At 37.1% G+C, this 72,089-nt stretch overlaps 1 protein-coding gene across 1 annotated transcript; it reads left to right on the top strand.

Annotated features, from left to right (window-relative positions):
* The first annotated feature begins 36,770 nt into the window (after positions 1–36,770).
* LOC122025877 (uncharacterized protein Cbei_0202-like) lies at positions 36,771–70,327 on the top strand. The gene is made up of 14 exons (XM_042584694.1): positions 36,771–37,122; positions 39,477–39,539; positions 42,454–42,894; positions 44,767–44,838; positions 45,328–45,453; positions 45,556–45,768; positions 45,951–45,998; positions 46,415–46,573; positions 46,661–46,816; positions 68,180–68,273; positions 68,339–68,457; positions 68,549–68,593; positions 69,700–69,993; positions 70,078–70,327. The coding sequence occupies exons 1-13, from the start codon at positions 36,787–36,789 to the stop codon at positions 69,934–69,936; spliced, it is 2,109 nt and encodes a 702-aa protein (XP_042440628.1). The 5' UTR covers positions 36,771–36,786; the 3' UTR covers positions 69,937–69,993; positions 70,078–70,327.
* The last annotated feature ends 1,762 nt before the right edge of the window (positions 70,328–72,089 follow it).

Here is a 72,089-nt window from a genome sequence, read left to right as displayed (position 1 = left end):
GGGCATTCTTCTATGTCATAAACAGATTTCTTCTTTTTGTGTCAAGTGACACCTAAGTGAAGAGATGATTAGGTTAATTATATAGATGTTATCTTTCCTAAACCCTTTTAGGTTTATGTTGTTGGGTGCTACTTGGAATTCAGTTCTGTTTCCCCTGTACAAAAATTTATACAAGTACAGAACTTTTCCTAGAAACTCATGTGTTATTCAAAAGTTAAATTTGGATTGTAAACGAAACTTAACATTATTAATCCAAGTTGAACTCATGTGTTCTTCAGAAGTTAAACCATATTACAAAAGTTGATTAAATATCTATTTCAAGGATTGACTTCCAGGTCGTTGGTGAGGCACTCGGCCTTCTTGGTTATGGGATCATCCACCACTTCCTAGATAAAGTCTTCCAAAGAAATTTAATATTTAAACTCCTTACAGTAAACCCAAGGTTTAACTACAGAGAACTCAATTGAAGCACAAAATCGATAGCCTCTTGTATTGGTATTTTAGGATCTATACAAAGAAAAACTAAACTAGTACACCATGGAAACAATTAACTAGTTATACCTTTCTTTGTATCTTAAAGACCTCTTGATCTTCAGCTGTATTTATCTCCTCCTCTTGGACGTCGTATGGGTGACGATCTTCCAAGACAACACCACCCGAACCACTTCAATTGCCTCCAAGACTTTCGGCCACCAAAGGGATGCTAGAATAAGGAGCCTCCTTCTCTTCTTCTTCTCCTCCAAGAATCCAGCCACAAGAAGATGGAGCCTCTTGATGTCGCCGGCCCTTGGTAAAGGAAACAAGGGGAGAATAGAGAAGGAAAAGGGTTGGCCACACAAGGGAATAGAAGAGAGAGTTTAGGTTGTGTTGTACCATAAGTCACCATCTACCTCTCTTTTATAATCCTTGGTGAATGTAAAAAAAAAGAATTAAAATTAAAACCTTCCTTTTAATTGTGGTCGGCCCTTATTTGGGCAATCAATTAAGGAAAAATTTTAAATTAAAATCTCTCTTTTAAATCATTGTGGATGGTTACAAAAAAGGAAAGATTTTAAAATTAAAATATCTCTTTTCAGTCCCTTTGTGTATGGCTATAAAAGGAAAAATTTTAAAAAAAATAAAACTCCCTTTTAATTCCCTTGTGGTCGGCCCCTTGCTTGCGCACCAAGCAAGGCTTGGCCGGCCACCTCTTGAGCACCAAGCAAGGATGTGGCCTGCCCATTATTTGCGTAAGAAGTGGAATTGGTTGGATACGAGGCTTTATACTTAGAGGCTACAATAGGGACCTAGAGGAGGAATTGGTTTTTGCCTCCTGATGAGCTTGAGCTTCTTGTGTTTGACCCGAACACACAACTCAAGTTCATCAATACCATTAAGGAGTTATTATTGAACTACCGCACCAATCCCATATTACATTATGGTCTCCTTCTTATCATGAGTGTGTTAATCTTCCTGTGTTTAAGATATTAAATATCCATTAATTAAATGAGTTACTGACAACTCACTTAATTAATATCTAGCTCCAAGACTAGTACCACTCAACTTTATTATTATGCCGGAATGAAGTCCACCTGCAGGGTTTACATGACAATCCTTATGAGCTCCTTAAGGGGACATCATCAACCTAGATAACTAGGACACAGTTTCCTTCTATAATCAACAACACACTATATAAATAATATTATTTTCCAACTTATCGGGCCTATTGATTTAACAAAATAAATCTCACCCATTAATAAATTAAAGAAATAAATACTAAGTATATGTGCTTGTTATTATATCGGGATTAAGAGTACGCATATTTATAATAACAGAGGTAATATTCTTTTATGTAGTCAGTATAAAAATAAACAACCTCAAATGGTCCTACTCAATACACACATAGTGTACTAGTGTAATTTTATAGTAAAGATAAATTAGTACCAAATTACACTACAACTATTCCAATGGTTTGTCCCAATCCATCTTGGTTGTGAACTACTATTTATAATTTATAAGGAATTGATAACATGATCTTCTGTGTGACACCACACACCATGTTATCTATAATATAAATTAAATGGACAACTACATTTAACATAAATACAGACATTTGACCAATGTGATTCTCATTTCAAAATAAATGTTTATACAAAAGCTAGGCTTTTAGTATACATTCTAACAATCTCCCACTTATACTAAAAGACTATGTTGCTATACATCTAATCCCCATCCCCTCAACATGCCCATCAAAAGCTCTCGCTGGAAGGACCTTAGTGGAAGGATCTGCTGGTTATCTTCTGATGTAATCTTGGCGACAACAACTTCTCCTCGCTTTACGATGTCTCGTATCAGGTGGTACTTGTGCTTAATGTGTTTACTTGCCTTATGAGCTCGTGGTTCCTTCGAGTTTGCTACTGTACCACTATTATCACAATAAATTGTGATAATTTTAGGCAAACTAGGAATCACATCTAAGTCCATCAAGAAGTTTCTGAGCCATACAGCTTCATTGGCTGCCTCAGAGGCTACCACATACTCAGCTTCCATGGTGGAGTCTGAAACGTATTTCTGCTTAACACTCCTCCATGTTATGGGTCCACCTCCCAAAGTAAACACATACCCTAAGGTCAACTTACTATTGCCCCTATCTGATTGGAAGTCCGAATCCGTGTAACCCACAGGGAGCAAATCATCTGCCTGATAAACTAGCATATAATCTCTAGTCCTTTTTAGGTACTTCAATATATGCTTTACGATAGTCCAATGCCTTTATCTTGGGTTACTTTGATATCTGCTAACCATGCCCACGGTAAAATAGATATTCGGTCTCGTACATAGCATAGCATACATTAAGCTTCGTACAACCAAAGCATAAGGAACTTCCTTCATGTCCTCTATTTCCTTTGATGTTTTAGGAGACATCTCTTTAGATAAAGGTACTCCATGCCGAAAAGGTAGAAAACCTTTCTTGGAATTTTGCATGCCAAAACGAGCCAGAATAGTATCGATGTATGAAGCTTGGGATAAGCACAACATTCTTTTCTTGCGATCCCTTATTACTTTGATCCCAAGAATATGTCCACATTCTCCAAAATCCTTCATATCAAACTGCTTGGAGCCTTGGACAACTATACCCTTACGTCTGACAACACTTTGACATTGTTGCCAATGAGCAAAATGTCATCTATGTATAATACAAGAAATACCACCACGTTTCTGTCACTCTTCTTGTATACACAAGACTCATCCGAACACTGAATAAATCCATAAGACTGGATCACTTCATTAAACCAGATGTTCCAAGATCTCGAAGCTTGCTTCAGTCCATAAATAGACTAATTGAGCTTACATACAAGATGTTCTTTGCCCTTCGCAATGAATCCCTCTGGTTGCTTCATATAAATATTTTCTTCAAGACTTCCATTAAGGAAATCTGTCTTGACATTCATTTACTAAATCTCATAATCTATATGAGCGGCAATAGATAAAAGAATCCGGATAGACTTAAGCATGGCTACCGGCGAAAAGGTTTCCTCATAATCGATTCCCTCTTTCTGAGTATACCCTTTTGCAACAAACCTTGCTTTGAAGGTTTCCACCTTCCCGTCTATCCCTCTTTTTCTTTTGTAGACCCATTTACATCCAATAGTTTTTACACTATTTGGTGGTTCTACAAGCTCTCATACCTGATTAGAGTACATAGATTCTATTTCAGAGTTCATTGCATTTTGCCAAGATGCTGCATCTTTATCTTGGAGTGCTTCATCATATGTCCAGGGATTAGGTTCATGTTCACCAGGGATCAAGTCTGAAGATTCTCCCAAAAACATGAATCTTTCAGGTTGCTTAACAACTCTCCCACTACGACGAGACACTACTTGTAATTGTGCATCATTTATGACACGTGTTGTAGTTTCTTGTGGTATCTCATTTTGTACCGTTGGTACTAAAGTAAAAGTGTCTTCTCTTATTTCCTCAAGAACAATTTTACTCATGGGCTTGTGGTTCATTACATAGTCCTCTTCTAAAAATCGGGCATTGGTGCTAATATTGACCTTCTGATCTTTAGGACTATAAAATAAACCACCTTTCATTCCTTTAGGATAACCCACAAATAAGCGGACTTCTGTACGTGATTCCAACTTATCAGCGTCTCCCTTTAGCACATGTGCTAGACTACCTCAAATCCGAATATATTTCAGACTAGGCTTACGCTCATTCCACAATTCTATCGGAGTAGAGGTTACTGACTTAGAAGGTACCAAGTTCAGAAAGTACACTGTCATTTCCAGAGAATATCCCTAAAACAAATTTGGTAATTCTGAATAACTCATCATTAATCTAACTATTCCCATAAGAGTCCTATTCTTTCGTTCTGTCACACCATTCTGTTGGGGTGTACCAGGTGCAGACAGTTGGAATTGAATCTCGGCCTTTAATAAGTAACTCCTAAACTCTCCTAAGAGGTACTCACCACCACGATCAGACCATAGTGTCTTGATACCTTTACTATGACATTTCTCTACATCAACCTTGTATTCTTTGAACTTATCAAAGCGCTTAGACTTGCGGAGCATCAAGTAAATGTATCCGTATCTCGAATAGTCATCTATAAAAGAGATAAAATATTCGAAATCACCTCTTGCCTGGATAGTCATAGGTCCACACAAATCAGAATCAACCAATTCCAACACATCTTTGGTTCTATACCCCTTGGCCTTAAAAGGTCTCTTAGTCATTTTTCCTTCCAAGCAAGATTCACAGGTTAGAAAATTTTCCACGATTAATAAACCCAAAGGTTCATCGGCTATTAGCCTTTGAATCCTACTCAAGTTAATATGACTAAGCCTTAGATGTCAAATATATGTTTGGTTTATTTCCGAAGGCTGCTTTCTCTTATTAGAATTAGAATATGTGTTATTAATTTCCATTTGTTGCATCGTGCAAGTTATTAGATTAAGAGTGTACAAATTGCCAACCAACGTACCAGAACAGATAACCATCATATTTTTCTTGACAACCACTTTGTCATCAAAAGAAACAGAATATCCATCCTTAAATAATTTAGAAACTGAAATCAAGTTCTTTCTAAAACATAGTACGTAAAGACAATTTCTCAAAATTAATATTTTATTCCAATCAAAAGATAAATAAACATCTCCCAATGCAACAGCCGCCACTCTAGTAGCATTGCCCATGTAGACGATGATTTTCCCTTCATGTAGTCGCGGGTTTCCTGGAACCCCTGCAATGAATTGCATACATGATCAGTGGCTCCCGTATCTACACACCAGGTATCGGTAGATAACACCGCTAAACATGTTTTGACAACTAATGAATAAGATGCACCTTCATTGTTCTCGTTTCTGTGAGGACAACCCGTCAAATGAGCCATCATCTTGAGGATATGATCCCTTACAGGTGTCCCCTCAATTATGGTGGTCGTCATTAAGTTTCTCATGGCCTCCTTCCTAGTAGCCCGATTTTGGTGTCCAAAGAGTTCCTTGAGATTGAGCATCATGTCATAGGCAGTGGCTAGGGCTTGATGCTGATGTTGCAACACATTTGACATAGAAGCCAAAATGTAACACCGCACCATCTTATCCGCCTTGACCCATTTCCTATGTTTCTCTATCTCCTCTTCACTAGAATCCTTATCAAATAGGCTAGGACAGACCTCAAGAAGTACAAACTTGTATCCTTCAGCAGTTAAGGCAATGTCCAAGTTTCATTTCCAATCAATGTAATTGGGAATAGTAAATTTATTTTCTTTCAATATAACAGTAATAGGATTGAAAGTCATTTGAAATCCTAAGAATCACAAAATATTTGGTCAAAACTTTAGAATTTAAAATAATATTGATTCCTTAAACAATATCATTTAAATTCACCAACACCTCAAAACACCATGAATTTTGAATGCCATGATAGTGTGGACGTATACAAATTTAAACATTTGTAAGAGGAGATTTTACCCATTAATTTTATTATCTTGTCAACCTAACTTTATGACAAATAAAATTAATAGTTAGTTTTTCTTCGGTCACACAAATAATAGCAGTGACTCCGATGGGGTGGATACTATTAAATGTGCCTAAGTGTATATCATTACTTGATACTTAGTCCATTAAATAGGATTGTGCCCCCTCAAATAGAGGAGATCACACAAACCTAAATAATTTTTTATAATCATCCATAATGGAAAGTTTGATCTAGTGATCCGCAAACAAACTCATCCGATGTGGAGGAAGGCACTTAAAGCCAACGCGCAAGTTTGAATGGATCACTTACAAACCAGTAATGGAGATCGTGGAATTTAAATAATTCCTCTCCCACTTAGTTATTTAAAATGAGAAATTTTAACATGCATGTACACACAACACATATAAACAGCATAAAAGGCAATAAATATGAAAAATAATTTTTCAACTATTATGGACTCATCCATAGTTGTTCTCCGTGTGCCACCAACCCTAGCCGCCACCAACCGGTCATGTCATCGCATCTATCTTGCTTTCTTTTCCGTTGCGCCTCCAGTCCTCAAATAGCACCACATCTCACAAGGATACGATCCACGACAAAAATAAAATTTTACATTTATCGATCTTATATTCCACAAGGGAATGCATATATAATCTAGATCGAACAAAATGTAAAATCCTAAAACTAATACAGCTCCTGTTGTATTTAATAATTACAATCATGCACACACATAAAATGCCCTCGACATGCCCAAAGGTCCAATCACACACAAACACAATAGGGTCATAATAGTTGGAACTAGGATACCTGCAACCACAGAGTTAATCTATTTACACATCCTACTATTATCCTGCCTAAATTTATGTATGAAAAGTGCATAATTTAACTAAAAACCAAACACACAGAGGCAGAAAACTAGCTCTGATACCAATTGTTGGGTGCTACTTGGAATTCCATTCTGTTTCCCTTATACAAAAATTTGTACAAGTACAGAACTTTTCCTAGCAACCCATGTGCTCTTCAAAAGTTAAACTTGGATTGCAAACGAAACTTAACATTATTAATTCAAGTTTGACTCATGTATTCTTCAGAAGTTAAACCATATTACAGAAGTTGATTAAATATATATTTCAAGGATTGACTTCCAGGTCGTTGGCGAGGCACTCGGCCTTCTTGGTTATGGGATCATCCACCACTTGCTAGACAAAGCCTTTTAAAGAAATTGAATATTTAAACTCCTTACAGTAAATCCTAGGTTTAACTACAGAGAAATCAATTGAAGTACAAAATCAATAGCCTCTTGTGTTGGTATTTCAGGATGCATATAAAGAAAAAGTAAACTAATACACCGTGGAAACAATTAACTAGTTATACCTTTCTTTATATCTTAAAGACCTCTTGATCTTCTGCTGTATTTCTCTCCTGCTCTTGGACGTCGTGTGGGTGACGATCTTCCAAGACAACACCACCCGAACAACTTCAATTGCCTCCAAGACTTTCGACCACCAAAGGGATGCTAGAATATGGAGCCTCCTTCTCTTCCTCTTCTCTTCCAAAAATCTGACCACAAGAAGATGGAGCCTCTTGATGCTGCCGGCCCTTGATAAAGGAAACAAGGGGAGAATAGAGAGGGAAAAGGGGTCTGCCACACAAGGGAATAGAAGAGAGAGCTTAGGTTGTGTTATACCATAAGCCACCATCTACCTCTCTTTTATAATCCTTGGTGAATGCAAAAAAAGGAAAGATTTAAAATTAAAACCTTCCTTTTAATTATGGCCAACCCTTATTTGGGCAATCAATTAAGGAAAAATTTTAAATTAAAATATCTCTTTTAAATCATTGTGGATGACTACAAAAAAGGAAAGATTTTAAAATTAAAATATCTCTTTTCAATCCCTTTGCGGATGGCTATAAAAAGAAAGATTTTAAAAAATTAAAACTCCCTTTTAATTCCCTTGTGGCCGGCCCCTTGCTTGGGCACCAAGCAAGGCTTGACCGGCCACCTCTTGGGCTCTAAGCAAAGCTTGACCGACCCTTGCTTGGGCACCAAGCAAGGATGTGGCCGGCCCATTACTTGAGTAATAAGTGGACTTGGTTGGATACAAGGCTTTATACATAGAGGCTACAACAAGGACCTAGAGGAGGAATTGGTTTTGGCCTCCTGATGAGCTTGAGCTTCCTGTGTTTGACCCGAACACCCAACTCAAGTTCATCAATAATAATTCATTCCACTAAAGAGTTATTATTAAACTGCCGCACCAATCTCATATTACATTATGGGCTCCTTCTTATCATGAGTGTGTTAATCTCCCTGTGTTTAAGATATCGAATGCCCATTAATTAAAGCAGTTACTGATAACTCACTTAATTAACATCTAGCTCTAAGAGTAGTACCACTCAATTTTATTGTCATGTCAGAACTAAGTTCACCTGCAGGATTTACATGACAATCCTTATGAGCTCCTCAAGGAGACATCATCAGCCTAGATAACTAGGACACAGTTTCCTTCTATAATCAACAACACACCATATAAATAATATTATTTCTCAACTTATTGGGCTTATTGATTTAACGAATAAATCTCACCCATTGATAAATTAAAGAAAGAAATACTAAGTATATGTGTTTTTTATTATATTGGGATTAAGGGTACGCACATCCATAATAATAGAGGTTCTATTCTTTTATTTAGTTAGTATAAAAGGAACAACCTCAAATGGTCCTACTCAATACGCACATAATGTACTAGTGTAATTTTATAGCCAAGATAAACTAATACCAAATTACACTACAACCATTCCAATGGTTTGTCCCAATCCATCTTGGTTGTGAACTACTATTTATAATTTATAAGGAACTGATAAAATTAATTTACTATTAATTTTATTTTTATTTAATTTAGTTTGTCTGAATTTAGCTTGGAGTGTTTAAGTTTTGAGATTAAGGTTGAGTTATTTTGTTTATTTGGTTTTAGATAGTGTATTTTATTTTTATGTACATAAAATTGATTGAGTCCTACTTGTATGGTTAGACACCCATTCAGAACCCAAATTTTAGTTTGTTTTTTGTTTTGGCTAGTAAGTGATATAAAAGTTTTATTTGCTGAGCTGGAATTGTATCCAAGTCCGGATTTATTATATATAGCTTTTTGTGTTCTAAGAATTATACCAAATTTTTTGATCTTGTGGTGAAAGTTTCTAATAGTCCTTTGAGTTTATTATTGTCATCTTTTATAATTGTATTTTCCTTCTCAAGTTTTGTAACTTGAGTTGGGATTTCAGCTTGAATCGGGTCAGTCGTTGAATTTGATTTTAGTTGTTCATTAAGTGTGTTATTTTGTATACTTAGTTCATTTATTTGATTTTCAGACATAGTTAATTTCTTATGTAAACATGTAATTATTTTTAAAAACTTTTTACTTAAAATAGATTGTACCTCATCAGAATCTTTAGAAATGAGTGCAGACTCGTGGCTCGATTTAGGTTCAGACCTATCTTCCGATTCACTCTCCGATTCTAATTTGTATGCTATTAGCGCGAGGTAGTTGGTGTACTTCGATTCATCGATGTCCGTTTCCTCTACTGATGATTCATCCCAAGTCACTTTTAGGGCTTTCTTCTTCTTGAGATTCAGGTAGTCATGCTTGTAATGTCCTTTCTTGTTGCATCTGAAGCACGTGACATTTGTCTTGTTGTGGTTGGATGTGGTTTGATCTTCCTTAGATCCTTTTTGGTGAAGTCTTTCTTTCTCCTAGTGAACATTTTTCTTACTAGGTTCACTAGGTGTTCTTCATCATCTGAGTCTGGGTCAGACTCATCTTCAGGTTCTGGTTTAGATCTGGATATTTCTTTTGATGATCCTGCAACAAGAGTAATACCTTTCTTGGGTTTGGTATTAGTTTTTTAGTGTAGCTCTAATTCACAGAAAAGTTCATCTAATTTTAATTTAGATAAATTCCTCGAGATTTTATAGTCATCCACGATAGATGTCCACAGTGCATTTCGAGAAAATATGTTTAAAGCATATCTTATTAAATCTCTATTTGTATAGAGCCTGTTGAGGATGTCTTTTATTTTCGCATGCAACTGTCTGGCGGACTCTCCCTCCAGTATTTTGATGTTAAATAATTTATTTAAGAATGAGTCTCTTTTAGTTACCTTTGCATCGTTAGTTCCCTCCTATAGTTCTATGAGCTTGTCCTATAGCTCCTTTGCATTTTTGTGTGTGTCGACGTGGTTCAATTCCTTCTTTATTAGTCCACACTAGTTTGTGTCGAGGGCCTTGAAGTCAATCTGGGTCTTATTTTTCATCTTAGAATTTTAATTTTCTGGGTCTATTGGAAAATTATGGTGTTATGGTTGACTGGTGCCTTGTATCCTTTGGTGATGCTAAACCACTAGTCGAAGTCGGTCTTCAGGTAATTTTTCATGCATCTCTTCCAGTAGGGGAAGTCATCTTCTTTGAAGAGAGGAGGACGAATAGTATTGTATCCTTCATTTTGGGCCATTAATTTCACTAAAATAGAAAACTAAAAATGAGGTACCAAGACTTGGTCTTGGATTAGTAGAATTTGATAAAACAAAATCGAAGAACTCGAGCGGTGTTGCACCAATTTCAAGTTAAAAGTAAACAAGAAATAATTATCTGAAGAGGTACATTTAACCAATTCAAATAAGTTACGAAAAATTGAAAGTAATAAAAAAATGATTCTCTTAGCTTGATTAGTGATTGCACAATTTTAGAGCAGAACCTCGCTCTTATACCACTTATTGGATCGAGTCACATGTAAAAGGGGAGCTAATCACGTGGTTTTAAAAACTTTTACTGTTTGTTTTAAAATCAAAGTAAGTAGCGGAAATATAAATAAAAACAGAGAAGTAGAAGCAAGTAAAAGACATAAATTGATTTTTTTTTACTTGGTTCGGAACCTTCGACGACTCCTATTCTAAGACCCAGGTCCCACGAACCTATCGATGAGTAATCCACTAAAATACCTCTTCTAGAACCGCTGGTAGAGGGGATCGAGTAAGAGAGAAATAATAGGATAACTGTAATACGTTACACTTTTCTTTTGAAATAATTAAATACATAATTGTAAATTTATTACCCAACACCTTCGAAGATTATCGGCTTAGGCTTGGTGTTGGTCGACTCCTCAGCAGCAGGAAGACGTAGCTGAGTCATAGCAGGGCAGCAGCAGGAGATCGGATGTTTAGAAGCTCGTATAAAAGTTATGTATGAAGCTTTGGGCGAGCACTACTTTTATAGACTGTGGAAGGCGCCTTTCATAGGGTTGAAGGCGCCTCCAACGTGTAAAATCTGAACCCGAAAAATGTTGATCCTTATTGCTGAAGAAGTCATATTTTATCCATTGGAAGGCACCTTCCATAACACTGAAGGTGCCTTCCATGAACAGTGCAAAAACGTCTTCCAATGCTTAAAGGCGTCTTGGGTACTGTTCACCCGAGGTTTCATTTGCTCCTTTTGCTCTGCAAGTTAGGTTAGTCCAACAAACCAAATACTAACCTGTAAGACAGTGTTAGCACAGTAATAAGTAATAATAATTAGTTCTTGTCCTCGCATGACCAGGAACTAGTTAAGATCTCAATTTAGGGATCTAAAATGGACCTAAACTAGACTAACGCCTACTGTCCCTCAACCGGGACGCATCCTCACCGAGTCACTCTCCTCCATTGATTTACATTCACTTATGAATTTGTAGTCGGTTGACTAGCCTCATGACCTACCAGGTTTTAATGATAGTTGTCAGGTTTGCAGATCCAACTAGATTTCGGCCAGCTATTAGGCCCCGTGGACCTAACCGGACTTCCTGCTAAATATTAGGTCGACCCTTTAACCTATCTGGGCTTTGTACCAAATATCAGTTCCTTAGACCTAGTTGGGTTTCATCTTGGTGTCAGGTCCTCTAGACCTGTCAACTCCTGCACACTTGGTAAAGTAATTAGACCATAATAGCACCTAACTTATCTCACTTTTCATTTATCAAAATCTGAGTTAGACCATTAGTGCAAATTGTACTAACAGAAATCAATTTCTATGTGCTCTTATCGATCTCCTGATCACATTGATGGCCTTAAACATGAATTTCACCCAATATATTTAATTCATTAATTTTTGAATTATCACGCCCTTAGGAAGTCCTTGCCCGATAAATGAATGACATCTCTCCTTATGATAACATATGAAACCTGGATACATGGCCATAAGGCAATACAAGATAATATATATAACTAACATAATTGGAAACAACAACAATGTAGTATAACATGTGGCCCACACAGCTGGATAAAAAACACAATGGAAAATATAAAGTAAACATATAAATCCAAAATAACTAACTGTAAGTCAACTCGACTGACTCAACAACATCAAAAAAAAATACAAGATACCACAAAACTAAACTTCATATAGAAGATACATATTATATGTACAAGTCCAAAACCAATAATGTGAGTGGAAGTAATAACAAAAGAAGTCACTCGATGTAATATGGGACTGGTGGATTAGATCTTCAAGTGATTTCATAAATCTTCTACCAACTCCCTAACAAAAGAAAACTAGTACAAGGGGTGGTGAGTGCGGGTGACTCAGCAGGTAATAGACATAAACAGTGCATGAACATAATATATATAGAGATTCAAAGGTATATAGTCTTATAGAGAAATAATAACATGAATAACAGTAATATCATAATAAATGTTCATACCTAAACTCATATACTAAACAAGTAATAGAAATTCAGGTGTAAGTGAGGATCTACAATAGTACTACTCATAACTACAAGAGCAACATGTATAGCATATACATACAACCAATAAGTAAGCAGTGTTGATACACATATAGCAGGCATATCTCAATCATATGTAAATATATCATAGTCATATGAGTATAATAAAACAACAACATATGCAAACACAATATCATTCATGCATATGCACAGCATGGTCGCTCCCGCTCACCCCTTTGCACCATGACCCCTATATAGTTGAAAGGTCAGGATAATGGAAATTGTACGACACTCTAGCCACCACTACTCTTGAGTGATCGAGTAGACAGTTTACATAGTAGCTAACTAGCTACATAGCAATGGGGTCTCTGTTGAATGTAACTCCTACCGTCACTACCCATGAGTGGTCGAGTGTAACATGACAAGACAAGCAGCATGTACTCTAACTACCACTATCCATGAGTGGTCGAGTGTATGACTTTGGCCAATGACTCTCTCAACCTTAAGGGAGAAATGGTCGTTGATATGCATGTAATGATATGATGAACAAGGTGTAAATAGTCATCACCATAGGTATATAAATAGCAATCAACTATACTACAGTGAAACTGACATGCACAACCAAGTACATGTATATATGCCAATCAATGCGAGTAAATAAGGTATCTAGTATCTACTAAATGTCATGAATGGTAATAAGAGACTATATATATATCAAAATGATCATCATGAGGATCAAGTAGGTAAGTATCAAACTCAAGAAGAATATGAGTAGAGTCAAGGTAAATATAGCAAATATCCGAATATAGCTCATGTACTAAGGTCAAAGTACTAAAGAAGAAAGATAAGAAGTATTCGCTTTTATCTGTCGATCGTGTTAAACAATCTCTCATCGAGACACTCATCTCGAATCAAAGCCTTGCAAATCACATGATGTACAATTTTATTAATCACATATGCAATAGCTAGCTAAACCCAAAAGTCAAACTGATCAGGGAAAAAGAAACTCAAATGACACTATCATTCATTAACCCTCATTAAGGTTGACCTTTAATTCCACCAATCCATTGATTAACTCAAAGTTAATCCTACATTAACCTCAATTAATCCAATTAATAATAGATTATCCACATACTCACTGAATCCATCCATTAATCAATCCAATACAAATTAATCAACTTCTATAATCAATTAACCCATTATTCAATCCATTGTGTTAACTACTAAACAAGATAGGGAAATGATCAAACCAAACTTACCCAATTCGAATGCACTATTGTTGACTCATGGTCGGAAAAGCTTGCTATCGAAAATAGTGGTCGAAGCTAGGTGAAGTTGCTGTCGAAAAATAGTGGTCAGAGTCATAGTGGTCGGCCAAACACAAATACTGCTTGTTCTCCTTCTCTAACAATGGGTTAAGGTGGCCGGAGAGGGCGATGCACAAAGGAAACCTCCGACTTCTTTCTCATGTCACAATAGCGCATAGGGACAGCCCGAAAATCTTTGCATGCCTTGTCGACCTAATAATCGTCGAGCATAGAAGCGGCCCGGCTAGCAGTGGATCAATCAGCTCACGAGGTCGACAGCGTCGACAAAGGGGACAACACACAAGGACAGCGACATCAATGAATTAAGGTAGGATGGCATGGATCAGGAGCTAGGGTAGGGGATACAAATGAAAAGCTCGGTTGGACATGTTCAGGGAGGCGACACACCAGCGGTGGTGGTCGGCTCAACACAACTAGGGCATGAGAGTGTTGGATCTTGTGGCAGTAGCAATTGTTGCACGGAACCAAAGATGGGGAAAATATGAACGTAGCTCTCCGGAGTTGTCTCAACCCTTCTGGCACCGGTGATGCTAGACAGAGGATGTTGCGATGGTTATTTGGGATGATTAGGCGGAAGAAAAGGAGGTGATCGGGTGAGGTGGTGTGCAGCTGTAACACCTATAGGGTACTTAGCAAGATTTTAGATATTTTTTTTTATCATGAATAAAAATAGGCCTTATGTGTAAATTTGCAAAAATAATAAAAATAGAACCAAAAAGAGATGACCAAGGTTCAAACCTTGGATCTATTACTAGATACATGTATGTGTTAACCAATAGACCAAGAGAAGTTATTATTAGAGAGAGAAGTGACAATATAGTTAAGAGTAAGAAAAGAGCTTCTTTCATTTAGAAGGAGAAGTTAGAGTAGCCTTCTTCCTCTCAAAAGAAAAGAGGATTCTTGCTTCCTCTTTTCATTAAGGAGGAGTAAAAGAAAGGAGAAGGAAAAGTGCATTTTCCCTTCCTCCTCTCATGATGAATAAAAGGGGAAATTAAAGAAGAAAATTCATTTTCTCCCCTTCCTCCTCCCTCCTCCTCCTCACCGTGACCAAGAGCCTCTCCCCACCTCCATTGCCGAAACCCAAACAAAGCAAGAAGCTCCTCTCTAGGAAGGTTCTACAATCAAAGATTTCTTCCCTAAGGAAATCAAATACAAGGATGTAAGTATCCCCTCACCTATGGTACAAGTCGCTTACGAAATTTCCGTGAGGTTAGAATGCTTAAAAAAAAATAAAAAAATAAAAGAAAGAAACCTATGCTCATGGATCTCATTATGTTATGATATGAACTTAGTTAAAGATTTATGTTGGATGTTGTTTAAAGCATGATCTTCTTCTTTATATGTTTCGGCCATGAATGTTTTAGGGCCTTAAGAAGCGTAAAAATATAATCTAACATGCTTATAGACTCCCTTATGATATGATGAGAACTTGGCTAGGTACTTATGTATATATGTTGCTTGGAAATTTTATTTTCCTTTATGTAAAGTTTCGGCCATGATAGATTCTAGGGCTTCAAGAAGCTCAAAACCTAATTTAACTTGCTTATAGATTCCTTTGTGATATGATATGAACTTGACTAAATATCCATGTTTGTATGTTGCTTGGAAATTTTAATTCCTTTATAGTAAAGGTTCGGCCATGATGGGTTTAGGGTTTCAAGAAGCTTAGAACCTAATCTAACATGCTTATAGACTCCCTTATGATATGATAAGAACTTGATTAGGTATTCATGTTTGTATATTGCTTGGAAATTTTATTTTCCTTTATGAAAAGGTTCGGCCATGATGGATCTAGGGTTTCAAGAAGCTCAAAACCTAATTTAACTTGCTTATAGATTCCTTTATGATAGGAGATGAACTTGACTAAGTATTCATGCTTATATGTTGCTTGGAAATTTTATTTTCCTTCATGTAAAGGTTCGGCCATGATGGAGCTAGGGTCCCAAGAAGCTTAGAACCTACTCTAACATGCTTATAGACTCCCTTATGATATGATAAGAACTTGGCTAGGTATTCATGTTTGTATGTTGCTTGGAATTTATTTTTCCTTTCCTTGAAGTTTCGGCCATGATAGGGTATGGAGTTCATGAAGTTTAAAACCTAATTTAACATGCTCATAGACTTCTTTATGATATGATATGAACTTGGCTAGGTATTCATGTTTGTATGTTGCTTAGAAGTTTATATTTTTTTTTATGAAGTTTCGGCCATGATAGATTTTAGGGTTTCATGAAGCTTAAAACCTAATTTAACATGCTCATAGACTTTTTTATGATATGATATGAACTTGGCTAGGTATTCATGTTTGTATGTTGCTTAGAAGTTTATTTCCTTTCATGAACTTTCGGCCATGACTATATTCTAGGGTTCAAGGAAGTTTAAATTTAAACTTAGCAAGCTCATGGATTTCTCTTATGATATGATATGAAGTTAGCTTGGTATTCTTATGCTTGTATAAAACTTAGTTCCATGCTCTTAAAGGTTCGGCCACAACCAAGTTAAAAGGCCTAGGAAGCTTAGAACCTACTACCTATGCTCATGATATTCTTTATAGTTTATGACATGAAATTGATTTAAGGTTCACATGCTTATATGTTGTTGTAACCTAAAACTAAGCATGGTGACTTTCGGCCACCATATGAAATTAGGGTTAGAGACCCAATTATGACTTTGCTAGGTGTCTCACATACTAGGATATGAATTAGGAGATGCTAGTAAATGTTTTCCATGTATGATTATGTTTTCCTATGATGCTTTATATGCTTATTTAAGTATGCTCGTGAACTATGCATGATGATGACTCTTATGATGTGTTTTATGCTTAAGTATGCATGCTTTATGATAAGACAAGTAACATGCCTATTTATGTATGTTTATGAACTATGCATGAAATGATTCTTATGATGACTATGTACCCAAGCATGTATGATTTCAAATATGTAGCATGCTCATTTACGTAAGCTTATGAATCAGGCATGATAATGATTTTTATGATGGCTATATGCCCAAGTATGTATGTCTTATGATATGATAAGAAAATGGCTAAGAGTTCCTTCCCTTAAGTTGGGATTAAGAGCACTCTTCATGTTAAGACAAGAGCATAACATTTATGATGATATGATATGACAGTTATGATGATATGAAATGCATAACATGTATTTTACTTTGTATGGCTTGTACCAAGGGTGGGCTCCATAAGCGCCCCTAGGCCGACGGACTATGAACGGGTCTAGTAAAAAGGGATGGGCTCCTTAGTACGCCCCTAGGCCGACGGACTATGAACGGGTCTAGATCCCTAGTAGGTTCGGGGCTAGCTACCCTGTCCTAGGGATTGCGCGCATTTATGTATGTATGTGGTACAAGTCGGGCCCTCATGATGATGATATTATGTTTAAGTATTAAAAGATATGTTTAAAGACATCTTGCACTTGACATGACATATGTTTTAAAAAGACATTTTGCATAATGCACCCATTCATGATATGATATGTTTTTTTTTTTGAATTATATGACATGATGTTATGTCATACTCTTATGACTTATAGGACATGATGTTATGAGATGTTTTGTTTATGATTCATATGACCTGATGATATGTTATGCTTCTATGATTCACATCACATGATTCCTTTATTTATGATATGTTAGAGTATGATGTTTCTTAATAATATGATATGATAGGAGGCTATGTTCACATGATATAATGTTAGATGATTATGTCTCCATTGATTATATGCTTGTATGACTATGATATGAGATACGGTTTTTGTGAGTAGGAAAAGGATCTTACTGAGCCTGTGTGCTCATAGCTTACTTTCCTTGTACCACAGATAAAGGCAAGGAATGGATGATCTAAGGGAGCTGCAGGAGAGACAAGGAGGTGTGTGTGGCAGTGGCTCGGCTAAGACAAATAAAGACCTGCTATGTTATTTTTGTTATGTCTGACATGAACCAAGTGTATTTATGTTACATTGCAGTATAACTTCATGACATTTCTGCTGCTTTATGTTACTAGAAAGAAATTTTAAATATGCATGTGTATCCTGGAATAGTTAAGTAAGTAAGTAGCCCCGTCCCTTTAGTAGCAGGGAGGGCGGGCGTTACAGCAGCGGTGAGAGGAGAAGAAAAGGAAGAATCGGGAATTTTCACAGTAACTCCATTATATACTTAGGTTTAAATTTATTAAACTCTAAGTTATTGCTTTAATCAACTCCTACTTAATTGATATGAACAGGCTTTCTTTAAGTCTAATAAATATATCTTCTTAAAATGTGTCATACGAATTTTATTTAAATCCTGAAAAATTTCTAAATTTTTTTTAAAAAAATTATATAAGTTATTTCTCCAATAACAATTATTATTTAATTGTCGTATCTTACATTCTCCCCCATAAATAAATATTTGCTCTCCAAATTTATTACTTAAACTTAGAAATTCTCATTTAAGGGTTACAACTAAACAACACCATCATATACTAGTCTATCCTAGTATCATAAACAAATATCTAACTGTAAGAGATTAAAGGTTTCCTTATAGAGTTTAGGGTTTAGGCATAGTGAACTCATAGCCCACAGAGTCATCATTATCTAACTCTGTGGGCTATGAGTTCACTTCCGCTACTCTCACATTATTGCCTAGCCAACTGTAGATAAATCAATTACCTCCGAATTTATAACACACACTATCAGCAGATCCTCTAACGTCTGTATAGTGCGCTCATACTATCCACTTGTTTGAGGGTGGAAAGTTGTAATAAAATAGAGCTCTATACTCATGGTCTATTGTAAACCCTGTCAAAACCGTGATGTGAATCATGGATCTCTATCCGGTATGACACTCAGAGGTAAACCTTAAGTCTGATAATCTCTTTACAGTATAACTCCTCTAAGTAATCCAAAGGTCTACCCTAAAGGTTGGTAGAAAGTGAGTAAATTTAGTCAATCAATCAATGATTACCCAAATCACATCATATTATCTTCGTATACTGGATAATCTTATCACAAAGTACATCATAACATACTCCTGTTACCATTCTAATATCTGAATCTACTGAAATAATCCTACTATTCTCTGATGTTTAGTCTCCATTTGCTGACATACTAGACATCGAGCTACAAAATTACGATGTCTTTCTTTATGTCATTCCATCAATAGAAATGTCTCAAATCTCTATACATATGAGTACCACTCAAATGCATTGCAAATCCATATAGTGAGCTTCTTACCATAACTTCTCTCGGACAGGATGTGAATCAGGAACACACATAATCTTTCATAGAAATAATAAATCCCATATAAATGATGTCTTCACATTTTTCAGCGTGCAAATGGTAGCTACTAACTCCAAAATCATGAGTCAGATAATTCTTTTCATGATCTTATAGTTGTCGAGAAGCATATAATAGTACTTGTTCATGTTGCATCAAAACTACACCTAACCCCTTGTATGATACATCTATGTAAAGTACAAATCTGACTATAAAACTAAGACAAGTGTAGTTATTAGTTTTCGTTTCAACCCCTAAAACTGGTCTTGCAAGCCTCTATCCAGGTAAGTTCCATACCCTTCTTGGATAGTCCAGTAAATGGCACAACAATGCTGGAGAAACCATCAACTAATCTTCGGCAATATCCAGCTAAACCAAGGAAGCTACAAATTTACTACACTATGTTCGGTTGCTCCAATTGGTAACAACCTCTATCTTTTATGAGTATACTGTGTAGGTTCTGAAAAACGCTAGAGGGGGGTGAATAGTATTCGTCGAAAATTGAGATTGAATCAAAGTACACAGTGGAAAAAAGAAAACAATGTTAACAAACCAAGTTTTACTTGGTTCGGAGCCTTCGATGACTCCTACTCTAAGGCCCACACTTGTCGAGTATTTTCATTGGGAAATCCATATCAGTTCATAAATGTATTATAGGAATTGGTTACACGAACTAAAGAGAATAATGTTACCAACACAGAAAGAAAATCTGAAGGACTCTTTGTTCTTCAAACTTTGGAGCAGTCTTTGGGTGTCGTCGGAACTTTTTCGGAGCCACACACAAGAGAGAAAATTGTAGTAGTTGTTGTACTGAAGCTCCCAGTTAAAGGCCTTTAAATAGGCCCATTCCAGATGCTTAGAACCCCTTCGGGAGCCTGGACCACATGACTCAGATAGTCGACGCACTCTACATCAGCTTGTGGATGAATTTTGTGGTCCGGGCACCTGGACAAACTCTGGGCGCCTATATCACAAGGGTGCCCCAAGCATCCGAGCGAGACTGGTTCAGGTGCCTAGACCCCTTTCGGGTGCTCGAACCCCTTTTTTTAGCTCTTTTTCCTACAAAAAAAAAGGATTAGTTCTGGGCAATAAATAAAAGTTCATCCTACAAAATAGAGTTAGTACAACTCAGCAAATAGGAGTAGTAATTAGATCATATCTCCTTGAGACTAGGATCTAGTCAAGATCTCCACTTAGTCTTCCCAAATGGATCTAAGTTGGTTTGACGCTTATGGTTCCCTCAACGGGGAACGCGTCCTCACTGGATTTCTCCTCTAGTTGCTTATTTTCACTTAACAACTACAATCACTTTGTTGTTGCAATATCCCCAGGTCAAGGCTGACCTGGTTGACTAAGCTTGAGTTGGATCAAGCTTAAGTCTTGATGTTTGAGTTTCGATGTTTGACAATATATGGAGATTATAAATGTAATCGTTCGATTGGGAAGATTGTTGATATAATTCTCCTCTAGTCAAGGACTGACCAATTAGATGTGAAGAAGAGTCAAGTAGGTTAAAGGGTTGACCGGATACTTGACTGGGAAAGTCCTAATTGGAGGTTAGGCAAGGGAAAATCCTAGTGAGTGAAGCCAAGTGAAAGACCTAGTGAGTGAAGCTAGGCAGTTGGAAAATCCTGGTGAGTGAAGCCAGGTGAAAGACCTAGTGAGTGAAGCTAAGCAGGTGAAAGTCCCGGTGAGTGAAGCCGGGCAGTGGGAAAGTCCCGGTGAGTGAAGTCAGGCAGTGAGAAATTCTTGGTGAGTGAAGCCAGGTGAAAACCCTAGTGAGTGAAGCTAGGTGAAAGTCCTGGTGAGTGAAGCCAAGCATATGGAAAGCCTTAGTGAGTGAAGCTAGGCAGAAGGAAAGACCAAGTGAATGATGCTACATGAAAGTCCAGGTGAGTGAAGCCAAGAAGATGGAAAGACCTAGTGAGTGAAGCTAGGCAGAAAGAAAGACCTGGTGAGTGAAGCCAGACATGTGGAGATCTAGGTGGGTCAAGGTTGACCGGACATCTGGTGTTGGGAAGCCTAAGTAGGTCAAAGGATTGACCGAATACTTGGCACAAGAAAATCCAGATGGGTCAAGGTTGACCGAACATCTGGTGGAAGTCCAAGTGGATCATGGAGACCAGACACTTGGCATGAGACGGTTGTTAGGATGTATACTTAAAGGCTAGCTTTTGTATGAACATTTATTTTGAAATAAGAATCACATTAGTCAAATATTTGCATTTATGTTAAATGTAGTTGTTCATTTAATTTATATTGTAGATAACATGGTGTGTGGTATCACACAGAATATCATGTTATCAGTTCCTTATAAATTATAAATAGTAACTCACAACCAAGATGAATTGGGGCAAACCATTAGAGTGGTTGTAGTATAATTTGGTATTAGTTTATCTTGACTATAAAATTATACTAGTACACTATGAGTGTATTGAGCAGGACCATTTGAGTTTGTTCTTTTTATACTGACTACATAAAATAACAGGACCTCTGTTATTATGGAAGTGTGTGCTCTTAATCCCGATATAATAACAAGCACATATACTTAGTATTTATTTCTTTAATTTATCAATGAGTGAGATTTATTCAGTTGGATCAATAGGCCCGATAAGTTGAGAAATAATATTATTTATATGGTGTGTTGTTGATTATAGAAGGAAACTGTGTCCTAGTAATCTAGGTTGATGATATCCCCTTAAGGAGCTCATAAGGATTGTCATGTAAATCTTGTAGGTGGACCTAGTCCGACATGACAATGAAGTTGAGTGGTACTACTCTTGGAGCTAGATGTTAATTAAATAAGTGTCAGTAACTCATTTGATTAATGGACATTCGATATATTAAACACAGGGAGATTAACGCACTCATAATAAGAAGGAGCCCATAATGTAATATGGGATTGGTGCGGTAGTTCAATAATAACTTTTTAGTGGTATGAGTTATTATTGATGAACTTGAGTTGAGTGTTCAGGGTGAACACAGGAAGCACAAGATCATCGGGAGACCAAAACCAATTCCTCCTCTCGGTCCCTGTTGTAGCCTTTATAAAGCCTTATATCCACAAAGCCCACTCTTACCTAAGTAATGGGTCGGACACATCCTTGCTTGGTGCAAGGGGGTCAGCCAAGCATTATCTTGGAGCCCAAGTAGTGGTCGGCCAAGCCTTGCTTGGTGTCCAAGCAAGGGACCGGTCACATGGAGTTAAAAAGAGAGATTTTATTTGTTAAAATCTTTCCTTTTATAGCCAACCACATGGAGTTAAAAAGAGCGATTTTATTTGTTAAAATCTTTCCTTTTATAGCCAACCACATGGAGTTAAAAAGAGAGATTTTATTTGTTAAAATCTTTCCTTTTATAGTCATCCACATGATTTTAAAAGAGAGTTTTAAATTTTAAAATCTTTCCTTTTATAGCTATCTATAAAGGATTACAGAGATTTTAATTTTATTAAAATCTTTCCTTATTTGTAGTTATATATAATGTTTAAAAGAGAGATTTTAATTTTAATAAAACTTTCCTTTTTTTAATCATGATTTAAAAGAGAAGTTTTAATTTTAATCTTTCTTTTTTATGTAGCCTTCTATATTGTTTAAAAGAGAGAAATTAATTTTAAAATTTTCCTTTTATAGTCATCATAATAGGAAATTTAAAAGAGAGAGATTTTAATTGTTATTAAAATTTTCTTTTTTGCCATGAACAAGGATTATAAAGAGAGGTAGAGGGTGCCTTAAGGAAAACACACATCTCTCTAAGCCCTCTCTTTTCCTTGGTGGCTGGCTCTCTCTCTATTTCTCTTCTTTTTGTTTTCTTCCCTTGAGGCCGGCGGCACATCAATCTCCAACTTCTTGTGGCCGGTTTGCTTGGAGAGGAAGAAGAAGAGAAGAACATTTCCTATTTTGGCATTCTTTGGTGGCCGAATTTTCTTGGAGGAGAAGAAGTGGTTCGGGTGGATTTCATCTTGGTAGATCGTCGCCCACACGACGTTCAAGAGGAGGAGAGGAATACAGTAGAAGATCAAGAGGTCTTTGTTTACAAAGAAAGGTATAACTAATTAATTGTTTCCGCTTCAAATTAATTAGTTTGTGTTCTTTGTATGGATCCTGAAATACCAACACAAGAGGCTAGCGATTTCGTGTTTTGTTTTGTGTTTCGATTTAGTGTTTTGATCTTGTGCTTCTATTGAGGTCTCTGTAGTTAAACCTAGGGTTATTGTAAGAAGTTTAACTATCCAATTTCTTTGAAAGACTTTGTTTAGGAAGTGGTGGATGATCCCATATCTAAGAAGGTCAAGTGCCTGCCATGTTTAACCTGGAAGCCAATCATTGAAATAGATATTTAATCAACTTCTGTAACATGGGATGAACTTGGATTAATAATGTTAAGTATCATTTGTAATCCAAGTTTTAACTGCTGAAGAACACATGAGTTAAACTTGAAGTAAAAAATATTAAGTTCTGTTTCCAATTCAAGTTTAACTCATAAGGAACACATAGGTTGTTAGGAGAGTTCTGTGCTTGTATAAATTTTTGTACAGGGGAAGCAGAACATAATTTCGAGTAGCGACCAATAATTGGTATCAGAGCTAGTTTTCTGCCTCTATATGTTTGGTTTTCAGTTAAATTGTGCACTTTTCATACATAAATTTAGGCAGGATAATAGTAGGATGTGCAAATAGATTAGCTCTGTGGTTACAGGCATCCTAGTTCCAACTATTATGACCCTATTGTGCTTGTGTGTGATTGGACCCTCGGGCATGTCGAGGGCATTTTATGTGTATACATGATTGTAATTATTAAATACAGTAGGAGCTGTATTAGTTTTAGGAGTTTATATTTTTGTTCGATCTAGATTACATGTGCATTCCTTCGTGGAATATAGGATCGATAAATATAAAATTTTATTTTTTTCGTGTATCGTATCCTTGTGAGGCATGGTGCTATTTAAGGACCAGAGGCGCAGTAGAAAAGGAAGTAAGATAGATGCAACGACATAACCCGTTGGCGGCGGCTTGGGTTGGCGGCATACGAAGGACAGCTATGGATGAGGCCATAATAGTTGGAAAATTTGTTTTCATATTTATTGCCTTTTATGTTGTGATGTGTGTGTTGTATTTGTGTGCTTGTGTGCATGTTAAAAATTCTTCGTTTCTAAATAACTAAGTGAGAGAGGAAATATTTAAATTCCACGGTCTCCATTACTGGTTTGTAAGTAATGCATTCAAACTTGCGCGTTGGCTCTGAGTGCCTTCCTCCATAACGGATGAGTTTGTTTGCAGATTACTAAATCAAACTTCCTTTATAGATGATTATAGGAAGTTATTTAGGTGCATGTGATCTTGTCCAACTGAAGGGGCACAATCATATTTAATGGACTAAGTATCAAGTAATGGTATACACTTAGGCGCATTTAATAATATCCTCCCCAATGGAGTCACTGCTATTATTTGTGTGACCGAAAAAAAACTAATTATTAATTTTATTTGTCATAAAGTTAGGATGACAAGATAATAAAATTAATGAGTAAAATCTCCTCTTACAAATGTTTGAATTTGTATACGTCTACACTAACGTGGCATACAAAATTCATGGTGTTTTGAGGTGTTGGTGAATTTAAATGATATTGTTTAAGGAATCAATATTATTTTAAATTCTAATATTTTGACCAAATATTTGGGAGTATGCCCAATCAATTGGGAGCCCTAGAAGCGCGAATTATATAATCATTGGCGAGCTTCTTCTCCACAACTCTTCTTCCTGATCTTACTACGATTCTCTCTGACACTCACCGCCGGACTTCGAGCTTGTAAGAGAATTGTTGTTGCATTTTTTAAAGGGTCCATAGGCGATCTACATCAATAAGATCAAGCAAGAGAAGGTTTTTATTTATACACTTGTGTAGTTTCATCTTGTTTGAGTGTATCTTGTTGTGTGAGTCTTGTACGAGTTTTCTCTACCTTTGGTAGTTATCGAGAATGAGTGTTTTCTTAGTGGAGAGTACTCGTGTTTGTGGATCCTTGGATTAGTCACCTCATCTTGAGGTGGATACCAAGTAAATCATAGTGTTAGTATTGCTTCAGTTACATTCCGCTGCATATCATCATTAAAGAGCAAGCAACGAAGTGCGTCGAGCAATTCACCCCCCCCCCCCCTCTATCTACAAATCTACCCTAACAAGTGGTATCAGAGTGAGGTCGCTCTTCACCGGAATCATCGCCGGAATGGGCAACGAGTTAGAGGGAGAAGAAGTTGAAGTAAATTTCAATAATTCAAAGACTTCATCAAAGGCTCAACTTCAAATAGAATTCCAAGATGGACTTGGATTTGACACAAGGGTGCCTCCATCATTCATATCAATGAGCTTCAATTCTTAGAAATCAAGGATCAAAAATTTCATCATGATGGAGATAGAGCAATGGTTTACTCTAATGGAAAGCTTTGAAGCTCCAAAAGATTCAAAGAGCAAAATTCTCAAGAAAAGCAAATAGAGCAAGAAGCAAACTCAAAGGTGCGAGGCGAACGACAAGCTGACCAAATATTGGTTAGTCTATTGCCAAGCACAATCATTTGTAAAATTGGAGAATACAAGGATGCAAATGAACTATGGAACAAATTGGCCAAGCTTCATGAAGAACCCTCCACTGCACCAAACCAAGAGAAATCCAAAGAGGGTGACTCATTGGAGCAAGACCAAGAGGAAGAGGACTCCGAAGTTGAAAGATGCTCAACTTCTGAAAAAGAAGTCCAAGAAGCTTCATTCTCAAAGGAATGCAAAGAGAAAGGCAAGGAGGGAGCATACTCCTTATTTCATGTACATGAGGATGATGATGGTGAAGCCTTCACCTCTAGGATTGAGGGGGAGTGTAAATCATTGGCACCGGAGCAAGAAGAGGCTTCTACATCCAGGTCAAGTGAAGAAGAAGAGGATGAGGCTACCTCCACAAGTCAAGCGAAATCAATTGGAGGATGAGTGTCATCCCTACACGTAAAGGTACAATTAGTTCAATTAATAATAAAAATCATATTATATTCTTTGAGTGTAGGGAACATGGGTACTACAAGAGTAAGTGCCCTAAATTGACCAAGAAGAAGGGCTAAGTGGCACCTAAGCGCAAGGAGAAGCCCAAGGAGATCGCCCCCACAACAAAGAAGAGCAAGGTGTACATTGTGTACTTTTATTGCAACCAAAAAAGATATTACCAGAGCCAATGTCTAAAGGGGAAGAAATCGGTCAAGACTAAAGGAGGAAGCACAAGTCAAGGGGGAGCTTCCAAGGTAAAACCCAAGGTATCATTTATTGAGCCTATCCCTTTAAATCATGGTAAAAACATGCTAGTTCTAACTTATATCATTTCAATGTTATTTATCATGAAAACGGAAAGCATGATAGAATTAAGAAAAATCATGTGACTTATCATTCTAAGATTACCTTACCTAGGATTAGGAAGGTAGATAATCATATAGGCAAAAACACTAAAGACCATATATACAAGCCCCAAAATAGAAATGCTCAAGGATTTAATAATAAATCAAAATCTATGGATTTATCGAAAGAAAATCAAGTCTTGAGGTCAAGGCTTGACAAAATTGAAAAGACCCTAAAAATGATGGAAAGTATCCTTAAGGGACAAAAAGAGTATAACCTAGGTTTAGGAAACCAAAAGTCATCCAATGGCCATAGAAGTTTGGGATACAAACCTAAGGTTAAGAAGGATGTAGTGTCATATCATAGGGCTCCATATACCTATAAAACCAATTCTAGGTCTAGGAGTCAAGTCAATGATATAAGGGAAGTTATTCCTAGGAGTATCTTTGCAACAACAAATGTGACTAAAACTTCTAAGAAGTCTAAGAAAGTCACCAAAAAGGTCACAAGGGAAGCTATCCCTAGAGTTAACCTAGAGAAAGTGACCAAGGCTTCTAAGAAGCCTAGAAAGGTCATTAGAAAGGTATCTAGATTCGTAGCCTCCTCTTCAACGAACTCAACTTGCTACTGTGGTGGTGAACCTTGCAAGGTATTAGATTAGCAGGATTTGATTTCATGATTTGTATTGGGATTGTATTCTTAATTGATTTCCCTGCCTTCATAGCTTCAACCAACACTAATTTGGACTAACTTATGGCTCCGGCTATCCTTTTTTGTGGGCGAGTAATGCCTTACACAAAGTCTTCTTGCTGGTACACTTGAGGTAATCGGCTAACCCTAGCTCTATATGAGGAATTAATTTATATGTATTGATGATTTGGGGTGTTTGTGTCAGAGATCAGCAACTCCATTGTAGATTCGGGCATCACTTGTTGAGAACGATTTATCATTTCCCGACAGCAAGTATCTCCAGCTGTGAGATAATAGCAGAGTCTCTGATTTTAGGCAAGATTGGTTCATTCATTTCCCTATCATGTTTAGTGGTGGATGCAATAGATTGAATGATAAGCTAATTAATTTTGGGGTTTGATTAGTTGTGTTGAGTTGATTAATCTATACTTGGTTGATAAACTTGAATTGATTAGTGGATTAATTGAAGTAGGATAATTAATGACCATTTGGATTGGGGTTTTCCCTATTAGTTGGATCTTGGGGTTTAGCTAAATATTGTAAATGTGATTAACTAAGTTGTACATTACATGATTGCAGGATGTTAATTCGAGACAAGCGTCTCGACATGGGATTATTTAGCATGATCGACAAATAAAGGCGGGTACCTTAGACTTATCTTCTTTTGATATGGTCATTATGATATACATAGTATGTTATAGCTAATAGTAGTTGTTATGTTTATATCTGCCTTGGTATGTCACTACTTGATACCTGAGGTATGCCTTTATTTTATCTGATATGCAGTTAGGTCTATATCATCTTGATTCTTGCCTTGTGTACTTATGTTCATAGAAATAGTGACATACAATGCATTACTGGGTACAAGACTAGCTACTAGTTATACCTGGCTTGTGTACCTAGACATTATGAAACATAATTTATTATTTTAGATTCATTATTCTTCTTGGTACATATTAGATGGAGGCGCATATTGTCAAGTGTTACATGCTTTAGTGTCATGCACCATCTTGCATGATTGCATGCTGAGCAATTGTCGGCTCCTTTGTAGTTAAGCACATCGCCAGTTATATGATCTGCACACATAACCACTCATGAGTTAGTCGTACATCAGGCAGGGTGTGTGCAGTTACTCTATTAGGGCTCCACTTGGTCGCTCATGGGTATTGGTGATGCAACGTGGTAGCGGACAAGGATCCCTCCTCTTGACTATGACATAGGGAGATGAGAGCTTCGACTCCCCTATTTAGTTGGGGTAGGAGGATAGGTGTACTCCGACAGCATCTTATCCACTCAGTCACTCAGGAGTAGTTACGGCAGAGTGCACAGTTGTCATAACCCTACCCACTCGACCTCATCATTACGATGACGGTGGATGACTGACGTCAGGGGTGACCATGTCATTTACACCATATGCATGGATTGCATTTATTTGTATGTGATTGCTGCATTTTGGATGTTGCATTTTGTTGGCTGCATATGATTGACATACATACAGGAGACATTATATATTTAGTTTGACTATCTTGCATCAATTTGTATGGTGCACCCCCTTATGTCAGGATAGGAGGTCCTAGTGAGTACAGTTTCTTCCGTTGTTCAGTCTAGCATTACCTATTATTGTTCAAGAGATTGTACTGCATAACTATTACTAATAGTTATATTTTACTATGCATGTCTGCTCGATACCCGCTGAGTTCATTAAACTCACTCCGTTGATTTATTCCTATTTCAGGTTAAAACCATCAGGAGGCTCCAACTGCTAGTCCCCTCTCCATATTGGTACGACTTCCATTTTGATCTTTTGATTCCTTGCCATGTGATCTACAGACTCGTGATGTGTAGTTCTTGCGTTCGTGGATTTTAATATCAAGTTTTGGGGTATGTTATCCACATTTTTCCACTGTGAAGGTTATGTTTCTTTAAGTAGGTTATATATATATATATATATATATATATATATATATATATATATATATATATGCGATATTTTAAATATCGACTTGCTTCTTTTTCGTATTATGATGTCAGCCAGAGGCTATCTTTATTAAACTGCGTGGTTGTGACTTGATGTATAGTCAGTTAGAGGCTATACTATTATAAACTGCGTGAAATGTTTTATTTTCTTATGGTAAATGTTCCGGCCGGGTGGGCTGAGGATTGTGAGGCCCTAAGGGCTATGTATTCAGGATTCATATTGTCACCGGTACAAGGGAGATACTGCCAGATTTTCATCAACAGGGACTTCTTTGAGGGCATGACAAAAAGTCATCCAATGGCCATAAAGGTTTGAGATTCAAACCTAAGGCTAAAAAGGATATAGCGTCATATCATAGGGTTCCATATACCTATGGAAACAATCCTAGGTCTGGGAGTCAAGTCAAGGATACAAGAAAAGTTATTCCTTGGAGTATATTTGTAACAACAAATATGACTAAGACTTCTAAGAAGTCCAAGAAAGTCACCAAAAAGGTCACAAGGGAAGTTATCCCTAGAGTTGACCTAGAGGATGTGACCAAGGCTTTTAAGAAACTTAGAAAGGTCATTAGGAAGGTATCTAGGGAAGTTATCCCTAGTAAGTACTAGAGCATCCAAGGAGCACAAATAGGTTTTAGGTTCCGAGTAGCATATTCTCTACATCCTAGAGGGTTAGAGAGTGTCAACTTTAAGTGGGTAGGGTGGTTAACCTAACCTTGATAAAGTTGGAACTTTGAGCTATTTTCAAGTTTTTGTTAATCTTTGAAAATGAAATGGATTACTGTTTACTCTTTGGAAGAGTAAAATATGTCAAAATTTGAGAAAATGGATTTGATTTTCATTGACACAATAATCAAGGGCAAAAGAAATGTTAAGTTGGGTTTTGATATTTTTCTTGAAGAAGATTGGGCAATCTAGGATCAATTTTAGGTTTAGTTAAGGATTTAAGATACTTAAATAGAATATCTATGTATATTTTATTTATGCTAAAATTTGCCATGATTGATTGCTCATCATATGTAATGACATCATATTGTGCATTCATGCTTACTATGAAAAATACAAAAATATCATGTCATGTCATACATACATCATGTAGCTATGATATATTTTCTTTTGAAAATTATTCTTTTTTATATATGTCATAAAATCATCATGCATTATTTTAATTTCCTTATAATTAAGGACAATGACATTTACTAACAAGTGATATCCTAGGTGGTTGTTCATAATTCAAAATGCCTAGATAGATATGCATGATCCCTAGCTTAGGACAAAACAAAAATGTACATCTCACAAAGACTATAAGGTGACTTGTATATGTTTTAGTATACATAAAATATAAGTGAGATGTTAGGGTGATGAACATGACTCAAGATGTTGATTTAATGCATCTAGTTGAGTTTTGATTTCATCAAAACACATAGTTATGTGTACTCCAATCATTGGGAAAGCTAATGTACAACTCATGTGCATTGAGCCCAAAGAATATGGTTAGAAATTAGTTTTCAAAAATATTTTGAATATAATTTGGAAAACCTTAGTGAAGGCTATCTTTTAATAATAATCATCATTGAAAAGTTAGACACAAATTTGAAAGAAACATTGAAGTTTTTGCAAGTTTCCAAGTTTGTGTCAATCATTGAAAATAAGATGTATTTTCTTAGAAAACTTTTTTCCCATGATAGTATATATCCTAAATAATATCTATAAAAATTTTCATCATTTTTAGAATTTTATAGAATTTTTGAAAAGTTTCTAAATTTTGCTGAAATTGAATTTCAGGAAATCAGAACCCCAATTGATTAGCCAATCTATTGGAGGGCCCCAATCGATCAGTCGATCGATTGATATGTGTTTTCTGTGAGCAGTAGCTCACAGAATCGATCAGCCGATCGATCCATTCACTTCTGGATCGATCGGGCAATCGATTCAGAGGCAGTTTCTATGAACAGAACCTCTCTGAATCGATCAGTGGATCGATAAAGCAAGTGCCAATCGATTGAGTCCCAACATAATCGATTGAAAAGGCTGATTTTGGTTGGAAAAGTATGATTTCAGTGCTTTGAGCCATATTTAGCCTCTTTAACCACTACTAACCCCTTGAAATATATTTGTATACATTTAGGGATAGTTTTCATAATGAAAACAAGGAGAATTAATGGTTAAGGAACACTAGGTTGAAGTTTAGGATAAGGTTAGTTTCAATATTGAATCTCTTAAACCTCAAAACTTCAAATTTTTGGATTTCCTAAAGATTTAGGAATTCCAAGTCATTGTTAGTGCAATGACAGAAGTTTGAAGCATATTTTTAGGGGGAGCTACTATTTAAAAACATAGAAATATTTTTCCAAAACCATTGAAGGTGGTAAATCCTTCGTTTGGAAAAATACTCAAGGTTGAGCATTGAGGAACAATGGAAGATTGGATATATTTATTGTAGAAAAGGAGTATGCTCAAGGATGAGCATTGAATATAATGAAGAGTATGAGACCTTCATTGTGAGTGTGAAGTTGGTTAATATTCAAGGGTGAGCATTGAAGACAATGAAGGGTATAAGACCTTTATTGTGGTGTTGTGAACAACATGTAAGGTAGTGAACAACGTTGAGTAACTCTTCAGGGGGAGAGTTTTTGATGTGCGTCAATAGGGGGAGAAATGTAGGGTTTAAGTTAGGCTTTTGTCCCTCAAGAAAAGTTTGGGGGAGAATGTAGGGTGTAAATTATATCTTCATTTTCCAAAGGGAGCATTAACATGAAGAATAAGTTGAGATTATGGATTAGCCTAACTTAAAGGTATTGTCAAACATCAAAAAGGGGGAGATTATTGGTGCAATATCCCTAGGTCAAGGCTGACCTGGTTGACTAAGCTTGAGTCTTGATGTTTGGGTATCGATGTTTGACAATATATGGAGATTGCAGATGCAATCATCCAATTGGGGAGATTGTTGATACAATTCACCTCTAGTCAAGGACAGACTAATTAAATGTGAAGAAGAGTCAAGTAGATCAAAGGGTTGACCAGATACTTGACTGGGAAAGTCCTAATTGGAGGTTAGGAAAGGGAAAATCTTGGTGAGTGAAGTCAGGTGAAAGACCTAGTGAGTGAAGCTAGGCAGTTAGAAAAACCTAGTGAGTGAAGCCAAGTGAAAGACATAATAAGTGAAGCTAGGCAGGTGAAAGTCCCGGTGAGTGAAGTCGGGCAGTGGGAAAGTCCCGGTGAGTGAAGCTAGGCAGTGAGAAAATCTTGGTGAGTAAAGTCAGATGAAAACCCTAGTGAGTAAAGCTAGGTGAAAGTCCTAGTGAGTGAAGCTAGACAGATGGAAAGCCTTGTGAGTGAAGCTAGGCAGAAGAAAAGACCTAGTGAGTGAAGCTAGGTGAAAGTCCTGGTGAGTGAAGCCAGGCAAATGAAAAGCCCTAGTGAGTGAAGCTAGGCAGAAGAAAAGACCTGGTGAGTGAAGCCAAGCACGTGGAGATCTAGGTGGGTCAAGGTTGACTGGACACCTAGTGTTGGGAAGCCCAAGTAGGTCAAAGGATTGACCAAATACTTGGCACAAAGAAATCCAGATGGGTTAAGGTTGATTGGGCATCTAGTGGAAGTCCAAATGGATCATGGAGGATCAGACACTTGACATGAGATGGTAAGTCCAAGTGGGTGAAAGGGTTGACCGGACACTTGGCGAAGAAATCCCGGCAGGTCAAGGTTGACCAGATGCTAGGCATGAGGAGTTTCAATAGGTCACGTTTGACCGGATGTTGGAATTTGAGACCCTAGACTTGAGTTAAGCAAGTCAAAGGGAAGTCAATCGATCAACTGATCGATTGAACTATGGTTCAATCGATCAGCCGATCGATTGAAGGTGTGCTGCGAAGAAGGTTGGCCCAATCGATCGACCGATCGATTAGGAAGTGAAATCGTGAGCACAGAATGCTCCCCAATCGATTGGGGCAAGTTTTCTCGCGTAGACGCAAGAGCACAGAAGAAGGCTGAATCGATCAGCCGATCGATTCAGCCTCCCCAATCGATCAATCAATCGATTGGGATGTGACCGTTGCACAGGTAGCAAGCGATGGACGACTGGGATGACGCAGATCTGACGTTGCAATCGATTGGGAGCATATCCAATCGATTAGGAGTCATAGAAGCGCGAAGTATATAGCCGTTGGCGAGCTTCTTCTTTGCAACTCTTTTTCCCGATCTTACTACGATTCTCTCCGACACTCACCGCCAAACTTCGAGCTTGGAAGAGAAGTGCTATTGCACTTTCCAAAGGGTCCAAAGGTGATCTACATCAACAAGATCAAGCAAGAGAAGGTTTTTATTTATACACTTGTGTATTTTCTTCTTGTTTGAGTGTATCTTGTTGTGTAAGTCTTGTACGAGGTTTCTCTACCTCTGGTAGTTATCAAGAATGAGTGTTTTCTTAGTGGAAAGTGCTCGTGTTTGTGAATCCTTGGATTAGTCACCTCATCTTGAGGTGGATACCAAGTAAATCCTAGTGTTAGTATTGCTTCAGTTACATTCCGCTGCATATCATCATTAAGGAGCAAGCAATGAAGTGTGCCGAGAAATTCACCCCCCTCCCCCCTCTATCTACAAATCGACCCTAACACAGTTGACTTGCCTTTGACCCATCAGGTCTTCCTGTCAGTTGTTAGGTTTACAAACTCAACTAGACTTCGGCCGGTTGTTAGGTCTTGCGGACCCAACTGGACTTCCCGCTAGATATCGGGCCACGCGGATCTATCTGGACTTTCCACTAGCTATCAGGTCCCGTGGACCTAGCTGGATTTCAGCCTGGTGTCAGGTCCTTTAGATTAGCCAACTCCTGCACATTTGGTAGAAAGGTTAGACAAACATCACATCTAACTTTAACATATTTGTCAAAATCAGATTATTAGTACAACTTACACCAACATACTGATATACCTCTACTAGAGACAATATGTTCCATAACTCACAGAAGATGGTCAGAAAGCGCATTTACTGAACTTCACATAGTAAGTCTCGTCGAAGCATCTCCAAAACTAGGTGAATTGCTTGTGATCCACCTCAAATCGAGAATATATTAAGATATCGTTAATGAAGACAATGATAAACTGATCCAAAATATCCTAGAAATACCTGATTTATCAAATTCATGAACACAACTAGGGCATTAGTATACGTAAATGACATTACTAAAGACTTATAATGTCAATACAATAGCCACACTCAATCGTAAAATCACTAACAATGATTCTGTAATCTGATCAATAACTGCAAATCATTATATCTATCCATGTCACACATGCTACTCCTCATGTTGCTATTCACAATAAATACCAAATAATATATCATCAAGTCAAATATTCACTAATAGAATATGAGAAAATAATAAATCATAACATTTGATCTCATAATATCCACCAATCATAAATCATCCTTAGCATCAATCAAAATTGATAGCTTCCTGAGCAATGATAGAATTAAAGGAAATCATTCATCCTTCTTTTTGACATAGAGTATCGAAGTTGTACCCAAAAATATCTCAATAACGAACTCACTTGACTTTCAGGTGGAAAGCTAAGGAGTTCGTTTAGAAACATATCTAGGTGTTCTCGAATGATACAAACTTCCGAGCGAAGTAACGTATTATCCTTGCTAAATCCTATTAACATTAGTAAATATTTTTGACATCGTGAGATAGTAACTACTTGACTTGTATTGTCGAAACAAAATATTTCTTCGTCACTAGTCTCAATGAATTTTTAAGATGATTAGTTAAAGGGCTGCATGGTTAGTACCTTACTCGATCGTTGAGTATAACACAATAGATGACCAACCCGTACATGTCCAAAGAGTATGTCAAATTTCATTACTTTCGATACTCAAATATTTCTAATAAGGAACAATCCAATAACCGAAGGGTCACTTAACTTCTTAACTTAGAGTTTACCCATAAAAAGGGTATCTCCACAACTCTTATAATCGTGTCATAAATGTCCTCTGACAAATATCAACAAAAGGTCAAACACTCTCTGATCTAAAATATAGACTTAAAGATCTTTAGTAAATGCACATGTGGTTAAGGTCTTGAACTACTTGATGGAGATAATATCAATTGAGTCGACTAACTATTGTCTTGAAATCCATCATACTATGATTGCTCCACCTAAGGTTTAGGAATATCTAGTGACAAGCCATGCACAAGAGGGTAGAGGAGCACTATCACTAATAGCTGGTCAAAATAACTATCAATCGACGCTCTGCCATTTGAAGATTGTCATTTGAAATTACACTCAGTTATGGTCAGATCTAGGAGGTGTCCAACATCTAACATCACATTCTTTGTATCATTGCGGATTATATATCTCTATGTTCCATCGAGGATATCTAACCATATATGATCGGTCCATGAGTCAGGATCTTCCATAGAATAACGTTAGGTGAGTCGACTTCCACATCTGCCTAGAATTCATTCTTTCAAGACTTCTACACTTGCCTAAAGTTTACTCCAATATTTTTACACCTGCTTATAATTCACTCCTTAGTACTTTTCTACTCATATAGAGTTCACTCATCTTGGACTCTTACCTAGTATCTAACTTACCTTACATATCGAGACTTCTTACTTGCCTCATCTCTAGTCTACTTGATCTACCGAGACTTTTATGTTTGTCTAGAGTTTACTCTTTTTAAACTTTAACACCTTCTTACTAATTTACTCTTTTAGGAATTCTACACCAGTCTAGAATGTATTTTTTTAAGATTTCCATACTTGCTTAAAATTCACTCCATGACTTTCTTACTTAAATAGAGTTCACTCTTATAAGATTTAATAAACATCTGATTACTTTTGATCTATCAAGACTTCTTCATCCGTGCCTAACCTTAGATTAACTTTGACGTGTTAGGGCTTTCTATCAACTAAGTATTTAGTCCATCCTAATCTATTTAGATTTTCGATTGCTAACACTAGTTCAACTTCTAAGTAATGCTACTTGGACTTCTAAAATTATATTGCTCAAATATTAAAATCGTAGACTTAGACTATGATCAACCTTGATTAAGAGTTGATTGCACTAACATAAATTAACTAATGAGATAAATGATAACTTTTGAAAATTTAAACACACAAGGGATGCATTTTTAAATTTTCAAGAACATAGGGGGTGTTAGTGAATTTCTAAAAGGTTGAATCATGATTTCGGTTTGTTTTAGTTTTGGAAGGGTAAGGCAAGAATATACAAAAAAACAAAGAATTAAAGAATTTTTAGCATGCATAGGGGTGTGGTTCAGAAATTTCATAAACGAAGAGGTCCGGATTACAAAATATTTTACTAGCGTGAAGGGGTATTGTTTGTATTTTGTACACATGTAGGGGCGAATTTAAAAAGATGGGGAGCTTGCCAATCTTTAAAAGCGGGATAAGGTCCCTTGGAGGTGAAACTTGGTGCCGTGCTCATGGATGCAGCGGCAAAGCTTTACCCCTTCACTCTCGTCTGCCGTCCCGAAAACCTTGCTCCTAAACCCCACTGCACGTTTCTTCCCTCATCGACCACTGTAAGATCACTGGCGGTCCGATGCGCGAAACGCTCTGGGAAGCAGCGCTACCCTTCCGAGAAAAAACAGCTCCGAAAGGTCAACCGCTCGATGCGCCAATCCGACATCAAGAATAGGGAGGTCGGCTTCTGGAGGCTCTCCAAACTCGGTGTGCCTGTACACAAAGACCCCGGGAAGGACTTCATTGGCGTCTCCCCACCACTTCTTGAAGCCATTGCCAAAGTCCTCGAGTTCCCGGTAGTTCTTCATTTTCTCCTTCGTGATTGCTGTGTAATGGGATTAATACACAAGCTCGAGTAATTTTTAAAATTTTTTTTAGTCTTTAATTTTTCTCCCTTTTTTTTTTGCCTGACATTTAGTATGGTTTGGCTTAGGAGAGGCTTTGCACAAATAAAAGTGAAAATTTTATTTGCTTTGGCAGAAGTTCTAAAGGACTAGCAAAATTTTGTCTTGTTATTTTTGTTGGAAGGTGGTGGGCTCTCAAATAGATTTCTAGGAAGAAAAGAGGACTTGTATTGCAAAATGACTGGATTTTCAACTTCACATTACAAGACTATTTATGCTACTCAATAGAAACCTCTAGACTGCACTCTATTAATTAGATACATGTACTTATTCTATTTAGGTACATGAATTACGAGATTCATGCATCTCTTGGTTCATATACATGAAACATTTATTATGGTTCATGTATTCAAGTTTAACTCTTCAACTTCTAACACTCCTCCCTAAACTTGTATCTTCCTGACTTCAAGCATAAACCTCAGTCTCTGAAAATATCAAACTTAGTGACTTTGTAAAGATATCAGCAACATGATCCATGGTTTTCACATACTCCAATTCAAGTTCTTTCTTTGCAATACATTCTTGAATAAAATGATATTGTGTGTCAATGTGTTTGCTACGTTCATGAAATAACGGGTTCTTTACTAAAATTTGAGTTGATTTATTATCAATCATAATCTTTGTAGCATTTTCTTGCTCCAAATGAAGTTCCTTTAACAATCTTCTCAACCATATAGCATGACAAGTGCAAGAAGTAGCTACAACATACAGAGATTAGAAGTCCTAGAAGGTTGAGGTCAAAGTAGGTTGAGGTTGACATATACCTTTACACGAGACATATACCTTCACACGAGAAGTCAAAGAAGTAACATTTCTTGGTATATAAGTTGTGAGAGACTGAGAGACCTATCTTTTGGGCGTTGGGTAGATCTTTTACTTACGCAAAGATTCAACCAAGATATAGGTGTTTTGGGCTTGAAATTGATGACTCAGTTGACTGTGGTTACACACAATCAATTTATATGTTTAGTCGACTAGGAAGTTGATTGAAGACAATTGCTCGCAAACATAAAGGTTTTTCGGGCTGAGTCAAATGATTAGTCAATAAAACATTCGACTAGAGATTCATTTCTAGTGAATAGAAAGTTTATGTTCTAAGATGAGTCAATTGAATCTTGAACCTTGAACCTCAGATGAGTCAACTAATTTCACTTTAGTCGACTAAAGTTCAATTTCGAACAAACAGAATGTTTATATTGTTTTTGTTTGTAATAGAGTCGATTGAGTAGTTAATTGAAGGCAAGTCAATTAATTGACTAGTCTATTGAATTAATTTTAAATTTGAAATATTATACTATTGAGCGAGAACTTATCCAAAGTGAGTTGACTACTTAAATTGAAGTCAGCTAAGAACAACTTAAGTCAACTGTATAGGTATCAGAGTGACGTGGACAATAATTGACTGACATGGACAATATTGAAACTCTTGATTTGAGTCAATTGAAGATAATAATTGGCAAGACTCTCGTAGGTTGTTTGCTTAGAATATTCAGAGAATAGTCGGGAGCAAGAACTTATCCAAAGTAAGTCTATTGCTTAAATTGGAGTCGATTGAGAACAACTGATGTCAACTAATAAGATGATTTAGTCAATTGTATCGAGATTGCTTGAGAATTTAACCTGCATGCTTATCCAAAGGGTTGCATACTTATCCAAAGGACTAATAGGTACTGGAGTCAACTATGGACAATAGTCAATTGACGTGGACAATAGTTGATTTGAATCGATTGAAGACAACAACTAGTGTGACTCTCACAGTTCTACGCGTAAAATAATCACATTAATTCAAAATAGTTGGGAGCAATTATCCATGGCTATTTGGAGGTCTATAAAGGGAGGTGCAAGAGGAGCACGATGATACAACAATTCTCTAATAAAAAGCTTTTCCTTTCTTGTTTTCTACACAACAAATTATTATTATTATTATTATTATTATTATTATTATTATTATTATTATTTCTTGGGCTTAGGGTCTTTACCTCTAAGCTCTATATTTGCTACAAATCTTTAGAACACTTATCTTTTTATGAAAATGTTTCTTCATCTCCGGAAGGTTCCATGAAGAAGAAGCCCTCCTCAATTCTATATATATGCTTTAAGTTGAACCTTTCTTATCGCGCTATTCAAACCCCTCCTCAATTCTATATATACTCTTATTTCTATTTTTTATGTAGTTCCAAATATCTTGCTAGTTTGGCTTGCCTAATTGAATTGATGATATAGTGAATTAACTTCTCTGATTGCAGGTTGCTGCAATGTTACCAGAAGAAGCCTTCAATGTTGTCAGAAAATCCTTTGATGCAAGAAAGGTTAGTCTAGTGAAAACATACATGAGATTATATTCTTGATGCTTACTTCATTCTGTTACATCATATGCATGTTATTTGTGAGAGCTTCTATTGATATTTAGGAATGTTTCTAACCAAATTAATTTAAAGTCTCACATTTTGTTTTCTTGTCATATTTATGATAGTTTATTAGAAAGTGTGACTAGAAAGAAGTCATGTTATTGCATTTTTATCTACCTAACGTTGAAGAAGAAAGCAGGTTATGCTTGTTTAGAGTTGGATTTTCTCTGTTTTACATAGATACTCAAAAGTTTCAAAAATTTATGTGTTGACCTATTGTATAGTGCATCTGCATTATGTGAGGGCATAGACTATATTAAAAATATTTATATTGATAAAAATAACTAACTTATATTAATCAACACATACATCAACATAGAAAATAATATATGTCAATTAAACAATTGAAACACATAAACAATGTTTATCAACAATGTAGAGCATACGAATGATAAGTAATATAAATGACCTGATAGTATGTCGATGTGATGATCTATAATTAATATCTAAAGTACCTTTCACTTGAAAACAAAATGCTCAACACATAAGCTACCAAATAGTGTAGCATAGGGTTTTAAGTTATTTTGGTTCCTTGATGTGAATCAAATAGGTTTTTTGTTTTATTTTGTCTCTTTTCATATTGGAATTTCACGCGCTATTTGAGACCTTTATGTCTCCTTCAAATTAGCATAGGCATCAACATATTCTGCACGAGCTATAGCATATCACACTTTCACACCCTAGGTGAGCCCTCTTCCCATGGCTAGAAATAATCGATTCGATGATGTGATAAACCATCAGCACATCTCTCATGTCGTTCAGAAGATTGTGCCACCAAGACTAAACAATGCTTTAACACATCAGCACACTTAGCAATCACAGGATACAAGAGCATTAACCGCACAAGGATAATAACCAAACACAAATAATTTATTAGAAAGGAAATAACTGTTCTATTATGAATAAAATCTAAAACAATAATAAAAATCAAGTCTCATGATTGTCAAAACGAAGGCATATCAAATAATTAACAATAAAATGTCAAAAAAACTCCACAACTCACAAAAAAAACCAACTTCCATAGAAGTAACGTCTTAAGCAACACATATAGTAATTCACTTAACATTCTAACTAGACACGCCTACCTCTCACCTTCGATTGATTTGAAGACAAATTCAAATACATGATGCTAGTAAAACTAATAGGGGAGCCTCACACGAAGTTAAAGCAAAAAGTTGCAAAGCGAGAAAGGTAAACAAATATGCACAATACATCACAAGTCTATCCATTATAACAAACATGCAAAAATCTACAACATTTTTTATGTATGTCTCCAGGCTTATGCCCAAAACTTATTATAAATATGGATGGAACAAACAAATCAACCCAGAGGGGGTCTCTCAAGTATAAAGTTGCAAGTAATGATTATCCCCTAGTTTGGCATTGATGACTCTAATTATCACTTAACTACTATAGTTATAAAAATTTGATTGACTTAACAGTTGAACTAGAAAAAAGGAATTGAGAAGCGGTTTTGCTTACATATCAGATAAGAAAAAACTAGAAAATCTTGCATCAACCATTGTTGTAAACTATAAAATCAGGTGGTATTTCAATTTTTTTTTCCAAATGTGCCCTTGTATGAAAACAACAACGACATGAAGCGAAAATTGGATCTCTTGGTAAAATTAATAAATTAGCTATTGTTTCTTTTGACTTTGATTCAATGATATAGTACAAATCTTATCATATATCTCATCTCTTACGCCACTAGCCTCCACGCTCTTATCCTTGAACTCTTGCCACTAGACATCGTCACTCTTTGTTGCTAGACCCCAATGTTTAAAATTTAGTTTCCATTACTTAAAATATATATTGAATGAATAAAATCAATAGATTTATGGTTAATTGGTCAACCTTGTTCGGTTTGATAAATGGACTTGGCGAGGTCAATCTTTGAGTCAACATGTGGTTTTTTATAACTATGTTATGTTGCTGATAATATCCTTGAAGCCATGTGATCTCTTATTAGGAATTGACAACACGAGTCATTCTGAACGGTGTAAAATTCCTAAATTTGGTGTGATCTCTCGATAAGTCTAAGATACATGTGGCCTCTTTCATTATGCCCTAACAAATATCCTGATATTTAGAGTACTATAGGCACAGTGATGCTGTCCAACCCTTGACATGCATCTCTCCAACCCTTGCCGTTTGAATGCCTTCCTTTGCATTTATTCCATCTCTCACTATCTAGTATCTTAAGATGTATCATCAGGTTTATGTACTCTACATCTACTTGAAATTCAGCTCCATATCCTTCATTACTTGCACCATCAAAGAGATCCTTCCAAACTACAATTGGAATGGGTCTCTTCGATTGAGCTCCATACCCAAGGCAACAGTGACAGACTCACGTGCTAGTGATGCAAACTAGAGCTGTATCTACCTTGGAATGTAGCCTAGAATGGGCACCAGCAACACAAGCATAGGAAGGATTATGAGTAGTATCATCCTCTTGTCATGCCCACCTTGTGCTTATAAAGATGAGCCATGTAAGCTACACGAGCTGCCAGTAGGGTGTTCTGTAGGTTGAAAACGGGGCAAAAGATAGAATTTTTCTTTTCTTCATTTCTTTTCTATCCCTGTCAAGGGAATGAGTGTAAGGAATGGATTTCCCCATTTTTCCCTCTCATTCTCCATCTCTTCCTTCTTATTATCATTCTCTTCCACTCTAAGGAACACAACCTTAGGGGTGTAACAATGAACACATGTAACATTGGCAATGTTAAACAGCTAAGCTATATGGTTTCAATTACATTTAGTACTTCATCTTCTCTTACGTTATTCTGTGCTAATTTCTTTGGTTCTCCAGGTGCTGAAGGAAGCTAAATTTGTGTACACTGTGGACATGGATGTGAAGAAAATTCTGAATCTGGAGCCTAGAACTTGGGACTTCATAGCTAGATTAGAGCCTAAACTTGGAGTTGTAGAATATTTGTCTAAGGAAGAAACACCTACAGATTTGTTCAACATATTGCATGAGTCAAAATACATCCATGATGAAGTTGTGGAAAAAAATAGCTGTGAAACTTCAAACAGCACATTTCACAAGGTTCTGCTTTCAAAGAGACCGAAAATTATAGTTGTGGGCAGTGGACCATCAGGCTTATTTGCTTCTCTTGTTCTCGGAGAACTTGGTGCTGAAGTGACCTTGATAGAAAGGGGTCAACCAGTTGAGCAAAGAGGGCGTGATATTGGTGCTTTGGTTGTGAGGAGAATTCTACACAAAGAAAGTAACTTTTGCTTTGGAGAGGTATGCTCTAGGTTCATTGCTTCTTGTCTTGGTGTAGGCGTGATGTTTGCCTCTTATACCTACAATTTCTATTCAAATATATTAATAATTTTTTGTTTGTGGAAATGATTAAATATGATAAAATTTATTTAAATATAAATGATGATCTAGTAGGGGATATAACTCAATGACGTAAGAGGATCGATATAACTAACCTCACCTTGTGGGATAAGACTCGATTGTTGTTTGTTGAAACATATAGTGATCTTTCATATGCAGAAATTGTTAGTATTATCTCTTAGAGCCAATTATGAGATGATTGATAAGAGAACTTTTGTATCATATTTCATTAATAAAAGGCAAAGTTTATGGTTATTATATTTACTTCAGATCTGTGCCAGATGAATAAGTATAATAATGTTCTAGAGTAGTAGGTTCTAGTCTATATTGTATCAATTGTTGAATTGATTGTAGGAGGCTATCGACATATATAGAGAACTCTATTCTTAATTATTCCTAGTCAAGTATTAATATACAAGGACAATATTAATACACTGAGACTAGCATATAGGTTGATGACTTATTCTCACAAGTTACGAATATAAGATATCAAGTTGACACATGGGTATATATTAGAGAATCTGTACTAAATTAACCTGCCATGAAAATATTTCATAGATTGTTATATGAGTGTCATAGATATTCTTATAGTGACTATTAGTATGAATAGTCCTTAGACCTGAAGTCACTACGGTTCTCTATATAAGGAGTTGTGTACTTTGGTATCGACAAACGTCACCTGAAACAAGGTGGACTATAAAGTCGATCACTATTATGCAATAAGTTATGCGGAGGGATGAGAGTGATGTAAATAAGATTTATCCCTTTCATATGACGAAAGTGATATACGTGAACCCCTTGAGTAAGTAGGACACAAGAATGCATGACCATGCTCAAAATTAGTCAATATGAGATATTGAGCTTATTTGATTGGGTGTGTCTACTTAGAGATCAAGAAACATAAAGATTGATAAGAGAATGACATGATTTATGCCTCATGGATCAGTCTAGATATAAAGAATAGAAGGACGAAGTTATACATGATAATAAACATAGAAAGGTTAGGTCGGATCTCGGCATTCTTGTCACTTGGGTAGTAATTATGCATTGTTAGATGCCACTCATTGCATATGTATCTAAAAAGGTTTTAGAGACATTGTCAATATTATGAGAACATATTGGGTCACACACAAAGAACATGTTAATTTGGAGATGAGTTTATTTTAGTTTGACTAAAATATGATAGATCCTAAGATTATTGTGTTAAGTCTAATCCGAATTAGACTCATTAAGTTAGACTCAAATGAATCCAACCATTGGATTATTGGATTATTGGATTGAGTCTATTCCGAATTAGACTCAACCACTAAAGAGGATTAACGTCCATTAATAGAGATTAATTGAGCATTAATGAAAAGGAGACCAAAAGACAAAAACCTTTTGTATTCATTGGACAAAAGCTTTTTGCAATGTATTTTCGGTGAATGATTCTAGTCTTCCTTTTTGTCTTCTCTTTACTAAACCATCCAAGTTGCTCGCACAACGAAGATGGTTCTTCTCTGAAACTGAGTTCGTGCGACGAACGTGGAATATGTTTGTGTGGATACCGAAGAGGCATGATCATTCTGATTGTGCTGAGATATGCTGAATCAAAGTTGTTGCCGGGATTGTACCGTTCACACAACAAAGGTAGTCATTCTATCAAATTTTGTATACTGCATTCACATGGATCTATGGAGGTATCGATTTTTTCACTGCGTATATTTATTATTTGTCGTAAAAGATCCCTATAGAAATGTAGTTCAGATTTTTGCTAACCAAATCATGGAATAGGGTGGTGCAGGTACATGGAGTGATGGGAAACTTGTTACAAGAATTGGAAGGAACAGCCGTAGTGTTCAAGCTGTGAGGATCGAACTCTTGTTCTTGTTTGGCATTTTAATATCCTATTATTTGTTTTTCTTGTCCCTTTTTCCTGTTCTTTTCTTTTCTTATGCTGAATATACTTGTACCTTTGTGATTTAAGTGTCTCTTTTTTATTTGAATGCATTTTTTCATTTTAACCAATTGACATTTTACACAACTTTATGCAGTTGTTGTTGTTCCTGGATTTCTAGCTCTTGGTATACGTCTTATTGCCCATTGGCATTACCACAATTTAAGATATTGATTATTGGCAGAATTTATCAATTTCTCAGATATGGAGCCTGTGGAATGTCTTGATAGTATAGCACCGTTATGTTGAATGATCTTGTACTACCTGAACTTGATATACTTAGACTCAAATTGCTATTAGTAATTGGAAGCCATTTACCAGCTCCTGCTGTGTATATTCTCTTTGTTTATTGCGGATGGTACAATTTTAGACTTTGGGTTGTATCTCTATCACTTCAGGTAGTGAAGACTTTTGTTCAGTTTGGAGCCCCATCTAATATCTTGATTAATGGGAAGCCTCATCTTGGAACTGATCGACTAATTCCATTGCTACGCAACTTCCGACATCATCTAAAAGAGTTGGGTGTATGCAACATCACTTGAAGCTTGATTACTTATAGACTTGTGTGGACTATGTTCAACTTCGTTTTTGCTATTAACTTTCAATAACATCAATTTTATAAGTAGGTTGATATAAAGTTCGGCACCAAATTGAAGGATCTTATTGTAGAAAACTGTAAAGTGGCGGGAGTTAGAGTTTGTGATGCTTCAGAAAATTCTGATGATGGCAATCATGAATTATTTTGCGATGGAGTGGTTCTGGCAGTGGGTCACTCAGCACGAGATGTGTACCAAATGCTACTTCAGCATGATATAGAGTTGGTTCCCAAGGATTTTGCTGTAAGTTCATTATGTTTTTATGCCCAAACAAAGATATTTTGGAACCTTTAGGGAGGCAATAATTCTTATCCTCATGTGCCATTGATGCTTGGGTTCTGCTATGATTAGTTCACGCGTTCATTCTCTTATGTATTTAGAATTTATAATAACTTGTATGTTGATCATATAGCACTTCTTCTCAGGTTGGATTACGAATTGAACATCCACAAGAACTTATTAATAGAATTCAGGTAAGCTGACCTGTTATGTCTTGGAGCGAAGTTATATTGCTGTCACCTGTCTACTGAATGTATTGGAATCAAGTAATCATTTTCTCCCCAGAATAACATTGTTTTAAATTTATCTACATCAAGTTTGCATTAAACTATTTTTCTTTGTGAAATAATATAAAAATGAGATAACATGTAGAAAAGCAGAAACTAGTGAGTAAATCCAGTTCCTACCACAAGAGATATTGAAGTCATGATTGGTATCATTTATTTTATCTGATACACTTTTCCTCAATCAAAATAAGTAGATCACAAGGATCTGACAATAAGAACTTACGTTGGACTGTGGTTGATAGAAGTGGATATTTAATCTGCTAATGTATCATTTTTTTTGTATTTTGTATATTGATCTAGTTAACTCCTTGTATATATTGTAGTACTCTGCATTGGCTAACCAAGTCAGAAATGGTCGTGGAAGAGTACCCGTTGCAGATTACAGGCTGGTGAAGTACATCAATCTAGATAACTACAGGGCTAATGGTCTAGAAGATCCAACTCATAGTTGTTACTCATTCTGCATGTGTCCTGGTGGACAGGTACATTTTGGTTTGGTTCCTGGCGATAACATATATGTATTTTAGCAATTGAACCAATATAGATTTTGTTGAAGTGTATCCTGGCAGGTTGTTCTAACTAGCACAAATCCATTGGAACTTTGCATAAATGGCATGTCCTTCTCACGGCGTGCATCAAAGTGGGCAAATTCGGCACTAGTTGTAACAGTTTCTTCAAATGATTTTGATAGATCCCATGGTCCTCTTGCAGGTCTTGAGTTTCAGGTATAATCCACAAACTTCCAATGCGTTTCAGGATACCTTTCATTTTAATAGAGAAATTATCTGAATACTTTGAGATGCAGTCAGACTGCTACATTTTGAGCAAATGTTGTTAGTTACTAATTTAGTTATAGGTGTAGGGTCCTGTTTTTGATACTTTGACTAGATTGATTCAATGTATTAATGAAGTAACATCATCTCATTTCCCCTTCATTTGTAATGACAAGTAACATCATCTCATTTTCCCTTCATTTGTAATGACAAGCAATGCAATGCCAACTAAATTTCTTTGGCATTGAGGTTCTGATTCAACATTAATCATAAATTTAAGAGCCAGCATTACTTGAAGGTTTTACAAGAGAATGCTATAGAAATCAAAGGATAAATAAATTTCTGGAGAATTAGAGCAGAGAGTTTAATTATGACTATGGTTGCTTATTTTCTTTTTCTTTTTTCCATTTATCACATGTAGAATTCAATATCTGTGAGTTAGTCTGAGTTTCATGGATTTGTGTTTGGTTTTATGATCAGTGGACTCTACAACCACATGATACAATTCCACATCTAATGATTCAAAAAAATCTAATGATGCAGAAAAAGGGAAAATAATCTGAATTATTTTGTTCAAGTTTTAAACTATAATAATTGCAGTTTGATTTGTTATTTTGTTCAAATAGTTTGATATTTGAATTGCTCGAAAAATTAAAAGGGGTAATTGATTACTTAGTCTTTGGACAAGTCTATATGATCATTTTTGTCTATGTAATATTTACTTTTGAGATAATATCTCCACTTCTTGTCTATGTAAGGTTTCTTCTCTCAATGAGGCTAGGATTGGGCTAGTTCGGTACGGTATATCGAATTTTATATACGATACTGTATATCGTACCAAAAATTTTGGTATAAAAAAATTTGTATCAGATATTGTACCGAACATTATACTGAATGTTCGGTAGAGTATAATTACATACCCATCATACCGAAGATTTCATATGTACCGAAATCACTTTGACACTGAGAAATATAACTAATTCAGAAGTCACACAATACTCTTCATAATAACAAAGCATTAACAAATTGACAACAGACAATAAAATTTAAAAAACAGGATCAATCATTAACAACTAAAGTATTGATTACCAAAGAAAGTTCACCGTTAACAATTAATATCAACGTTTATTGATTACAATAGAAAGTTCACCAGCAACAATTAACATCAACTAAAGTATATATTGATTACAAAAGAAGTGTTTTTTCTTATCCAACAAAATTTCCTTATCCAAAAAAGCACAAAAAAAATATTTTGTAATTTGCATTAGGATCAAACCACCTTCTAAATGAATGCGAAGTGACATCTCACATCTGCTCCTTCATTGTAGTAGGCACACAACACACTTGTAGAAATAGATGCAAGATGAGGATAATAGATTGCTAATTATTTTAAGATATCCATGGATGAGAACTTTAAAATCAACATAAATGATATCCTCTCCGACTCCCGTTGCGTGACTGTGTCGACCCTATTTTCACTGTAGCAGATTTTTTAATTATTTTTTACTAGTAGTGACAGACGTTAATTCTGTATTGACTGTAGCAGTTACGAATCGTAGCTGCTGCAATGTGGTCATGATTTGCTTAATCACGTTGTAGCAACTTTGAATCCATAGTTGCTACAACACAAAGTCTGTGTTGTAGCAACTACGGACTTATAGCTGCTACAAGCCTATAAAGTCTATGTTGTAGTACGTAGCTTCTACATTTGTAGCAGCTACTTTGTGTTGTAGCAGCTATTTTGTGTTGTAGCAGCTATGTAACTTCTACAATTGTAGCAACTACTTTGTGTTGTAGCAGCTATGTAGTTGCTGCTATAATTGTAACAACTACGTTGTGTTGTAGTAGCTACGTAGCTGCTACAATTGTAGCAACTATTTTTTGTTGTATGTGTTGTAGCAGCTGTTGGAACCCCAAGGTGTTTTGATGTGATCAAACAAGTTAAGTTAGGTCTTGCGTTTGTTTAACCCTTGTGTCTAAGTGTGTAGGAGCTTAGGAACACAGGAAGTCGAGCGGAAGACGCGGCTAGTGAGAAGGACGGCACGGGGAGAGAGTCGACGGGCTCGGTGCGTCCGAGGGACGAGGTGACCGCGGAAGAGTACACCGGTGGACGAGAAGAACGTGCGCGACGTTCGAGGGACGAGAAACCGGGAAGGAAGGCTGCTCGAGGAGAAGGCCGGAACTTGGGTTCGGGTGAGCCCCATTTCGGATGGCCGAGATCACCCAAGCTAGCGGAGCCGGAGCGAACAAGATCCGGACCGAGACGAGCTGAACCGGAGGCGAAAAAGTCAACGTTGTTGACTTTGGGCTCCAGGACGCCCGGAGCCCTCCGGGGCGCCCGGAACCCTTCCGAGCGCCCGGACCTGGATTTTGACCAAGATCGCGTCAAACGCGATCTGATCATTGGGGATAGAATTTTATCCCCCCAGGGCGCTCGGAACTCCTTTCAGGCGCCCGGACCAATACTATAAATAGAGTACTGGTCTGCACATTCAGAACAACTCACTTGTAATCAATTCTTTCTGTGCTTTCAGTTGTGTTCTTTTCATTTGTGCTGTCAACGTTGTAAAGAGGCTTCTCCGCCCAGAGGAGATCATAGTGCGCTTACTTTCCTTGGATTAGCAATCTCTGATTGCAAACCAAGTAAATCTCTGGTGTATGATTTCTTTACTTAGTCTCTACTTTTTATTACAAGTGTTTATGATATAGTTGAAATTTGAGAAAGGTTCGAGTTTTATTTTGTAGGGCAATTCACCCCTCCCCTCTTGTCGGCCTCCAAAGGGACCAACAAGTGGTGCCTCCAAAGGGACCAACAAGTGGTATTAGAGCCAGGCGCTTCAGGAGGACTAACCGCCGATCGAAGCAACAAGATGGCCGGACCAAGCATCGTCCCACCAAAATTCGAGGGGAACTTCGCAGACTGGAAGCGTCGTATGGAGGTATTCCTAAGAACTGATTTCGAAATTCGGTTTATAATGAAGTATGGTTTTTTAGCTCCGACGAATCAAGATGGAAAAGAAAAAGAAGAGAGCAATTGGACAAAGAAGGAGCAGAGTGAATCTGTAGCAAATAGCCGTGCGGAATATCACCTGCTGAGTGTGTTACCACCTCAAGAGGTCAACCGCATCGGAAGCTATTCATCTGCTAAAGAACTTTGGGAGAAGTTCCTGGAACTCCATGAAGGCACATCTGAAGCGAAGCTCGCAAGAAGAGACATCCTCCGGAACAAGTTGATGAACATTCATCTGGAAAAAGGTGAGAAGGTAGTCAATCTACACGCAAAGGTAAAAGAACTGATTATTGATCTCGAGAACCTCGGAGAAACGGTAACAAATCGGGACAACATACGCTACGCACTCAACGCATTTCCCAGAACTCCAGAGTGGACGTCAATCATCGACGCCTACTACATCTCAAAGGACCTGGAGGTAAGTACATTAGAGGAATGTTTTTCTACCCATGAATTACACGAAACTAGATGTGCAGAGACATCAAAGGACACACCCCAGACTATGGCGCTGAACAATGAACCCGAGTCAGACTCCGAAGACGATCAAGAAGCATACATAGTAAGAAACTTTAAAAAGTTTTTTAGATCCAATAAATTTAAAATGCAGAATAAAAAGAATCAAAAAGGTAGAAGAAAGGTGCGGTGCTACCAGTGTCAAAAGGAGGGACACCTAAGGGAAGACTGCCCAGAACTCAAGAAGGTCAAAATGAAGACACCCAAGAAACACAACCTAAAAGCAACTTGGGACGACAGTTCTTCATCCGAATCAGAAGCTCAAGAATATGCTGGGATAACACTGATGACAAGCTACGAAGGACAAAGTACATCAGAACCCAGCATCGATGAAGGGGGAGCGACCTCAGATGGAAGTAGCGAAGCAGGGGGAGATTCAGGCTTTAAGTCTGATATGGTAAGTGAGGTATGCCTCTTACCCCCTTGATGAACTTTACTTTGGTATCAAAGCTATGACTAAATCCATGTATAAATTAGAAAATAAAAATGCCAAATTAGAAAATGAAATTTTAGAAACAAAGAGAATTTTGGCAAAATCATGTCTTATAGAGGATTTTGAAAAATTGAAAATTGAAAATGAAAAACTAAAAGAAGAAATAGAAAGATTGAAAAAATCTAATGGTTCAAATATTTCTACTTTTAGGAATTATAGAGGTTTAAATTGGTATTATAGATTTCATCAAAGTCAAATTAGAGATATATCAAAAATCAATGTACCTAGGAAATACTTGGTTAATCCTGTAGGTAGGAACCTCTACTGGGTTCCAAAAACCTGTTTAATTTAAAATTAAAATCAGACTTAGCATTTTCAGCAAGGAAATTAAACAACTAATTTCTTTATGAGACTTTGTCTAAGGAAGTGGTTGTTGCTCCAATAACCAAGAAGGCCTAGTGCCTCGCCACGACCTGGAAGCCAAGTATCGAAATGAAAAGTTTAATTGACTAACTGAAAAAACATTAATTTAAATTACTTAATGTTTTAAAAGAGTTATTCAATTTGTGTTAGAAAATATTTTAAATTTTTTTTTGACTTAGAAATTTTTTTATTATCTTAGAAATTTTTATGAAAATTGACTTAGAATTTTTTTTTTGAAAGTTATCTTAGAATTTTTTATGATAATATTGCCTTATAATTTTTCTTAAAATTAACTTAGAATTGTTTCTTATGAATATTAACTTAGAATTTTTTTTAATTAGAAATTTTTTTTTGGGAATGTTGAGATAAGTTTCAAACTTAAATTTTTTTTTATGACTGTTTTTATGTGAAAAATGTTTTTACTTAAATTTTTCTCGAAAGAAAAATTCTGAAGAGTGTCTTTACTCAGACATTTTTAAATATTTTACACTCAAAGTTTTTGTTTGAATTTACCTTAGACTTGTTTATAACCCCAATTTTTATGTGATCAAAGGGGGAGAAGTATGTTAAGTCTAGGGGGAGGTAAGATAATTTTTCATTTGAAAAATATTTGGACTTATTTGAATATAAATTGTTTTTATTGCATATGTTTACCCTAACTTAACTTGGGTTGCTCACATCAAAAAGGGGGAGATTGTTGGAACCCCAAGGTGTTTTGATGTGATCAAACAAGTTAAGTTAGGTCCTGCGTTTGTTTAACCCTTGTGTCTAAGTGTGCAGGAGCTTAGGAACACAGGAAGTCGAGCGGAAGACGCGGCTAGCAAGAAGGACGGCACGGGGAGAGAGCCGACGAGCTCGGTGCGTCCGAGAGACGAGGTGACCGCGGAAGAGTACACCGGTGGACGAGAAGAACGTGCGCGGCGTTCGAGGGACGAGAAACCGGGAAGGAAGGCTGCTCGAGGAGAAGGCCGGAACTTGGGTTCGGGTGAGCCCTATTCTGGATGGTCGAGATCACCCAAGCTAATGGAGCCGGAGCGAACAAGACCCGGACCGAGACGAGTTGAACCAGAGGCGAAAAAGTCAACGTTGTTGACTTCGGGCTCCGGGGCGCCTGGAGCAGTCCGGGGCGCCCGGAACCCTTCCGGGCGCCCGGACCTGGATTTTGACCAGGATCGCGTCAAACGCGATCTGATCGTTGGGGATAGAATTTTATCCCCCCAGGGCGCCCGGAACTCCTTTCAGGCGCTCGGACCAGTACTATAAATAGAGTACTGGTCTGCACATTCAGAACAACTCACTTGTAATCAATTCTTTCTGTGCTTTCAGTTGTGTTCTTTTCATTTGTGCTGTCAACGTTGTAAAGGGGCTTCTCCGCCCAGAGGAGATCATAGTGCGCTTACTTTCCTTGGATTAGCAATCCTCTGATTGCAAACCAAGTAAATCTCTGGTGTATGATTTCTTTACTTAGTCTCTACTTTTTATTACAAGTGTTTATGATATAGTTGAAATTCGAGAAAGGTTCGAGTTTTATTTTGTAGGGCAATTCACCCCTCCCCTCTTGCCGGCCTCCAAAGGGACCAACAGCAGCTGCGTAGCTTCTATAATTGTAGCAGCTACTTCGTGTTAAAGCAACTATTTTATGTTGTAGGACCTATGTAGCTACTACAATTATAACGGCTACTTTGTATTGTAGTAGCTACGTGGCTGCTACAATTGTAGTAGCTACTTTGTGTTATAGCAACTACGCAACTTCTACAATTGTAGCAGCTACGTAGCAGCTACCCGTATCATATCCATATCTGTATCCGATACTTCGAAAAAAATTCTAGAGTATCCATGCTACATAGATATTTAGCAATATAAATATAATTTTACTCTTCAAGTTAGACCGAAGTAGAGGTGGAAGTAGAACAAGTAGCTCTGGTACAGTCTTGAGTGGCATTTGTGGTTGTGAAAAGAAACATTATAATTCATGTTAGATTAACAATGATAAATATTATTTAAATTAATTAAATAAAAAAGCTCTACTCTTTTCAATTTTTTAATTTCCTTATATAATTCAAGGTCATCATCTGTTGGATCTTTCCAAAAACTAAACTCCTCCACTCTTAGCCAATCATTAGTGTACACCAATGCCTCTACCATTTTAGGATTCAAACTGCTCCTAAAAGGATCTACAACCCTTTTGCCCAAGTTAAAAGCGGGCTCACTAGCAACGGTTGAGCATGGAATTGCAAAAATATCCTTGGCAATAATTGAAAGGATTGGTACCTAGCTTCATTTCCTCTCCACCACTCCAAAAGATTGAAAGATTGATTAGATCGTTTTTCAATCTCATCGGCTAGGTACTTATCCACTTCATTGGATATCTCTTGAAGTTGTTTTTTTTTTTCGTTTTGTGCTTCCACATCATTAAACAATTCATCACAAAGACCACCACCACCACTAGTACCACCATCTCTACCACAACATTCTATTTGCATATTTTGACTCTCAACATTCAATATATCATTTATTCCCTTGAACTTCGTCCACAAAGTTATTAAGTTTTGTTTACCTTATCAACGAACTCTTGGACTCTTGTAGGAATACCTCCAAATTTTTTGACACTGACTTTGATCATTTGAAGTTTGTTCCTCAGGTCCAAAATATTCTCAATAAATATCTTATCCCAATTCCGCTAATACTTGTCAAACTTTAACTTCATTGTACATGCTACCTTTTCAAGAGTTGGATCTGAATCATCAATTCTCTTTCTCTCAATCTCAATTTGTAGTGCAATCATTGATTGATAAATTAATTGGGATGTACGGATTTTTGATGCACTTAGCTCCAACGTGGCTTCATCAAATTTTTTCAAGAAGTGTACAAAAGCTTTTGCATTCTCCCAATCATCAACAATTGGAGGCCCCATCCCTTCTTTACCCTCTTTATCTTTTTCATGAAAATAATTCATAAAAGGAAACCATTCTTCAACCATCCTTTCGAGCACCCTTCTATACTTTAATGCAACTTCAAGCATTTTATAAGTTTCATTCCACCTTGTTTTGACATCCATAGGTACTATTGATGTACTAGAAAACATGACTAGTATGACAAATATCCTAAATTTATTCAATCTTGATGGAGAAGAATGAATAAAAACAACTGTATTTCTTATAGCTTTAATTGATATATTAAACTCCTTCAAGCCATTCTTAACAATTAAGTATATGACACACACACACCTCGTGTAAGTATTTCTCTTCAAATAATAATGAATTTTCACTTTTCATTCTTCTTTTCAAGTAATCAATTGTGGTGTCATTAGAGGAAGCATTGCCGACTACAATTGAAAAGACTTTTTCTATCCCCCACTCTCTAAGACAAATCTCAACCATCTTGCTAATTTCTTCCCCTATATTAGTAGTGTTTTTTTGTGAAGCTAATTATTCTTTTATGTAACTTCCATTACTATCCAAAAAGTGAGCGGTCACTACCACATAATTGATGTTTTGAATGGATGTCCAAGTATCAGTTGTGATACTTACCCTTTGATCGCCAATTAAACTTTGTATCTTAGCTTTCTCAACTAAGAATAAATCATATACCATACTTGCAACTTTCTTTCGATTGGGAATTCTGAATCTTGGTTGTAATTCATGCAATAACTCTACAAATCCCTTCCCTTCGACAACCCTAGAAGGCACTTCATCGACAATCACATACCTTGTCAATTTAAACTCACATATTTTCTCATTAAAAGTATGAGGAACCAAGGCACTTGTCCCATAGTCTCATTTGTCAATGTAGGTTGACTTTCATCATTCTCACTCGCTTTGTGGAGCGGACTTGACTTACACCTCTTTATCAAGTGGTTTTTTAACCCACTAGTACTTTCGTAGGCTATTGGGACCTCAACTTTACAATATTTGCATATCCCTATTTGTTGTTAGCTCCCAACACACAACTTCGTTTTTCCTTTTTCACAATGCTCCCAAAATATACTCCTGAATTTTTTAGGTGCTATGGGAGGTTTTGATTTCGAAGAATTTCTTAATCCTTTTCGACTCGTAGATATTTGTGTTTCAGATTCTATTGTGTTTGATGTTTGGGATGAACTTGGCAGCACATTAGATTCCATCTTGGAGAAATGATAATGTTTATATGATTCTCTGTATGTGGAAATAGAGAATTTGTGATCCAAAACATAATGAGTAAATACAACATTAAATACAAAAAAGAGGAAAAAGTCGAGAAGAAAAAGTTGGATAAGAGAAATCAGGCTTTCTTGTTGAAATCCGAGAATAGACTTTGTGAAGACGATGAATACTTCAACAAATACTTCAAGTAAATCAAGGAGTGTATGCGACTTCGGGTTAGGGATCGTGAAGAGAAATAAGAAGGGAGATGAAAAGATGGTTTTGGGTTAGGTGGGTCCGTAGAGTTTTCAAGAAGAGGAAAGGAGAAGGAAATCAAAGAGGGGACTCGACCATAAAGGGAGGGGACATTGACGAGCTTAAGGTGGGGGAGGAGTGGCTTGGCTTTTTGTCTGAGTCGGCGACAAAGATGATGGAGGAGTTGGGAAAGGATTCAAAGGAAGAACTTTTATTTCGCTAATATTCCAATGCAACTTTTAAAGAATAATAAATAATTTATATTTAATCTCAATTTTGTGTGGTTAGGATTATTATCATTTTTGAATGTCAAATGTTACTTGGCCCATACAACTTTTAAGCCTAAATAAAATAATAAGTAATTTATAAAAAAATATATTGAGTATTTCGGTATATACGGAAATATTGAAAAATGGTAAATATTATACCGATACCGATATAAAAAATTTTAGTATGGTATAATGCCGTACTGAACTTTTCTGTATATAAAAAATTTTGGTATAAACGGTAAATATCGGTAAGATATATATAGTATACCAAAATTTTTAATATTTTTCCCATCCCTTGGCTACGACCGTGTGCTATGTCAATTGATATCTAAGTTGAATTCCCATTTGATGTTTGATATTATTCTATTCTCTTGCGTTGATCTATCATAATTAGGGCTGTAAACGAGCCGAGCCGAGTCGAGCTTTGGGGTGTTCAAGCTTGTTTGATAAGATAATCGAGCCGAGCCGAGCCGAGCTTAAAATGAACCAAGCTTTTGAAATGAGTGTTCAAGCTTGGCTTGGTTTATTTTTTATGAGCTTGAGCTTGTTTGAAGTTTGGCTTGAGCTTGGTTCGTTTAGATGTTATCAAGCTCTCAATTCAAGCTTGGCTTGAGCTTGGCTTGGGCTTGGTTTGAGCTTGGCTTGAGCTTGGTTTGAACTTGGTTCGTTTAGATGTTATCAAGCTCTCAATTCAAGCTTGTTTGATTGTTTGAAACTTTTAATTATTTGATTAGTTATTAAGATTGATAATTTAAATTTATTTTATTTTATTATTTATTTAGCATATTGAAAGAGTTTTATTAATAAATATGGTTCGTGAACATTGTTCACGAACATTGTTCACGAACGTTGTTCACGAACGTTAATGAGCTGAACACATATGTGTTCAAGCTTGTTTGTTTAGCTTAACGAGCTGTTCAAGCTTGTTTGTTAATTAATCTTATGTATATTGAACGAACATAAACAAGCTCTTACCAAGCCGAACACCAAGCTTGTTCACGAACGCTTGGTTCATTTACAGCCCTAATCATAATCCCTCCTAGCATTTACTCTTTGCAACCTCCTTCCACCATTTTCACTCTCAATCCATCAACAATACCCATCATCTCATCATGAAATCCCTTGTGTTATTCCTTACACTACTGTAACTTGGAAACACTTTGCATTCCTTTTGCCCAAGTTTGCTTGACATTGGATTCCTAGTTAGCGGGTTACTCAATCAACACGTACACTATCAACCATGAGACTTCTAGCTTCTTCCACTAACGTGTCACAACCCAAAGACTTCCATCCCTATATAAAGGATAGCCTCCCTATGCAGATAATATCCATCACCGCATCAAAAATCACAAATGATACTCCTAAGGGTGCACATGGCTATAACAAGCATGAATATTTAACTATTTATTTATTAATGTAGAAGAACATTAACACAGTATTCAATTTAACATGATGACTCTACTATACTCATGACATGATTGCCACAACTAGATTCTCGCTGACAACAAAGTGAATAGATCAAGTACTAAAAAAAATCAAAATGCATAAAGTGACAATCCATGCAATTAACATAAAAAAATAAATTAAATGGACTCTAATAGAAACTGTCTCTAATGTTATCGTTGAGAATCTTTGAATAAAACCATCTTATAATATTGTTCAACCTCGAAGATCCACTCAGGTATGTAAAATTGGAGGTCAAAGGAAAAGGGAAAGTGAGTAGTACAAGTGGAGAATAAGAGAAGTGCATGAAAACAAAATCATAGAAGGCGACAACATAGTTTATAGTTTATACTTTTATATTCTTGATATCATTTAATTATTACTCCTTTCTCATTATTCTTCTTAATTCGCTTCTTAATAAATTTCATTACTTCTCCTTATTTTCTCTTTTTTTTTTTCAACATTACATAAATTATAGTCTTACTTTATTCGAGAATCGATATGATTTATTAAGTGGGTGAACGACTTGCAATCCACCTATCAAAAGATGTGTCATATGTATAAAGATAAATGGCTCGTAATCCACCTGATACGAGAACACATCATATATAAATGTAAGATAAATGTAAATGACCCACAATTCACCCAAGAAGGATGCATCTTATAAGAGAATGACATGCAATTTACATGTAATGAAATTCATTATGTGTATGCACATACATACATATATAAGGTGAACGACTTGTAATTCATCCAAAATGTACCTTACATAAGAATAGGGTTAATAACCTACAATTCACCAAATAAATAAAACATTTTATGCAATTTGGCTGAAGCCTATGAACATGTGAAACAAACTTAAGAGTCCTTTTGAGCACCGAGCAAATGCTTTATAATTATAAGAATTTATTATATTTTTAATCTAGCATAAATAATCTCACAACTTTTATAAATTATAGAACTGAAGGTCTATGCCCTGTTTCTTTCTTAATTTACTTGAGAAATTATTTTCTTACAAGCTGATGAGTGCATTTCATATAGGGTTTTAATCGTAGTTTGATGCACATCTTGCCCCATTTTATATGCACATATTTTATGTTTTTATCTCTTTGTACTTCATTTTGATACTTTTATAGTTCGGAGAATTGCTTTGCTTGTTTTCATTGATAAGACATGAATTTAGAGCAAAAATAGAGCATAAATCTCTTGAAACGTAAAGTTGGAGCAAGGAGCATGCTCTGGCCATGTCCCATAAAACGAGCGTGCTCCTATGGCCAAGAAAGATGATGAATGGAGCGGAAAAAGGCTTAACACGGACTAAACATGTCTCATCATCGAGCCGAACACACGAAGCATACATAAAGAAAAAGGCTTTCAAAAGACTTTCCAAATGAAGTTTTAATCAAGGAACACGCTCCAGTCGTATCCCATGACACGAGCGTGTTTGTACGGACGAAATCGGGCATAAAACAGTGCTAAAATGGAGCCGACATCTTCCACCACGACTTGGCCATGTTGGTGGGCACGACCATGTCAATTTTGCCTATTTTCCCGAGCCTACCATGGGTGGCCGTGCTAGCCGCCATGGGTCGTGTCAGCCTCTAGCCCAAAACTGCAGACCAATCTTCGAACGACCACTAGATATGAGTTGTCTATTGACACCTACATTCATTTCTTATTGTATCACTAATCTGAATACGAGTTGTCTATTGACACAATCCATAACTAACAAGAGCTACCATAAGAAAATCCCAATCAACCATGTCAAAAGCCTTTCTCAAGTCAACCTTGATCATGTATTGAGGAGAAATCTGCTTCTGTAAGAGTTCTTGTGCTAAATTGATATTCTTGCCAATAGATCGATCTCGAACAAAAGCCGCCTGTGCTGGATTCAACAAACTCCCCATAACTCCACTTACCCGCCTAATCATAACCTTGGAGATCACCTTGTAGAAAATTGTACAACATGAGATTGTCCTATAATCATTCACTCACATGGCGTGAGCCGATTTTAGTACTAATGCTATTAAAGTGTGGTTCCATTGTTTGAGCAAATGACCATGCTGAAAAGCTCCAGCATTGCAGCAATGAAATCTGCCTCTACCGTATCCCACGTTGAGGTATAGAATTTGACATTGTAGCCATCCATGCCAGGAGCCTTATCACTCCCCAATATGAAACAAAGCAGCCTGAATTTCTTCAACAGTGACAAGCTTGATCAGGTTTGCAGATTGCCTTGGCATTAGGCGCTGCCCAAGCAGCCCTTTGCTATGCAGCGGAGCACATAGCCCCTTCTTGCCCAGTAGTCCACTGAAATACTGCTCAAACTCCTCAACCTCCACAAGACTGGAGGTCTGCTTCTGGACTGCTGGGTGATGACAACAATGACATTCCTTCGGTTGTTGTGCTTCACCAAGTCATGGAAGAAATGGGTGCAGCGATCACTGCTCTTGAGGTAAGCACACCTAGCCCGCTGTTGGTAGAACAACTTTTCGGCCTTTGCAAGTAACGTGGTATGTCGTCTTAGCAAGCTATAGTTCCCCTGCAGTTCACCCCCATCAAGTAGGGTGCGTTGGGCTATCTCCAACTCCTCGTTTTCCCTCTTAGCTTGCTCGGAGATATGACGGAAGTGGAGCTTGTCTAGCTGTCGCAGCTGGCCCTTTAGATGAGTAAGCTTAGTTTTGAGGTTGAATTGTGCAGTGCCAAGGACCGACACGTCTCAAGAATCCGCAACCAAACTTCGAAAGCCCCCCATGTAGGCTCCACATGTTGTAGAATTTGAATGCCCTTCGAGGAACACAATCCGAACAAGTGTAGAGACAATCCCACAAGAATGATAGGATAAGCACCTAGGGTCATGAACTCTGCAAAATTATTGTAATCTGCCAATAACCTATGTGAATTAACAAGTCACGATCAAGCTTGCAAGAGACCATACTATTCGTCCAGTTTAACACATGATACTCACTTAGAACACGTACACCTAGACCATTCGTCCAGTTTAATGCATGGTACTCACTTAGAACACGTACGCCTAGCCTTGTCCTTGAGATCCTTAAGATTAGAAAGTTTTTTTTTTGATAATTTGAAAAAGTGCTCTTCCTTACAACCCTATGTCCTCTTCCTTGAATTTATTATCTTTGTAGAGGGCATTTTGATAAAAGGAAATTAAGGTAACCTAGCTTGAAACCTATATCCTTTAGGAGGCCTATTATAGGTACTTCAATCTATAGGTACTTCAATCAAGATTGAGTGCTATCACGACTATTATACCAAACTGCTTTAAAAAAGAAAAGTTTCAATGATCTAAATTTTCCTCTAACGTTTTAGGAGATTAAGGAAAGGATGACTAAGACCCTATTCTTAGACATTTTGACCTCTTTAAACCTCATTCTTTTGATTTGTTTGAGGTAGGAACAGGAGAAACTCTAAGTCAATAAGAGTATCCAACTGTATTTTTTAGCGAAAAACTCACCTTGAAACTTGACTCATTACAAAGAGGTTTACGTTACCATCTAAGCCTTAAACATTGATGTTACCTTCTACTGCCTTATGAATTCATCATCCATTCTTACCACAATACACTAAGTTTCATTCTGTTTTAGAAGAAGCTAAGTGTAGACATGCTAGATGAATTGCATTCCTTAGGAATACACTCTTGTTTTAAAACATTGACTTGGCATGAACAACAAACTTACGGATGTGCTGGGCTGTATTGTAGCCACATTATACACTATAAACATGACAATAGTGGGATTTGATTGATTTTAGGAAGAACACATTTCTTCTCTCAACTTTGGGATAATTTTTCAAGATGTTCAAGATGGAGACCATCGTGAATTGGATGACTTTATGATAAGAGATGGTTGCAATTTATTATTATTATTATTATTTTTGAAGACAATACATTTTATTTTGTGTAATAAGTCCAACGATGCATCATAAGTGTTAGGGAATTTTTTTGACCTAGGTTATTTACATCTATATTTTTAGATAAGAGCGTAAAATTTGTTATCTATTTTTGTAAAACTTTGTGGAAGTTATATGAGACATAGCTTAAGTGGTTGACTGTTTTTCACCCAAACTGATGGATAGATAGAGGTTGTCAACTGCAATTTAGGAAACTTTCTTAGATGTCAAGTGGGCAATAAATAGGTATTTGGGATTCTATTTTGCCATATACCAAATTTGCTTACAACAATTTAGTAAACCAGTCTACTGGTAGAAGTTCACTCAAAGTCGTATATGGGTCAAAAGCTCGTCTACCTATTGACCTAGTTTTTTTACCTACCATTTCCCATTCATTTGATTCAGCTGAGATCTTTACTAAGCTAAGATAGTAGAGAGATTCATGCCAATGCTTAAACATAAAGTATAAAATTCAACATAATGCATCTCGTAACTTGAAGGATTTTACTGTAGGGGACTTTGTGATTGTCAGCAAATGTTCTAAAGAATCGTTCAAGAACTTCATAGGAAATAGGTAAATATATATAAGAGGTTATACCTCAAAAGACACCCAACAACATACAAATCAAGAGCTAGTAGTAGCAATTAACCTCTAACATGAGGTATTCGCTACCATCAACCCACATTTTCAACCACCCAATCCACTCAAATAAGCATTACAATCACTCAACACATAACATACTCATTGCAAGTCCACAAAGCGATACACATGTATCTGGATCTTGTGAAACATCCTATCAACATCTGGAGCAACTCCATCAAACTGGCACCGAGTGCGAGCTTCGCACAAGACATAGATCATACTCAAAACCCCAAGATGCCTCGCCTTCATTTTCCTTTTGCCTCCGTTGTAATGCTGCCATAATATCTAAAAAATCCCATCTGTTGTTCGAACATCATGTGTAAGTTCCAACCATTGCTTCACCTTGTCCCATAGTGCACGAGTGATGGAACACTCAAAGAATAGATGCCCGTTAGACTCATCTTGCCGTCGGTAGAGCACACACTCTTTGTTTGGATCATATGACATCCTGTCCGTTGTTCGTAACTGCCTATGTGCAAGTAACCATATAATGAATTGATGCTTTGGCATGATTTCAGGCCTCCACACCATCGAACCCAAGCCTCTATCGGTGGTCCTCTTGGTTTGAAAACAAATCATACACAAGTGCAATCCCTTTCTTCTCCTCCGCAAACCACCCAATCATCTCCATGTTGTCCGCCCCTTGCTCATTAGATTTCTGTAGGAGGTTGTTGCGTAGATCCACCAATCTCTTCATAAGAGCAGAGTCTGAAGCTTTGGCCTCTCATTGCCAAAAATCAGCCCCCTTGATGTAGTGGTGATGCACCCAACTCACCCAAAGAGAGTCCATCTTGGATTGAATGCCCCATAACGTTTTGCTTAGTAGAGCATAATTCCAAGCATGTAGGTCACAAATTCCATATCCACCATCCTGCTTAGAAAGACAAACTATGGCCCATGATTTCGCGGGATGCTTGGAGGGCCATACAAACATCCAATATATAGCTTTAATCTTCTCAATCACACCACTAGGGATAGGAAGCATAGAGAGCCAAAAGCATTCCACCCCTTGAATAACCTACCTAACCAATTCCAATCAACTCGCATATGATAGTGTATGTTTCAGCCAAGCATTTATCTTTGTTTTGATAGCATCAAGTAAGGGCCCATAATTTGCAATCCTCAACTTCTCTACCGTAAGTGGAATTCCTAAGTACCGAAAGGGGAAAGTGCCTTCTTGAAACCCAATGATTTGTAATAATTGGACCTTCATTGTGTTGTCAATTCCTACCATATACACATGATACTTAAAAGGATTGGCCTTTAGCCCCACCTCATTCCCAAAGTCCTCTAAACAGCCTACTAACATTCTTATGGAGGTTTCATCTGCCCGAGCAAACAATATCAAATCATCAGCATATGCTAAGTAAGTGATCCCAATCTCCTTGCACATAGGGTGGAAGTGAAAAGATGACAGTAATGAATAAATGAAGCCTCTTAAATTCTTCTTGACAATACCTCAATGTACAAACCAAAAAGCATGAGCGAAAGGGGGTCACCTTGCTGTAGTCCACGCTGTCCACTAAAAAAATCCATGAAGGCTACAATTTAATGATATAGAATAGGAGACCGTGGTGACACATTCCTTAATCCAATTTTGATATTAATAGGAAAAACCAAAACCAACAAGCGCCGATATGAGGAAGTCCCAATTCACCATATCAAAAGCTTTTTTCAAATCCACTTTAATTATACACCTTGGTGATATTCTTTTGCGTGCATACTTCCGAAGGAGCTCGTGTAAATTGATGTTATCGCCTATAGATCGCCATTGCACAAAAGCCACCTAGGCCGGATTCAAAAGATATCCCAAAACCATAGCAAGTCGGTCAACCAATACTTTAGCTATTGTAGAAGACATTGTAATAAGAGATTGGCCAATAATCTGTAACTCTCGGTGAGTGATCCTCCTTTGGTATTAAAGATATCATCAAGTGGTTTCATTGTTTTAGCAACTCTCCGGATTAAAAGAACTCTTGTACCGTTGCGAAGAAATCCGATCCAATAATATCCCAAGAGGATAGCCATTTGGTTTCGGAGCCTTATCACTCCCAATATCAAAGAGGGCCGCTCAAATTTCTTCTACCTCTACCGGCCTACATAATCCAATGCCTGGCCATTAGTTAGCCACCTCCCAGGGACTGCATCACTGTCACAAGGGCTACATTGCTATGTTTGTCCGAGCAAGGAGTGAAAGTAATCCACAAATTCCTCTACCACCTTTGCTAAACTACTTGTTTGATCCCCATTCCGCTTGGTAAGTTGGATTAAGCACTCCGTGGACAGATTTGTCATTGTGAGCATTTTCATCCCGAAGTTGCGGCTCATTCTGATTCTGAACAGCTTCTTGGGAAGTAGCGACAGCTTGGTTTTTAGTGAGTTGTTCCATTCTTTAGCTCCTAGACCTTCTTTGCCCTTTCCGAGATATGCCCAAAATGTAGCTTGTTAAGTTCCCTTAACCTACCTTTCAACTGAGCCATCTTCACCTTAAGCATAAATTGGGTAGTCCCTAAGACCGGTGCCGCCCAAGACTCCACCACCACCTTGTTGAAATTCCCGTGCAACGTCCACATTTTGAGGAACTTAAAAGGCCTGTTCATAGCTCGATCCTTCGTAAGGGTGTCCACAATACCACAAGTGGTCTGAGAGGCATTCAGGAGGAATGAACTTTGCATAAGTATCACAATCCACCATCAACCAGTGTGAATTTATCAAAACTCTATCCAACTTACAAGAAATCGTACCATTGGTCCATATGAGCCGACATCCAATGGAGCGAAGGTCTACCAAGCCACATACTTGGGCAAAAATTTGAAGATCTTTCATTTCATAATTGATAACTGGAGAACCCCCTTTCTCGTGTCTTATAATATTGAGTTGAAATCTCCCATGATCATCCACGACTCTGAGGTAGTCCCACCAAGCTCTGTTTCCCATATTGGTCTCCGAGAGACAATAGAATGCAGTCCGTAAACAAAGGAAACCAAGAAAGCTCACATGGTAATGAATATATTGATTAGTCATTGTGATAATATTCATATCAACTCTCTGTAAATCCCAAAAGAGCAACACATGTTCCACGATTAGACATACTAAAATTATGAGCATGTCCCATACTTGAGAAACGCCTCTGCATAATAGGTTGGAGAGAATCCTCCGTGAGCTTCGTTTCAAATAATGCCAACACCTGTATATCCTTGTGCTTGAGGAGATGTTGTACCCCCATGTTTAAGGGACTTGTGAAAGCCTCTAATGTTCCAAGCGGCAACCTTCATTTGACACCTCCCGTGCGAGCTGTTGGACCCGTAGTTGTCTATTGCTTTGCATATGTGTTGAAGCTCTAGGCATGGTCGTGCCTACTGTAACATTGCTGGCTGATTCGATCGAGGAGGACGTTGAGGCCAAAGTCTCCGATGCATTCGATGATCAAGAAGTCAGTGTCGTAGTCTGAGATGCCCCATTACTTGATTCTTGTGACCCTTTGGCCACTGATATGGCAGAGGCTCCCAAGCTATTCGAGTCCTCCGATTTGCTAGCCATCACTTCATCTTTTTGTGATTGCTAAGAAATCGCAGCCTGTGCCCTTTGAATAGTATCATGAGGAGCCAGGCGAGTCACAACCTCAATCAGGACCAGGATGGGTGCCACCACAATTGCCAAGTTATTTGTATCTATAACCTCCTATTCTCCTTCATTCCGTACACCACTTGTTAGCCTCCATGCCTACCTAGTACGCTGCCTATACCTTGAATGTCTACGATCCCTCGCAGATTGAGAACGCTGTCTTTTGGGTTGGTTGTGATTCGGATCCACAGCTGTACCTCCTTGGGTTCGGTTAGCACTTTGGCCGGCTAGAACATCTCCCTCGTAGCAAACATCTTTCCGGTGTCAAATCCTATGACATTCTTCACATAAATTTGGCATAGTCTCATATATAATTTCTAAGTCAATTTGAACCCTCGTATGTAGAGTGATAGGGACACTTGTGACCTGCTCATCGATTATCGAGACTTCCACCAAAAGTCGTGCAAAGGTCAATCTTTCTCGTATCCTTGTTAATTTGTCCGTTTAAAGTGCTCTATCAATCTCCGAGCCTATCAAACTCAATACTTTTGAGGACCAACAATCTAGGGGAAGACCATGAATCTGTACCCATGCTGTAATGAACCTCTCGTCTTCATTGTACAGAAAATAACTTGGCATGTGCTTTAAAAATATTCAAAAGCAAAATAAGGCCCTCCGAGTAAGACTTTCTTCCTATCTTGCAGCGTCTCAAGTCTATAAACTATCCAACCACTCTTGTGCATAAAGAATTTGTAGGGAACCCTCCATCTGCGAGCCACCACCTCCACTCCATCTCGTCTTGGGTGTCTTCCCATAAAACAACCCACGAAGCAGTATCCAATCGAGTCCTCCACTGTTTCAATGTCTTCATATCCGAATTGTAACCTCTTCCTTGTGGCCACATGTTGCAAATGTGTAGCCATTATCTTCTTGTGATTGTCCTTGAAGAGACCAGCCCAAGACTTACTCTGTTCATTAGATCGATCAGCCCCTTCTTCCGCAATTGGAGTATTGCCCATCCGCGCCTCTGCTCCCATCTGAATTCCATCCTCACCATTAATTTGTTCAGTACCTGCTGTCCATTGTACATTTACCTCAGCTTCCCCCTCAGCATTTCGAGCAGCCTCTTCTTCATTATTGTTATGTGTTACATCATCATTCCCGATTCTTTGAGCAACTGTAACAGCAACTTGATGAGCCACATCATTAACTTGAGAAGCCACATCATCACTTTGCCTTGTGTTCACATCTGTTGTGGGTGGACATGTGGTATTCGAAGCTACCAATGGAGGGGCCACTCCCATTAGCACTTCCATATCATTGACTCCATTAATTCCATTGGCTCCCATATTTGGGTCCAACGTATCATTGACTCCATTAATTCCATTGACTGCCATATTTGGGTCCACCATATCATTGACTCCATTAATTCCATTGGTTGCCATATTTGGGTCCTCCAGTTTTTTATTCGTTTTCCTTGGTTGACTCAGGAGATTGATTGAGTCCCTGTTTTTTTTCCTCTTCGCCATTGGTAAGAAACCAATTGATGACCGTCCAAACTGGGAAAGTGGTCCCAGCCGAGCCTCAAAGGGAAATTGCCACCCAAAACAAATCAATCAGTATATGGACAATTAATGCAGGCAATTGATGTTAATTATTGCAGCCAAATCACTTCCTTTTCTGCAGAGAAGAAGATGCTTACCACTTCAAGAACTTCATGCTTGCTCCTTTAGTCGCTTTTAACTTGTGATAAAGATTGGTATTATTGACTTGCTACCTTTTCGAGGGACATTCTGAGTCTTTCTATTTATTTGTTAATTTGTCTAAAGGTCATATAATACCAGCTCTTGCACTCTCACCTGTGGCACCACCCACCTTCAGTTCCAACTCATTATGGATGCAAACGATAATAGCACCTTGTGGAAACACCCAAAGGTACTTAGTGCATTGGCAAGGATTTCCAGAGATCAACAACACCTAGATTACTGAACACGAGTTTTGACATTGTGCTTCCAAGTTACTTGAAGCTATGAAGCAGTAACCGTTTGCTCTGCCTACAGAGGTGTCTCCACTTTGCACCTATGTTTGACATCAAAAGCCTGATTCAACGAGTGTCTTCTTCTCACTTGATAGAGTTACTTCTTTTTGCACGGAAGAAAGATGTAGAAAAGTGGGGGCGACAATTTGAATTTTAAAATTTCAATTTCAAGTTGTAATAATTTCAATTTGATTTGTTATTTTTTCAAGTAGTTTGATATTTTAATTGGTAGTAAAATTAATAGGGGCAATTGTTTAATTAATCTTTAGATCAAGTGAATATAAAGGTCTTGTCTTTTGAGAAAATAATATCTCACTTTTTCTCACTTTGTGTGATGTTAGGATTTTTGCCGCATGCTATGCCATCTAAAGTTGTCAAATTATTGGATCTATATGACTAGTTTGTGTTGGAACAGGGATGTGAACTTGCAATCTAAATGCTTGTTAAAGAGTGGTTATTTTGATATGTGTTACCCTTTGTATCACATAGTTACTTTGACAAGATGTCATGATAGTAACCCTGTAATGATATTAACCTTTTGTGACATGTTTTCTAATTCCATATGAAGTCATCACATGGTTTGGATACATTGATGATGGCTTTTATGCTGCTTGTTTTGTGGAAGCTAGTTTGTTTCTTTTTCAGTAACCAGATAGATTTAATATCAATTCGTTGAAACTGTTATTTAAATTAGAGGGAGTTTGAAAGAAGGGCAGCTATAATGGGAGGTGGAAATTTTGTGGTCCCTGTGCAAACTGTCCCTGATTTTCTTGCCAATAAATTGTCAGGTAACAATAAAGTTTTACATTTTTATTATTTATAACTTTTGTAGCTGATTTGGCTCTCTTCCCAGAAACATCTCTACCACCATCAAGCTACCGCATGGGTGTTCGTGCATCAAACCTTCATGAGCTCTTCCCATCTCACATCACAGAAGCTTTGCAGCATTCAATACTAATGTTTAATAAAGAGGTTTCCATTGCTAATCTACTTTTTGTGATCACGGTGGTGATTGTAGAAGCAATTTTAAACTCACTGAATTGGTTTGATTCAATGAATTCAGCTACCAGGCTTCATATCCAAAGATGCTCTCCTTCATGGTGTAGAGGTAATGTAAATTTCCTTTGTTAAACATAGTATTGCATCTCCTCCTAAACAAGCGTCAATTATTCCCTGTAATTTTCCAGCTTATTTGGTGGGATCATCATACCATTGTTTAGTCTCGCTAAAATGATAAGTTGATAATATTAGCCACTGAGATCATTAACACCATTTTAAGGATTTCTTTTCCTCATAATTTTTTTCTCTATTTTTTCTTCAACCATTAATCATAATCCATTTCCCTTGTTTAATAGACCACCGGAATTCTCTTTTGGTGGGCATAATCATGTTAAACTTCAAATTTTACATTTTTATGTTTGTCATCACAATTGTGACACCCACAACTTTTTCTAGTTGTCTGATCAATTCTACGTTAAATAAATAATGTTCTCTCCTTGTTTTCATACTACCCTTCAGTTCAAGTAAAGTCAGATGTGCAAACGTAACTTCCCTTTTAAGGAGCTCATGGCATTCATCTATTGTTGGTATTGCACTTTTACACTTTTTGTTTCATAATAATTTGTTTTCCAAAACATTTGAGATGGAGAAAAAGTGAAAACAGAGAGCTCTTGGAGCTTCTAAAATTTGAAGGAGATTGAGAAATTTAAATATACTTTTTTACATAAAGTTGGCTTTGTAAAGTGAATTTATTGAAAGTATTGCGTGCAAATGGGAATGAGTTATGTGCGACGCACGAGTGGTATTGCACGTGATTCACTGCATTGCATTGTGCATGGTGTGTTACACATGATCACTTTGCACTTTGTATCATCATCAATTGTGTTGAATCACCCTCCACCTCAATCACCATGTAGGATTGCCAATCCATGTGTGAGTTCCACGTTTGCAGTCCAGCTTTCTAAGCCCAAGAGATTCAACCTGGTAAACCCTAAATCCTAAGGAAAGCAACTGGGTTCTTTGGGATGATTAATTGTATGACTTGGTAGTAAATCATCATTTTGATCCACTGGCAGTCAATTTCTATGACAATCATACCAAAACAAATAATATCCTCATCCTCATGGCTGATCATACTTTGAAAATTATCTTCAGATGATAATCCATTATGCTGATATCTACATGCTGCCTATGACCATTTTCATGTGGTTTCAGACAAGAACCAGTTCTCCTGTTCAGATCTGCCGCCACATAGAGACTTACGAGAGCACGACGCTGAAAGGGTTGTACCCAGTAGGTGAAGGAGCAGGCTATGCAGGTGGCATTGTCAGTGCCGCTGTTGATGGTATGTATTGTGGTTTTGCAGTAGCTAAGACTCTTGGCTTGTGCCAAGGTGACATAGAATCACTCCTGGGCAAAGCACAGAAAAACACAGGGTTTGTAAAGTACTGAATCAATATTCAATGCTTCTCAAAGAGGAACCACCCGAAATGTTTTCCTATACAGAAGGTGAAAGTTTCTGACTGGGAATGCTTTTTTTTTCTTTGATAAAATTTATTAACTGATTGTTTTGAGAATTTGTGATTTCTACAGAGAGGTTGTGGTGCTGATTGCTTCAAAATAGGAGCTATATTCCCAAGGATTTGCCAGTTAAGGCATCATCATCTTTTCCAACAAATATTCAAGAAACTGCTCTGGGATTGTTTAAATTGAAAATGTGGTAAATCTCAAACAGTCTTGATATTGTATTGGAGTCGACCATTGTTTCTTTTTTGGCATTTTACTAAACTGTGCTCTTGAAGTTTGATGTTTACTAAACGGTTCACTCTTGATATTTATTCAAGGTGTATTGCCATGGATACAGTAATATATATATATATATATATATATATATATATATATATATATATATATATATATATATATATATATATATTAGGGATTTATGGAGGCTTTTTTTTGAAATTATTAGGGATTTATGGAGGCTTTTTTTTGAAATTTTTAATTAGCCTTTCTATGTTTTACGGGGATAAACAGATAAGAAGAAAGTCAAGGAAATGTTTTTTTTTTTTCTAAATTCATTTTATTGTTTTTACTCTCACCTATATTCTTCCACCCCCGTCTCTACGTTTCTTCCTCACTCTTGCGGCGCTTTTGTTGCATTTAGGATTGGTGCCATCCAATTGTTGGTGTTGCCCCTCTGTCAATACGAGCAAGCCAACGTCGGCACTGCACCCCTCCCCTTGGGCCAACAGTTGTCTTTTCTTACGGCTGCTGAGAGCGACATGCCTCTAACTGACGGTATCACCGTAGCCGCCAATTGCACCCTATTGCTTGTGTAGCTTCGGCTATCTCTCTCCCCTCTCTTTCTTGTCAGTGAGCAAGTTGTAAGTATCTCAGGTTGATTTTAATGTTGTAAATCGAGTTAAGCTAGATTCTGTTTAGTTTAATCATTGTGTCTAAATGTACACGAACTTAGGAACACAACAAGTTGAGCTGAAAACGTAGTAGATGAGAAGGATAACATGAGAAGCCAGTTGACGGGCTAGGTGCGTCCGAGGGACGAGAAACTATGGAAGAGTACATAGGCAGACGAGAAGAACACATGCGGTGTATTAGAGGGACAAGAAGTCGGGGAGGAAATTTGCTTGAGAAGATCGGTGTTGGGTTTGGGTGAGCACAACTCCTGATAACTAGAGTATCACCCAATCGAAGAAGATCAGCTTGGAGGTTGATCTACCTTGTGGAAGGCGCCTCCAACAAGGTTTGAGGTTCCCTCACGCCTTTTGTATGGAAGATGTCTCGAACTTGTCTGGAGGCATCCTCAAGCCTTCATGGAAGGCGCCCTCAAGCTTGTTGGAGGTGTCTTCAATAGTCGTTAGGCTACCGTTGGAAGAAAATAAAGTTTTATCTTCAGTGGATTAAACTTATCTTCTTGGAGGCACCTCCGAGCAATGAAAACCAAAGGTAAAATCATCCAAGGAGGCTATAAAAAACCTCTAGAGCTTGGAATTAACACAACTTCTATATTAACATTTCTAGTCTTTTCTGAGCTGTCAACATGTGTAAAACGCTTCTCCTCCTTCAACGAATGGATTTTTAGTGAGCTTTTTAACGTATTGGATTAACAACTATCTACGTTGTAACCAAGTAAATTCTGGTCTTTTTACCTACTCTTTTAAAGTTATGTTTCTTTAATGTTAATTGTTTATATTTGCTTAATCTAATTATGCATCCTTGTTAAGCAAAAGCAAGATATCTTTCTAACTCTGATTTTAGGTAATTCACCCCCTCTTGTCGGCCTCCCTATGCTAACAATTGGTATTAGAGGCCAGTAGCCTCAGAAGGAGTAATTGTCGATTGAAGTACCAAAACATGACTGGATAAAGCATCTACCCGCCAAAGTTCGAGGGGGAGTTCACGATGTGGAAAACCCGAATGGAGATATTTTTAAAAATCGATTTTGAAATTTTATTAATAATTAAAAATGATTTTGTAGCTCCCAAAGATCAACAAGGAGAAGAAAAAGAAGAATATCTGTGGACAAAGAAGGAACAAGCTGACTTCATAGCCAACAGATGAGCAGAATTCCACCTTCTAAGTGT

The sequence above is a fragment of the Zingiber officinale genome, chromosome 1A (genome assembly GCF_018446385.1).
Source record: "Zingiber officinale cultivar Zhangliang chromosome 1A, Zo_v1.1, whole genome shotgun sequence".
NCBI classification, from domain to species: Eukaryota; Viridiplantae; Streptophyta; class Magnoliopsida; order Zingiberales; family Zingiberaceae; genus Zingiber; species Zingiber officinale.
Note: the sequence above shows the minus strand (reverse complement) of the source record. Positions and strands in the feature narration are given on the sequence as shown.

Coding starts and splice junctions, on each gene's coding strand:
- LOC122025877 (XM_042584694.1), top strand. CDS start 36,787: ATGGATGCAGCGGCAAAGCTTTACCCCTTCACTCTCGTCTGCCGTCCC. Junction 37,123..39,476: donor CCAAAGTCCTCGAGTTCCCG/GTAGTTCTTCAT, acceptor CTCTGATTGCAG/GTTGCTGCAATGTTACCAGA. Junction 42,895..44,766: donor GTAACTTTTGCTTTGGAGAG/GTATGCTCTAGG, acceptor ATCATGGAATAG/GGTGGTGCAGGTACATGGAG.